Consider the following 72,089-nt stretch of genomic DNA (forward strand, 5'->3'; position numbering starts at 1 on the left):
TCTAGACTCGGATTTATTTATTTTTTATTTGAACATTTATTTTTTTCTTGAAGACTTTATTCGAACATTATTTTTTTGAATACTTCGCCCATGTGACATTCAAGATCGTTTAATTAGCATGTTCGATTTTGATGCCGAGCATTGTCGTCGCAGGAGGCCTAACAACGACACAAAGAGTTTTTTTTTTTTTTTATGAGTCGCTTTTGGAATCGAGTGCTTTTTCATACGCCCTCGTAGCAATTTTTTCACGAAAAGTTTTTTTTTACTGCTACGTATACTTCATGCGCGGGCACCGAGGCTGCTGTGCCTGACCAAAAGGCCAGGCAGCAACTTCAGCGCCCAGCATAGGGCGTGAGAAATAATGGCGCCCAGCCAGGGGCGTTGAAAATGCGCCCCTGGCTGGTTCTCGTTTTCTGTTTGCGTATACTTTTGTTTACGCGACTTTGATTTTGCGTGCTTGCCTAATAACGTCCTTTACGCGTTGTGCAGCGTTTGTGGGATTCGTTACAGGCAATCCCGAGCGTCGCTTATTTTTGTGGCGATCGTTCGGGTTTGCGGAACACGTGTTTCGGTATAACTCTTTGGCAAATTGGTTTATGAATGTTTGGGCAATCTTTAAGGTCGTTGGTTTTTCTAGGACAGTTTGTCACACACAATCATATATTTCGCTACACATAACTAACATTCCATCATGAGGCAATAATAATATGTCATGTAGTTTATGATAGGCTTCTATGGGTAGTTATTTGCGCCTGGCTTGGTACCGCTTCTATCGTAGATCCAACACATGCCCCGGTCGCGGTAGTGTCTTCAGCAGACGAATTTCGCTCAAGAGGCCAACCCGCAAGTGCAAGCCAAGGGGGCATGCAGGCGAGAGGGACCTAATGGGCGAGCGATTGGGTTTGGGACGGGTGTACTACTAGCGAAAGTGCCAAGTGGACAACATTCGAAGCGTATGCACCCCCCGTTGGCGATGGGTATCCTTAGTCCCAACTCCCAAGATGAAACACCAAGGGAGCCAAGATTCGTTATGCGGTTCTGTCCGTTCACATTAATATGCTGATTTTCAGGTCGTCCCAACTTGATTGGGAAATAAACGCGGGGTAGGATCGTTTCACCCTTCGACTATTTTGATTACCTACAAGCACGAGTATTTCCTTCACCATCCCCAGTGGAGTCGCCACTGTGAGGGGGTCGAAAAAGTACGAGGCTAATGTGTGACCTCGTCCCTCGTGGGTGTGACGCTTCTTTTTTGTCAGATCAAGTGTAATTGGATTTCCTATGAGTTTACACCCAATTGACTAGTAATATAGGAGTCGCCATTCAGTTTTTAACGACAATGAGAAAAACTGACAAAACCCGGTTATCGTGACATAAAGGGAGTGCAATTATGTTTGACCACGACGGCCGTAGGTTCCCTTGTGATCCCTGGTGGTGGGGATCGCTCAACGTACACCCGCAGGGTAGAGATTGAGGGTTCGGGGGACTGTAACTACCGAGAGGAGTACTCGCTCTTCGATAACTCCAGAGGCAGGATATCCTTACTAGCTCAGCATAAATAATTGAAGGGACATGCGTTAACTATTAAACTAATGTGAGTTGATTTTATCAATATGCAACATATAGCACTAGATCGAACGCGATTATGTGATTTAGATCGTTTTAAGGGACCTAGCATGATAATCCAATTTCCCAAAAATATCATATTTATTAAGCGTGATCGAACAATCAGATTTTAGTTAGTTTAATAGTTCATAAAAGGGCGAGGAAAGCAATTAAACCATGGAAAAGGGACACATTACGACGCACCCTTGAGAGGTGCGTCACGGTTCTCAGAAAACTAACCACTTTGACTTTGCTATTTCTCCTTTTATTTAACGAATCTCAAATTATGGGACAGATACGTTCTGTTCGATTTATGGATCGATTGCGACAGAACGCGTGATCAGTTTTGCAGCGTGAGGCTTAGGCTTAGGCTTAGGGGTTTAGAGTCAATACTCAGAATATAATTGTGTGTTGTTGTGTTCTTCACGTCAAACTTAAGGCCCTATTTATAGAAAAGAGTTCGTGGAAAGATAGAATTGTAGAACTCTAATCCACGAGGAATTAGGAAAAAACACGTACCAGGTATTTTCAGCGCCCATCTCTGGGCGTCAAAGATATCGGCGCCCAGGGCTGGGCGTTGAAAATAGAGATCCATGCAATTTCGACGCCCAGGGCTGGGCGTTAAAGATTTTGGCGCCCAGCTCTGGGCGTTGAAAGTGATGTCTCGGCCGAGTTCTTTGTCAGATTCGGATTCCTAGAATCCAGAGTGTTTGAGACTTAATCGAGTCTTCTAGTGCGTATCAACTTTATGACGGAATGCGTCTGGGCCCGTTACGAACTCTAGGCTCGTTAGGATTTTAATTAATACGTAACTCTTATTTGCGAATCATACTAGGAACAGGATTCTTATCGCAAAGTCTATCTCATTTAGGATTTATGTTGGAGTGCAACACCTAATTCTGACAGGTTTCTATCTTTTATGACTTGCCACTTTTAACAACTACCATTACGGAAGTTACTATTTTTAGCAGTTTTCCATAAATAGCAGGTTTCTATAAATAGCAGGTTTCGGGTGAAATGAAAAGGGGAATTGAGATTCTTTATTTTATAGGAGATGCGTTGTCAAGTGGAGATTTATGTTTTCATCATCGAACATTTCCCTTTCGGGAATGGGGACAAAAGTAGGTGTCTACAAATGCCTAGCCTTGTTAATTATGCAATCTAATTTGTAATTATGATTAATTTGTTGAAAATTGGAATAATTTAGAATTAATTTGATTTTCATAATTAATTAATAATTTAATTAGATACCTATGATTAAAAACCACCATAAAAATTGTAAATTTGTGTTAAATTTTAAATTTTTACGACCTAGACTTGAATCCATGTTAATCGGAAATCAATTAACTAATAAATTTTCGATTTTTCGCCTTAAAATTATGAAATTAATATGATTTATTAATTTGTCATTAATTTTGAAAATAAAATTTTAATTTTTTATGCGATTCGCTCATATAACTTGCACGCACAAAGCAATTGACGCTACGTGTTACCCTTAAGGGGTGTTGTATAGTGCGGGCATGCGACGACGAGCAAGGGAGCTCGTCGCCCATGCGGTACGAATGCAGCGAGCAAGGCTATGGTGCACGAGCATAAGGCAGCAGCCCTGCCTTGTGTCGTGTGCTATGTGCGATGGGCGAGTGGGCAAGGGCGAGAGCAAGGTAGCGACAGTCGCGTGTGGGCAGCAGGCGAGCTGCGCGAGGCAGTTACGTGCGAAGCCTCGCGCGCAGCGAGCGCAAGCTCGCGTGCGACGAGCGCTACGCCCAGCGACGAACGCTCGCGCGCAGCGAGCGCTTGCTCGCAAGCTACGAGCACTGCCTCGAGCAGCGAGCGCAAGCTCGCGCGTGTCGAGGGCAGGCGCGCGCAGCGAGCCAGAGGCCAAGCGTGCCTCGAGGCGCCTTGCGATGGTATGCAGCGATGGATGCGACGCAGCACATAGGCTGCGCGCACATGGCCAGCGATGGCTGCGTGCGTGTGGCCTATGGCTGTGCGTTGCGTGGTGATGTTGCGTACCTTGTGTTACGATTAGATCGTTTTAAAATTTTAATTTGAAATTTTCAGTTTATGTAATTTTAATTAATTTTAAAATTAATAATTTAAATTTTTTTTCTTGGATTGTAATTTTGAATATTATAATTATAATAAATTTCACTTATTCTAATTATTTTACTAAAATTAAAATCATGAATTAATTTAAATACGACTGAAAATAAATTAAATATGTGGATTCAATTAGAAATTTATATGAGCTTTAAATTTTAATTAAATTTGTATGTTTCCGGTTAGACTAGAAATACATTTTTATGTTTAAAATTAGTAAATCATATGAATTTATTGGTTTAAGTGGGAGCCCTTTTAGTCATAAACTCTTGATTAGGTCTACAAATCCTTAAGGTTAAAACAACTTGATTAGAATTAATAAGGACTGAATAATTTGTAGATTATTGGTGCCCTTGATTAATTGCTGCAAATGTTTATGTGATGCATACAATGTGTTTTAACTAACCAATTATGTGGGCCATTCATGATAATGAATGGGTGAATGGTATATATTGTATATGTACTATTTTGCAGGTTATGAAGTGACTAGTATGGCCCAAATAGGATAGAAAATATGGTCTGCGTACCATTAATTTGAATGTAATTGGTCTAAAGCACCAAATTTGTTTTTCAATTCAAATATGGTCTGCGTACCATCAAATAGTTGTAATTAGTTTTAATTATAGCTTATCCTATTTGAAGAAAATGGCGCCTCCCACGGTGAATTTCAAGACGAAGTTCCCATTTTCGAGACGGACTTTGAAGTTGAAGCTTCAAAATGAAGTCGGGCCATACTAGATCACATTTATCTTATGCATGCTTTAAGTTATTTATTGCTTTAAATATGTCTTAAATATGCATGAGATCAAAGCTTGATTATGTTGCATGATTAAGGATTTTAGTTCACTTAAAATCTAACCAACATAGTAAGAGCCTTAAGTTCCAAACGTAAAAATTGAGTTAACAGGTGCCATGCCAAAATAACACTTACTTGGATATCCTTTACATCGATCTTAGTAATAGTTTTCCGCCATAGCGAGGTGTTACTTGTCGATACTAAAGGGGTAAGGTACACAAATAATTGTGAGTACATGTTAGTTTTGGTAAAACTCAACGATATAAGTAAGGAGTCCTTTGATGTCGTGGCAAAATCGATAGGTTTACCTATTAAGTTCTTAGACGTACCTATCAACCAAGAGTAGTTTCTAGACTATTAGCAAAAGGCTTTTGCTTACCTAAAATGTTTTAGAATTGAGTCAAATACATAATGTGCTTAATTCTTCAATGGTTTTAGGGTCTTGGAATCATTTTATTCACACCTGCCGGAACAATAAATTCGAATAAAATGCTAATGACTTGTTTAAATTGCATGATTGCTTTAATTTTCAAGTTATTACTCATGATAAATGTTTAGACTTTGCATGCTTCAATGAATGTTTTAATTATTGTTTATAATTAAATATCTTGCACTACAATAAATCCTTTTAGAAAGGTAACAGTAAATTTCCTCGATTGGTAGTGAATCCAAGAACGATTCACGGAAATGAGAGAAAATGAGCAATTTAAAATGTACATTTCTTTTAGCGACTTTTATGGTTGTTTTCGAGTATCAAAGTCGAATGGAAAACCGATTGGTGCTTGTGAATTCAAAATACAATGTAGTTTTGAGATCATAAAGCATTGAGTTTAAACGCTCAGCCTTACCAATGGTTAACAACCTAATATCTTTGTCCATTTAATTCTCGAATGAGTCTAGTCCCTAGACATTCGAATAGATCGATGCTTAGAGAACTTTAGAAGCTTCTGGTAAGATCATCTAGTTGAAACAAAAATATTCAACATAAATGGTAAGAACTTTGTTGGAGTGACATTGGACATATCTAAACAAAGTATAAAAGTCAACACTAAAGAATTCAATTCTTAAGGCTATTAGAAAGGGTACGAGAAATAGGAAAACAAGGAACAAGTGAAAGGAATTTACAATTCCGTTTCTACCTAAAAGTTAATATTTAAAGAGAAGTGACCTAGCAATCAAACTTCCTTGGTATCATATACCGCTTGAGGTTCTTACTTCGGTAATAACTCAAACAATGGAAGCTAGGCTACACTAATGGCCTACAATTGGGAAATGAAGCATGGCAATGCTACATTAGTTGTAGGGTCATCTAGTTTGTTTTAAAGGCGGGAACTTAATGACTATTTTGTTCCACAATCAGCATACCTAAATTTCTGTTTTCAAACACAGAAAGACTCACATTCAGAAGAACAAAAACAATGTTTGTTTGTTTATTTGAATGAAATGGTCATTTACGGGATGAGTCAATATGCTTGATTAAAACAAACAACTCTTTAACAATAAAACTTTACTAGGTTCAAATCAAACCCTTGATTTGAGTTCCACTAATCTTTGGCATTGTTGCTTAGACCATATCAACAAGTTAACACTCATAAGCTCTATTTTAATGGACTTTTGAAAGGTGATTGATTTCTAGATCAATTCAAGACAAGCTAGTCTTACTTGTTGAAAGTAACAAAAGATATGAACTATTGTTAGAACGCCTAGACGATAGAGTTCAAAGCTAAAGAAAGGTTTTATGACTTTATTATTTCACACAGATTTGAGTGAATATAGGTTTATTTACTCAATGTGATATAAGTTTGAATCTATTTAGCTAGTTCAAAGATTCAGAAGTATAAATCACACTTGGCAAGAAATCATAAAGATCTACGTTAGATCATGTTGATGATTACTTAAGTCAAGAATGATCATCAATGATTGTGTGTTGTTGTGAGGGGGTCGAAAAAGCGCGAGGCTAATGCGTGACCTTGTCCCTCGTGGGTGTGACGATTCTTTTTATTCAATCAAGTGTAATTGGATTTCCTGTGAATATACACCCAATTGACTAGTAATATAGGAGTCGCCATTTAGTTTTTAACAACAATGAGAAAAACTGACAAAACCCGGTTATCGTGACATAAAGGGAGTGCAATTATGTTTGACCACGACGGCCGTAGGTTCCCTTGTGATCCCTGGTGTGGGGATCTCTCAATATACACCCGCAAGGTAGAGATTGAGGGTTCGGGGGACTGTAACTACCGAGAGGAGTAATTCGCTCGTCGATAACTCCAGAGGCAGAATATCCTTACTAGCTCAGCATAAATAATTGAAGGGACATGCATTAACTATTAAACTAATCTGAGTTGATTTTAGCAATATGCAACATATAATACTAATTCGATTGTGATTATCTGATTTAAATAACATTAAGGGACCTAGCATGATAATCCGATTTCCCAAAAATATTACATTTGTTAGGCATGATAGAACAATCAAATTAGGTTAGTTTAATAGTTCATAAAAAGGGCGAGGAAAGCAGTTAAATCATCGAAAAGGGACACGTTACGACGCACCCTTGAGAGGTGCGTCACGGTTCTCAGAAAACTAACCACTTTGACTTTGCTATTTCTCCTTTTTATTTAACGAATCTCAATTATGGGACAGGATACGTTCTGTTCGATTTATGGATCGGTTGCGACAGAACGCGTGAACAGTTTCGCAGCGAGAGGCTTAGGCTAAGGGGTTTAGAGTCAATACTCAGAATATATTATGTGTTGTTGTGTGTTCTTTCACGTCGAAACTAGGGGCCTATTTATAGGGAAGAGTTCGTGGAAAGATAGAATTGCAGAGTTCTAATCCGCAAAGAATTAGGAAAAGAGACGTACCCAGGTAATTTCAGCGCCCAGGCCTGGGCGCCGAAGATTTCGGCGCCCAGAGCCAGGCGTTGAAAATAGGGTCTGGGCAGTTTTGTTAGTCAGATTCGGATTCCTAAAATCCGTAGAGTTTGAGATTAATTCGAGTCTTTTAGCGCGTATCAATTTTGTGACGGAATGCGTCTGGGCCCGTTACGAACTCTAGGCTCGTTAGGATTTTAATTAATACGTAACTCTTATTTCCGAATCCTATTAGGAATAGGATTCTCGCAGTTTTCTATCTCATTTAGGATTTATATTGGAGTGCAACACCTAATTCTGACAGGTTTCTATCTTTTATGATTTGCCACTTTTGGAAGCTACCTTTTACGGCAATTACTATTTTTAGCAGGTTTCCATAAATAGCAGGTTTCGGGTGAAAGGAAATGGGGAATCGAGATTCGCTTATTTTATAGGAGATGCGTTGTCAAGTGGAGTTTTTATGCTTTCATCATCGAACCTTTCCCTTGCGGGAACGGGGACAAAAGTAGGTGTCTACAGTTAGCCCCCACTTTGACTGAGTCTTGGAGTAAGACGATGGTCAAAGTATTAGACGGAGTGCGTCACACAAGCCATGGTGTATGTGACTTGTTTTGCGAGGGTCTCACGAGCCCCCGAGTGATAACATTTGACTTAAGGGTCATCACTTGAAGTGTCGACATATCCCTCACGTGTCATGGGGATTTGTCAACTGATAGTATAGAAACTTCCTCACTTTGTCATTGGAAGGATCTAAAGATGCGTAGAAACTCCCTCACTTTGTCATTGGGAGTAGCTACAAATGTTTTCGAAATTAAAGCTGTAAAGTGTAATTGGGCCTGGCCAAGCCCAATCACGAGGTAAAACGTTTTTAAAGATTCTCATTTTCAGGGCTAGCTAAACGAGAAAACCCCCTTGTTTTTATAGGACGTAAAACGAAGGAAAATCCAACACATCGTTCTTTTTGGGAAAAACGAAAAACCAATCCTTTAATTTTTGGAAAAAGGGAAAACCAATCCTTTAATTTTTGGGAAAAGGGAAAACCAATCCTTTAATTCTCGGAAAAAGGGAAAACCGATCCTTTAATTTTCGGAAAAAGGGAAAACCGATCCTTTAATTTTCGGCAAAAGGGAAAACCGATAAAAGTTATCGCTGCAGCGACTAAGGACCTGCGCTGTTAGTGACGCAGACCCCGCCCGCTGAAGGTGGGCGAGCCTGTCCGCTGAGGGTGGACCCCCCGTCGGATAGAAGTGGACGAATCTGTTTTGATGTTTTTTTGAAAATAAGGACCTACGCGGTTTGTGACGTAGACCCCGCCGGCTGAAGATGGCGAACCTGTCCGCTGAGGGTGGACGCCCCGTCCGATAGAAGTGGACGAATCTGTTTTGAAATTTTATTTTGTTTTTATATATATATATATATATATATATATATATATATATATATATATATATATATTTTTATTTTTTGAAAATAAGGACCTACGTGGTTTGCGCCGTAGACCCCGCCGGCTGAAGATGGCGAGCCTATTTTAAATTTGAAGACTTTATTTTTGTCGAAAACTGAAGACCTGCGCGGCTAGTGACGCAGACCCTGCCCGCTGAGGGTGGGCGAGCCCATTTTGAATTTCTCATTTTGCCTATGTAGAAGGGCTTTTGTGATTACAACCTGTTGGTTGGTCGTAATATTTCCGAATTAGATGTGTCCTATAAGTGGGTCCACACTGTGTATATTTTTGTTTAACAATATTTTTTCAAAATACCGTTTTTTTTCTTTGGGACTATCCAAACACGGGACTTTGTACAGCGTAGTCTGGGAATATTTTTTTAACTTTGCATACCCCTTTTTTTGAGATATATTTTTTTCTTTCGAGCCACCAAGTACTCGTGCTTGGCGGTCAGTTCTTGTCGAAGAGGTTCTTTGGGGATACGCATTTTGTAATGTCCTTGACTGTGTTTGGGATCGTGCTCGTAAGTGCGAGCGATCTTCGTAGCGGTGTGCTACTCTTGACAAAGTCGTGAGGTGCAACTTTTAGTAAGGAAATTGGCAATTTTCGAGTCAAATGGATGCGGCAGGGCCCAATAGAAGTTAGGGCCCTTTTTGAGCCTGGGTTCATTTTCGGCGCCCGGGCCTGGGTGTTGAAAGAATTCACGCCCAGGTGGGGCGTTGAAAGTGTTGTTTGGGCTGGTCTTTTGATGACACAGTTGGCCTCTTGTTCATTCGTTTATTTCACTTGGAAGTTTTATGTAATCTCTTCTCTTTTGTTTTTTCTTTATTTTTAGAACGTGATGACTTTTTTGAGAAGCCGTAGCCGATTGGTGGACTATGGTGCTTGTCGCTTTGGGGCGATTATTTTAAGGAACCGTTGCTCTTTAAGGCGTACAGTTATTGCGACAGTTGGGCGAGTCTATATGGCCCGAGGAACATACCTTGAGGCGTAAGACTTTGACCGCTCTTGCTGTATATTTTTCCTTTTGAACGCGTTCGTGAATGTTCGATACTTAGACTGATGATATGTATGTGCGAACGAGCGTTCATAGAATGGCCGTTGTGTGCGGTCCATTAATCAGTTTGCTTGAATTGTTTCATTTTTTTTTTTTGAGCAATGGCTGATTTTGAATAGTTTGCTTAGAAGCTTGATAGGGTTCAGGCCCATTCATGAAGTGGGCTCAAACATCGTACCCTTTCGATTGTTCAAACATTTGTTTCGAGATTTTTTTTTTATTTATCTATGGTTGTTTCGTAGTTGGAGCCCCCAAGTATGTATGTTGTGTTAGGTTATGATTCATATGACAGTTCATAAATCATGCGGAAAAAACCATAAAGCCAGGAAACATATTATTTACACATAATCATTTAGCATAGTTTAGATGCATACTCTTTGTTGCGTGCCTTCCCTAGCTGCGCCCGAACCGAACAAGAACAAGTCTTTAGGACTCCAAGTGTCGTCCCTCCGTAGATAGTCCACAGCACGTCCGGATCCGCCTTAAGATTGACCAACTAGAATCGCCCTTAAGGTTCTAATATTTTCGGTTAGGTAGGCAAGAATATTGGCTGATTTTTCTGCTTAAAAATCTTAGTTTTGAATACTTAAAACTTGTGTATAAATAATGACCCCTAGGCCTTTATTTATAGAGTTATGGAAAAGGAATCGTAATCCTAGTAGGATACGAATTAATTGAAATTAGAATCCTACATGAATTCTATTTAATTAATTTATCCAATTAGGAATAGAAATTTAATCATACACTAACTCTTGTAGATTTAGGAATCACGCATGAGCACAAACTCACACACACACGGCAGCCACAAGGGCTGCCCATGCGCGTGCGAGCAGCAGCCCACGCAACGCGGCCCACGCATCCGTGGCCTTGGCGCGCGCTGGGCCTGCCTTGCGGTAGGCCTGGGCGCTGCCTTGGCTGGGCTTGTGGCGCGCGTGCTTGCTGGGCGATGGCCCGGCTTCGTGCTGGGCCTTCGTCCGGCAGGCCTCGTCCGATGCTAATTCGTACGATACGCTTCCGATTAAATTTCCAGTTCCGGAATTTATTTCCGATACGAACAATATTTAATATTTCCGATTCCGGAATTAATTTCCGTTTCGAACAAATATTTAATATTTCCGTTTCCGGAATTATTTTCCGATTCCGGTAATATTTCCAATTCTGACAATATTTCCGTTTCCGGCAATATTTCCGATTCTGGTAATATTTCCATTTCCAATAATATTTTCCGATACGTACCATGTTTCCGTTTCCGGCAACATCTACGACTTGGATAATATTCATATTTCCGATACGATCCATATTTCCGTTTCCGGCAATATCATCGTTTCCGGAGTATTCATTTCTTGCCTGTGACGATCTTAGCTCCCACTGAAACCAAGATCCGTCGGTTCCGAATATTCATAGATGGAGTATTTAATGCCATTAAATACTTGATCCGTTTACGTACTATTTGTGTGACCCTACGGGTTCAGTCAAGAGTAAGCTGTGGATTAATATCATTAATTCCACTTGAACTGAAGCGGCCTCTAGCTAGGCATTCAGCTCACTTGATCTCACTGAATTATTAACTTGTTAATTAATACTGAACCGCATTTATTAGACTTAACATAGAATGCATACTTGGACCAAGGGCATTATTTCCTTCAGTCTCCCACTTGTCCTTAGGGACAAGTGTGCATTTCCTAATTCCTTTGTCGCTCGATGCTTGCTCTTGAACATAAGGTAAGAGTTGTCATCCTTATTATGTCCAGAGGTGTTCCTCGGTTTCAGAGTTCAACTGATCAAATAAACAGATAATCATAGCCTATGATTCATCCGAGCACGGCCATGCATTTCACAGTTTCTAGCTCTCCGAGTGGCCTTGTACAACTTTTAAGCATCTCTTCCCGATTTATGGGAGGACAATCCCAATCTTGCGATCTTGAGATTAGACTTCGTTTGATAGGTGATTACCTGAGCGTTGCCTTTATAGCCTCCTTTTACGGTGCGACGGTTGGTCAACGTCAAAGCAACCAGTTCTCAAACAAGTAATCTCAAATCACTTAGGTATTGAGGATTTAGTGTCTAATAATTTAATGAAATTTACTTATGACAGACTTTCATCTCTTACAGTAAAGTTTCATAGGTCTTGTCCGATACTAGTCTTCCCAAAGTAAGTATCTATGCAAATGATTATGACATTGCCATGTCCACATAGTTCAAGAAACAGAACTACTAGTCATCTTGCATTCTAATCGTCTAACGTTTTCTATGCGTCCAATTTTATAGAAAACTCCGATTAGGGACCATTTTCAACTTTTGACATTCAAGTTCACTTGATAGACATTTCTTAGTCACAGGACTGGTCCTGACAGTCTATCTTGAATATATCGTCAAATTGAAGGGACTCATCATTTAATAAACCACAAATTAAATGGAAAAATGAATTCCTTTCATTTATTATGAATGATTAACCAATAATGTTTTACAAAGATTTAAACTCTAAAACTTTAAAACATTAAACAGAGACATCAAAGCCATTCTCCAATATGCTTGATTCCCATAGCTGCAGTGTGCGAGTTGTGCTTCGCTTGCGGCAGAGGTTTAGTTAATGGATCTGATATGTTGTCATCAGTTCCAATTTTGCTTATCTCGACTTCTTTTCTTTCAACGAACTCTCGTAGAAGGTGAAATCTACGAAGTACATGCTTGACTCTCTGGTGGTGTCTAGGCTCTTTTGCCTGTGCAATAGCTCCGTTATTATCACAATACAGGGCTATTGGTCCTTTAATGGAGGGGACTACACCAAGTTCTCCTATGAACTTCCTTAGCCATATAGCTTCCTTTGCTGCTTCATGTGCAGCAATGTACTCCGCTTCAGTTGTAGAATCCGCAATGGTGCTTTGCTTAGCACTTTTCCAGCTTACTGCTCCTCCGTTGAGGCAGAAGACAAACCCAGACTGTGATCTGAAATCATCTTTGTCGGTTTGGAAACTTGCGTCCGTATAGCCTTTAACAATTAATTCATCATCTCCACCATAGACCAGGAAGTCATCTTTGTGCCTTTTCAGGTACTTCAGAATATTCTTGGCAGCAGTCCAATGCGCCTCTCCTGGGTCTGACTGGTATCTGCTCGTAGCACTGAGTGCGTACGCAACATCCGGGCGTGTACATATCATAGCATACATTATTGAACCAATCAATGATGCATATGGAATCCCATTCATTCGTCTACGCTCATCAAGTGTTTTTGGGCACTGAGTCTTGCTTAGAGTCATTCCATGAGACATGGGTAGGTAGCCTCGCTTGGAGTCCGCCATCTTGAACCTATCAAGCACCTTATTGATATAAGTGCTTTGACTAAGTCCAATCATCTTTTTAGATCTATCTCTGTAAATCTTGATGCCCAATATGTACTGTGCTTCTCCTAGATCCTTCATCGAAAAACATTTCCCAAGCCAAATCTTGACAGAGTTCAACATAGGAATGTCATTTCCGATAAGCAATATGTCGTCGACATATAATACTAGGAAAGCAATTTTGCTCCCACTGACCTTCTTGTATACACAAGATTCGTCCGCGTTCTTGATGAAACCAAAGTCACTGACTGCTTCATCAAAACGTATATTCCAGCTCCTGGATGCCTGCTTCAATCCGTAGATTGACTTCTTTAGCTTGCATACCTTTTTAGCATTCTTTGGATCCTCAAAACCTTCAGGCTGTGTCATAAACACAGTTTCTGTTAAAACGCCGTTTAAGAAAGCAGTTTTGACATCCATCTGCCATATTTCGTAATCGTAATATGCAGCGATTGCTAACATTATTCGAATAGACTTTAGCATTGCAACTGGTGAAAAGGTTTCATCGTAATCCACACCGTGGACTTGCCTGTAACCTTTTGCAACCAATCTAGCTTTGAAAACTTCAAGTTTCCCATCCTTGTCCTTTTTAGGTTTGAAAACCCATTTGCTTCCAATGGCTTGGTAGCCATCTGGCAAATCGACCAAATCCCATACTTGGTTTTCAGACATGGAGTCTAATTCAGATTGCATGGCTTCTTGCCATTGCTTGGAGCTAGGGCTCGTCATAGCTTGCTTGTAAGTCGCAGGTTCATCACTTTCAAGTAATAGAACGTCATAGCTCTCGTTCGTCAAAATACCCAAGTACCTTTCCGGTTGAGATCTATATCTTTGCGATCTACGCGGGGTAACATTTCTAGATTGACCATGATTCTCACCAGATTCTTCTAAAGATCTCTGAGTTTCATCCTGAATGTCATCTTGAGCATTCTCTAGAGTTTGTTGTTCGACTCGAATTTCTTCGAGGTCTACTTTTCTCCCACTTGTCATTTTGGAAATGTGATCCTTCTCCAAAAAGACACCATCTCGAGCAACAAACACTTTGTTCTCAGATGTATTGTAGAAGTAATACCCCTTTGTTTCCTTTGGATAGCCCACAAGGATACATTTGTCAGATTTTGGATGAAGTTTGTCTGAAATTAATCGTTTGACGTATACTTCACATCCCCAAATCTTAAGAAAAGACACATTTGGAGGCTTTCCAAACCATAATTCGTATGGAGTCTTTTCGACAGCTTTAGACGGAGCTCTATTTATAGTGAGTGCAGCTGTATTTAGTGCATGTCCCCAAAATTCTAATGGAAGTTCGGCCTGACCCATCATTGACCTGACCATGTCTAGCAAGGTTCTGCTCCTCCGTTCTGACACACCGTTCCATTGTGGTGTTCCAGGAGGAGTCAATTCTGATAGAATTCCACATTCTTTCAGATGGTCATCAAATTCATAGCTCAGATATTCACCGCCTCTATCAGACCGCAGTGCCTTGATCTTCTTGCCTAATTGATTCTCTACTTCACTCTGAAATTCCTTGAATTTGTCAAAGGATTCAGACTTATGCTTCATTAGGTAGACATAACCATACCTACTGAAGTCATCAGTGAAAGTGATAAAGTAGCTGAAACCACCTCTAGCATTTGTACTCATTGGTCCACATACATCTGTATGGATTAAACCCAATAGTTCATTTGCTCTTTCTCCAACTTTAGAGAAAGGTTGCTTTGTCATTTTGCCAAGTAAACATGATTCGCATTTACCATAATCCTCTAAGTCAAATGGTTCTAGAATTCCTTCCCTTTGAAGTCTTTCTAAGCGTTTCAAGTTTATATGGCCTAATCGACAATGCCACAGATAGGTGAGATCTGAATCATCCTTTTTGGCCTTTTTGGTATTTATGTTATATACTTGTTTGTCGTGATCTAATAAATAAAGTCCATTGACTAATCTAGCAGATCCATAAAACATCTCTTTAAAATAAAACGAACAACTATTGTCTTTTATTATAAAGGAAAATCCCTTAGCATCTAAGCAAGAAACTGAAATGATGTTTTTAGTAAGACTTGGAACATGGAAACATTCTTCCAGTTCCAAAACTAGCCCGGAGGGCAACGACAAATAGTAAGTTCCTACAGCTAATGCAGCAATCCGTGCTCCATTTCCCACTCGTAGGTCGACTTCACCCTTGCTTAACTTTCTACTTCTTCTTAGTCCCTGTGGATTGGAACATAAGTGTGAGCCACAACCTGTATCTAATACCCAAGAAGTTGAATTAGCAAGTATACAGTCTATAACGAAAATACCTGAAGATGGAACGACTGTTCCGTTCTTCTGATCTTCCTTTAGCTTCAAGCAATCTCTCTTCCAATGCCCCTTCTTCTTGCAGTAGAAGCATTCGGATTCAGAAGTGGGTTGACTGACCTTTCTCTTTGCAGATTTGGCGCCAGTTTGCTTAGTTGGGCTGGCCTTGTTGCCACCTTTCTTAGCATTCCTCTTCTTTCCAGATTTCTTGAACTTGCCCCCACGCACCATAAGCACATCCTGCTTATCACTTTTGAGCGTCTTTTCAGCGGTCTTCAGCATACCGTGAAGCTCAGTGAGCGTTTTGTCCAGACTATTCATACTGTAGTTCAGTTTGAACTGATCATACCCGCTATGAAGAGAATGGAGGATGGTGTCTATAGCCATTTCCTGAGAAAATTGCTGATCCAGCCGACTCATATTCTCAATGAGTCCAATCATTTTGAGAACATGTGGACTTACGGGCTCGCCTTTCTTAAGCTTGGTCTCAAGAATTTGCCTATGAGTCTCGAATCTTTCGACTCGAGCCAGATCTTGGAACATGTTCTTCAACTCACTGATGATTGTGAAAGCATCTGAGTTGATGAACGTTTTCTGCAGATCCGCACTCATGGTGGCGAGCATTAGACATTTCACATCCTTGTTGGCATCAATCCAATGATTGAGGGCTGCCTGAGTGACCCCGTCGCCTGGAGCTTCGGGCATCGCCTCATCTAGGACATACTCCTTTTCTTCTTGCATAAGAACTATTTGCAAGTTCCTTTGCCAGTCAAGGAAGTTTTTCCCGTTCAACTACTCCTTTTCGAGAATTGATCGAATGTTGAATGAATTGTTGTTTGCCATATTAAAAACTACAATTGAAAAGAATAAACAAATAAATAACCATTCACAGTTTCTCTTAATAAACTTAAATTCTAGCATACATGCATAATTCAATGTTTATTAAGCATTTTATTCAAATTATGTGTTCCGGCAGGTGTGAATAAAATGATTCCAAGATCCTAAAATCATTGAAGAACTAAGCACAGTTTGTCGACTTAATCCTAGAACATCTTAGGTAAGCAAAAGCCTTTTGCTAATAGTCTAGAAACTATTCTTGGTTGATAGGTACGTCTAAGAACTTATTAGGTAAACCTATCGAATTTGCCACGACATAAAAGGACTCCTTACTTATATCGTTGAGTTTCACCAAAACTAACATGTACTCACAATTATTTGTGTACCTTGCCCCTTTAGGACCAATAAGTAACACCTCGCTGAGCGAAAACTATTACTAGATTGATGTAAAGGATATCCAAGCAAGTGTATATTTTGGCATGGCACCTTTTAACTCAATTTTTAAGTTTGGAACTTAAGGCTCTTACTATGTTGGTTAGATTTTAAGTGAACTAAAATCCTTAATCATGCAACATAATCAAGCTTTTGATCTCATGCATTTTAAGACATATTTAAAACAATAAATAACTTAAAACATGCATAAGATATTTGTGATCTAGTATGGCCCGACTTCATCTTGAAGCTTTGACTTCAAAGTCCGTCTTGAAAATCTCCGTGGGAGGCACCATTTTCTTCAAATAGGATAAGCTATAACTAATTACAACTATTTGATGGTTCGCAGACCATATTTGAATTGAAAAATAAGTTTGGTACTTTAGACCAATTACATTCAAATTAATGGTACGCAGACCATATTTTCTATCCTATTTGGGCCATACTAGTCACTTCATAACCTGCAAAACAGTACATATACAATATATACCATTCACCCATTCATTATCATGAATGGCCCACATAGCTGGTTAGTAAAACACATTATGCATCACGTAAACATTTGCAGCAATTAATCAAGGGCACCAATAATCTACCAATTATTCAGTCCTTATTAATTCTAATCAAGTTGTTTTAACCTTAAGGATTTGTAGACCTAATCAAGAGTTTATGACTAAAAAGCGCTCCCACTTAAACCAATAAATTCATATGCTTTACCAATTTTAAACATAAAAATGTATTTCTAGTCTAACCGGAAACATACAAATTTAATTAAAATTTAAAGCTCATATCAATTTATAATTGAATCCAAAAATTTAATTTAATTTCAGTCGTATTTAAATTAATTCATGATTTTAATTTTAGTAAAATAATTAGAATAAATAACATTTATTATAATTATAATATTCAAAATTAAAATCCAAGAAAATAATTCAAATTATTAATTTTAAAATTAATTAAAATTACGTGAACTGAAATTTTCAAATTAAACATTCAAAACGATCTAATCGTAACGCAAACACCCTACGCGTTGCACGCCCATGGACCGTACGCACACAGCCATTGCTGGCCATGTGCGCGCAGCCCATGCGCTCGTCGCATAGCTGCTGCTTCCCTATCGCAAGCCTCCGCACGCACTGATGCTCGCTGCGCGCGCCAGCGCTCATCGCACGCGAGCTATCGCTCGCAGTGCGCGCGCGCGACATCGCTCGCTGGGCGCGCGACATCGCTCGCTGGGCGCGCGAGCCATCGCTCGCTGGGCGCGCGACATCGCTCGCTGGGCGCGCGACATCGCTCGCTGTGCGCGCGAGCCATCGCTCGCTGGGGCGCGACATCGCTCGCTGGGCGGGCGACATCGCGCGCTGTGCGCGCGAGTAATGCTGGGCGCAGCGCTCGTGGCACGCGAGCTTGCGCTCGCTGCGCGCGAGGCTGCGCGCTCTTGTGCGAGGCAGCGCGCGTTGTGGCGCAGCTCGCTTGCTGCCCACACGCCACTGCCTTGGCTCGCCCTTCGCCCATGCCCATTCGTTCATTGCTCGTGGCACACGACACAAGGCAGGGCTGCTGCCTTGTGCTCGTGCACTACGCCCTTGCTCATTGCATTCGTGCCGCACGGGCGACGAGCTCCCTTGCTCGTCGTCGCATGCCCGCATTATACAACACCCCTTAAGGGTAACACGAAGCGTCCATTGCTTCGTGCGTGCAAGTTTTATGAACGAATCGCATAAAAATTTAAAATTTATATTTAAAATTAATGACAAATTAATAAATAATATTAATTTCATAATTTTAGGGCGAAAAAATCGAAAATTTATTATCCAATTGATTTCCGATTGTTATGGACTCAAGTCTAGGTCATAAAAATTTAAAATTTATCGTAAATTTACAATTTTTATGGTGGTTTTTAATCATAGGTTTCTAATTAAATTACAATTAATTATGAAAATCAAATTAATTCTAAATTATTCTAATTTTCAACAAATTAATCATAATTACAAATTAGATTGCATAATTAACAAGACTAGGCATTCAAACTTGTTAAACATATGCAATAGGTCAATCAAAAATTCAAGATTTATCAACAAGAATCGCAAATATTTAATTTAACATCTTAAATTTACGAAATTTTGCATTCGAAAAACTAAAACCTTCGAAAAGTCATAGTTAGGCTTCGAATTTGAGAATTCTGGGTTCGGCAGAAAAATACTGTTTTTGTCAAAATTTTAGAATGCCTTTTACATGCGGAATTGACACAAAAATCACTCGATTTGGATGAGTAACGTAGAAACTGCCGAAAAACTGCGTACGTATAATTAAATAAACGCAATTTGCAATTAATTAACAATTACGAAAATTAATCACCCCTTTTAATTCTTGCAAATTTGTAATATTTAACCATGTTCATGCAATTTAGATTATGAAAATAATAAGGGGCTCGTGATACCACTGTTAGGTTATGATTCATATGACAGTTCATAAATCATGCGGAAAAAACCATAAAGCCAGGAAACATATTATTTACACATAATCATTTAGCATAGTTTAGATGCATACTCTTTGTTGCGTGCCTTCCCTAGCTGCGCCCGAACCGAACAAGAACAAGTCTTTAGGACTCCAAGTGTCGTCCCTCCGTAGATAGTCCACAGCACGTCCGGATCCGCCTTAAGATTGACCAACTAGAATCGCCCTTAAGGTTCTAATATTTTCGGTTAGGTAGGCAAAAATATTGGCTGATTTTTCTGCTTAAAAATCTTAGTTTTGAATACTTAAAACTTGTGTATAAATAATGACCCCTAGGCCTTTATTTATAGAGTTATGGAAAAGGAATCGTAATCCTAGTAGGATACGAATTAATTGAAATTAGAATCCTACATGAATTCTATTTAATTAATTTATCCAATTAGGAATAGAAATTTAATCATACACTAACTCTTGTAGATTTAGGAATCACGCATGAGCACAAACTCACACACACACGGCAGCCACAAGGGCTGCCCATGCGCGTGCGAGCAGCAGCCCACGCAGCGCGGCCCACGCATCCGTGGCCTTGGCGCGCGCTGGGCCTGCCTTGCGGTAGGCCTGGGCGCTGCCTTGGCTGGGCTTGTGGCGCGCGTGCTTGCTGGGCGATGGCCCGGCTTCGTGCTGGGCCTTCGTCCGGCAGGCCTCGTCCGATGCTAATTCGTACGATACGCTTCCGATTAAATTTCCAGTTCCGGAATTTATTTCCGATACGAACAATATTTAATATTTCCGATTCCGGAATTAATTTCCGTTTCGAACAAATATTTAATATTTCCGTTTCCGGAATTATTTTCCGATTCCGGTAATATTTCCAATTCTGACAATATTTCCGTTTCCGGCAATATTTCCGATTCTGGTAATATTTCCATTTCCAATAATATTTTCCGATACGTACCATGTTTCCGTTTCCGGCAACATCTACGACTTGGATAATATTCATATTTCCGATACGATCCATATTTCCGTTTCCGGCAATATCATCGTTTCCGGAGTATTCATTTCTTGCCTGTGACGATCTTAGCTCCCACTGAAACCAAGATCCGTCGGTTCCGAATATTCATAGATGGAGTATTTAATGCCATTAAATACTTGATCCGTTTACGTACTATTTGTGTGACCCTACGGGTTCAGTCAAGAGTAAGCTGTGGATTAATATCATTAATTCCACTTGAACTGAAGCGGCCTCTAGCTAGGCATTCAGCTCACTTGATCTCACTGAATTATTAACTTGTTAATTAATACTGAACCGCATTTATTAGACTTAACATAGAATGCATACTTGGACCAAGGGCATTATTTCCTTCATGTTGGGATGCTTCCTTTTCGCGTACGATTTTTGTAGGTTCTTTCGAGAAAGATGCCTTGGGGTTCCGCTCGTGTAGGTGCGAGCTATCCCTTCCGTGGTAGGTAATATTTTGCTACCTTTAATCCTTAATGTAGAAGTCGTATGGCTTGCATTTTGAATTTGGGCGATAAGTAGTCTTTGCCTCTTTTACACGTGCTCTTGGTCGTGCCTACATTAGTGCAATATGCCTTACTCTTCTTTTAGACTTGTACCGTGGGACGGTTGAACTTACGGTGCGACGTAGGCTTGTCTGGCCTAACGGCGTGTCTTAGAACATTTTTCCAGGTGTTGGGATATTATTGGAGTATTTCATCATGCCTCGTTCAGGTGTCCGAACAAGTGTGGCATTTTCTGCATGGGTTTGCACGGCTTATTACTTCGTTCGATGCGAGGATTCATAGGTGTTTCTTTCTTATTCTTATATCTGGGCAAAACTTGGCTAGCAGAAAGATTCAGCGCCCAGGCTGGGGCGTTAAAGATATCGGCGCCCAGCTCTGGGCGTTGAAAATGATTTCTGGGCAGAACTTTGACAGTATTTTTTTCTTTTGCTTTTGCTTTGGAACGGTGTAGACTGTGTAACGGGCGCTTTATAGGGCGAGCGTTATGTGCAGTGGTTTGATCGGAGTTTTGGTGACTCGCGATTTTAAGTTACCCTTGTTAGTGGGGTGACTTTATATATTCTAAGTAGTGCTTAGAATTTGGGAGGGGTTGTAGCCATTCTAAGGTTCGTTTTGCACGATTAAAGCTTAGGATTGAGCCCCTATGACATATGTATAGCATTAGCGTCGAGAATTTGCGATAAAATCGTCATTTCGAGCATTTTTAGAGTGTTTTTCTCAAGCCCCCAATGGTAGCTACGGGATTGGCTTGGTGCTATAATGCCTTGCATACGTCTTTATGCATTCATGGTGACAGGGATCATGAATAGTTTGAACCAGACTCGTTTAGTGCGAGGTACGTTCGAGTAGTGACCTGCTACTTCTCTTGTAAATGTCGTATTATGCGACATCGCCATGGTCAAGGTAGTAACATGTGGAAGTGTGCCTTGACCAAAAGTTAGGTGCGTTTCTTTACCCATAATCATATTTAGAAATCTTTTTGACTCACTTTGTAACATCGAGATAAACACATACTTAGCTTAAACCAACGACACTTTATTATGTTCGAAGAAGTCTTTAAAAATCATTTGAAAATTATTTAAAATCCGAGTCCTACTGTGTACAACCCGAGGTGTCCTAAGTAGGTTGACTTATAGAAGGGTTCGTACAGGATTACATGAGTGAATCAAAATACTGTTACGATTTTTGGAATGCTGTCTAAGGATTTGCTGGAAGCCAGGGTGCAGGCGTCAAGATATACTTGTGCCCGTTTGGCATGTGCTTTAGGCTTTTAGGGCCATCTTTTTCCAGAATTGCGAGAATATAAACCATTTTCAAATTGACTTAGATTTACTTGGTGTATGTCTGCACAAAAGGTCAAGGTATACTTAGTTCTTTCCCTAGCTCTTTCATTTCTCTTTTTAGCCCCCAGTTGTTGTTATGTCTTCCCATTAATGATGCTTTCAGATTTCGATTTTTAGACGCCCATGTCATATGTCTGAGTAGGGTGAGCCTTGGTTAAGTGCCAAGTCCTATTGATAATGTACCATTTTTTTATTTTATTTTTTCAAAGGGGATTAGCAAGCATTTGTATTACCATGAACGGGCGCCCTGAGTTCGAAGGAACGATGGGGCGATGCCGTAGAACAATCCTCTTTATTGCAAGCTTACTGCCCTTACTACTTGTTGGCGATCATGACTGTGTCTAGTGGTGAAAGAAGGTCTTTAAGCGAACGACTATGTCTAGTGGTGAAAGAAAGTCTTTAAGTGAGTTAGTTCTCTTTAGGGAGGGTCAAGTCGAGTACTTTAGAGGTCATGGACGCTTGCGCTAGCCCCCATTCAATTGAGGCAGAGAGATCTTTTGAGTCTTGGCTAAGTGCCTGTGAGTGCTCCTTCTGGCAAGGGTACGTGCCTTTATTATTTTTCGATGTGTGCTCATTAATTTTGGCATTTTGATGACTTGGATTCTTGCTTTGACTTAAATTTTTCTTTCGACTTGGATTGCAAGTAATTAAATTTCAATAAGGGACTTCTATTCTTTATTCTTGTTATTCTATAGGCTTTTAATATTTTTGCAAATTGGTTGGACCGAATCATGGATTGCCTACGTATCCGCCTTAAATAGATTTAATTTGGAATCAGGTCTCGCGTAGTTCTTAGCCTAGAAAATGGTTTCTTAGAATGCCGAATTTGATAAGTATGTTCTGAGGTGGAAACATATTATTTGAAACGGTAGAATAAGTGAAGTTTATTATTATTTAAATCTGCTGCCTTGCCGTAAGCCAAAAAATTTGTTTTATATTTTTGAGTACATGTATTTTCTTTTCATGTGTTTTTTTTTTTTTTGGTACGTATACCTGAATACGTGTTGTACCCCTCCAAGTGTTCGTTATTTTTCCGTGCATGTGCGAATAAAATGACGAGCACTTCTGGACAAATTTTTCAGCAAGCAGAGAGATTCTTTGCCCAGGCTTGGGCGCTAAAGATTTCGGCGCCCAGCTCTGGGCGCTGAAAATGGTTTCTGGGCGGATGTTTTTTGGTGCGCTAAATGCTTCTTTATTTTTCTTTTTAGACTAACTTTAGAGGCGCTTTTGCAAAGTTTCTTTTTTATTATTCACATTTTATTATTTTATTTTTTTTGCACTTTTCATTTGTTTCCTTTTTTTTTGTTTGTGACTCAAGACGGCTTGAAAGATGGGTTGAATGAGATAGAATAATTTGTATAGGTGTTGGTCAAGCATGAGGATTATATCTGCTAGGGCTCACAATTTGCAGCTTCGTGCTAGTGTCACGAGTTTACATCAACCAAGGCCAATGAGCAGCATGGGGACAGCTCAAGGGTATATCAACAGGATGTATCCACACAAGTTATATGGTCATTATGCTAATGGTGGTATAAGAGCAGGTTTTGGAAATAAGGGGTATGACGCACGTGTCAATGGCCGTGCGTGGTTTGCGGTTGACAACGAGTTCAAGAACAAGAGTCGAGGTAATGGTTTCTTGGGTTATGGCAATGAGAACATGGATGGGTTAAATGAGCTGAACAGGGACCCCAGAGTGAAGGCGTCTAAGAGAATAAGGATTGGAAAAGGTAGACATCGTAGAATTTTATGGTTTGGATTGGTTAACTCAATTCTTTTCCTTCGTTTACTTGGGTGGATTTCGCACTTTGGGAGGTACGGGCTAAGTATTTCATGGCTCTTTTCGCTCTCCCTTTTCTCTTTCTCTTTTTTCTTTTTTCTTGGGATTTCTCCCCAACATAAATCCTTCAATCAATTTTTTGTTTGGGCTAAAAGGTAGATGGTTGTGGTCTTTGAGTCACGAGGCGAGACTGAGTGAGCCTCGTTTGGTAGGCCTATAGTGGACTTTTAACTTTAGTAGGTCTAGGGTGGACCTTTAGATTTAGTGGGCCTAGGGTGGACCTTTTAAATTGTCTTACTTTGCAAGCGTATTTAGTCGTTTCTTAAAAGGTGCAAATAGCGTAGATTTAAAATGTTGTTTTTACCTTATTGAACTTTAACGAAAGAATTACATCGAAAATAATTTTTTTTGTTTCTTTTCAGATTCCAGTCACTGGGATTTAATTGGAAGTTGTGATTTAGACTCAAACTTTCATTAATCTTTCTGATTATAACCCGTGTATGAATACAAGGAGGTGGCCTAGACTCAAAATAATGACGTGGCGTAATCCTATAATACTTGACCAAGCGACTCTCAGACTTAGGCTAATTGGACCATAACTTTCGTTGGTTGACACTTTAGATTTTAACCCTTGGGTGTTCATTCGTCATGCGCCATTTTGCTTAATGTTGGCAAGGTGGTTAATTGGGGAGATCGAATTTTTATTTTTGCAAGACTAGAATCATTAGTGCGGCTTCTCTCTTAGTGTGTATTGCTTTACCCCAATGGTAGCCCTATTGGTATGCCGATTTGGGTATTTTCATGGTTGGTCATGTTGCATTCATGGAAAATCTTTTAGTCCGTACTTAATAGTATTTCAAGGAGTGAGTGACTCGAGAGGACTATGATAGTCGTGACCCAATGTGATTATAAGCCTTGAGGCCATTAATTTTTTCTTTGCTAATGGTGTTGACACCTTAGGTTCACTTTGGGGGTTGTGCGACTATGGGGGAATGATTTTCAGAATGTGACCATTTCCATTTTGCAAATACTATAATATATTCTTTTTATTGGTGAGAGAGTATTGAGGCCGTAGACTCTTAGCAAGGGATGACAATTACATAGGGGTGCTTGTTGATTTAAATGTTAGGAAGGGAGACTCAATATGGTTTAACATTTTAACTCGCAGAACGACACCAAGTATTAGGACCGATTCTATGGATAAGACAACTAAGACTTAGGATTTAGACTGTACTTTGGCATAGCCTAGTCTGGACTCGGATTTATTCATTTTCTATTTGAACATTCATTTTTTCTTGAAGACTTTATTCGAACATTATTTTTTGAATACTTCGCCCATGTGACATTCATAATTATTAGCATGTTTGGTTTTGATGCCGAGCATTGTCGTCGTAGGAGGCCTAACAACGACGCAAAGAGTTATTAATTTTTTACGAGTCGCTTTTGAAATCGAGTGCTTTTCTTACGCCCTCGTAGCAATTTTTTCGAAAAGTCTTTTTTTTTGCTACGTACATACTTTTTTATGTGCGGGCACCGAGGCTGCTGTGCCTGACCAAAAGGCCAGGCAGCAACTTCGGCGCCCAGAAGTGGGCGTGAGAAATTTTGGCGCCCAGCCAGGGGCGCTGAAAATGGGTCCCTGACTGGTACTCGTTTTCAGTTTTCGTCTACTTTCGTTTTTGCGACATTGATTTGCGTGCTTGCCTAATAACGTCCTTTACGCGTAACAGCGTTTGTGGGATTCGTTACAGGCCATCCCGAGCGTCGCTTATGTTGTGGCGATCATTCGGGTTCGCGGAACACGTGTTTCGGTATAACTCTTTGGCAAATTAGTCTATGAATGTTAGGGCAATTTTTAAGGTCGTTGGTTTTCTAGGATAGTTTGTCACACACAATCACATATTTCGCTACACATAACTACATTACAAACATGGATTTGAAAATTAAATATGCCACGTAGTTTATGATAGGCTTCTATGGGTAGTTTATTTGCGCCTGGCTTGGTACCGCTTCTATCGTAGATCCAACACATGCCCCGGTCGAGGTAGTGTCTTCAACAGACGAATTTCGCTCAAGAGGCCAACTCGCAAGTGCAGGCCAAGGGGGCATGCAGGCGAGAGGGACCTAATGGGCGAGCGATTGGGTTCGGGATAGGTGTACTACCTGCACAAGTACCAAGTGGGAAACATGCGCGGCGTAAGCACCCCCCTATTGGCGAAAAAAGGTATCCTTAGTCCCAACTCCCGAGGGAGCCGAGATTCGTTATGATGTTTTTCCCCTTCACATTAATATGCTGATTTTCAGGTCGTCCCAACTTGATGGGGAAATAAACGCGGGGTAGGATCGTTTCACCCTTCGGCTATTTTGATTACCTACAAGCACGAGTATTTCCTTCACTATCCCCAGTGGAGTCGCCACTGTGAGGGGGTCGAAAAAGCGCGAGGCTAATGCGTGACCTTGTCCCTCGTGGGTGTGACGATTCTTTTTATTCAATCAAGTGTAATTGGATTTCCTGTGAGTATACACCCAATTGACTAGTAATATAGGAGTCGCCATTCAGCTTTTAACAACAATGAGAAAAACTGACAAAACCCGGTTATCGTGACATAAAGGGAGTGCAATTATGTTTGACCACGACGGCCGTAGGTTCCCTTGTGATCCCTGGTGTGGGGATCTCTCAATATACACCCGCAAGGTAGAGATTGAGGGTTCGGGGGACTGTAACTACCGAGAGGAGTAATTCGCTCGTCGATAACTCCAGAGGCAGGATATCCTTACTAGCTCAGCATAAATAATTGAAGGGACATGCATTAACTATTAAACTAATCTGAGTTGATTTTAGCAATATGCAACATATAATACTAATTCGATCGTGATTATCTGATTTAAATAACATTAAGGGACCTAGCATGATAATCCGATTTCCCAAAAATATTACATTTGTTAGGCGTGATAGAACAATCATATTAGGTTAGTTTAACAGTTCATAAAAAGGGCGAGTAAAGCAGTTAAATCATCGAAAAGGGACACGTTACGACGCACCCTTGAGAGGTGCGTCACGGTTCTCAGAAAACTAACCACTTTGACCTTGCTATTTCTCCTTTTTATTTAACGAATCTCAATTATGGGACAGGATACGTTCTGTTCGATTTATGGATCGATTGCGACAGAACGCGTGAACAGTTTCGCAGCGAGAGGCTTAGGCTAAGGGGTTTAGAGTCAATACTCAGAATATATTATGTGTTGTTGTGTGTTCTTTCACGTCGAAACTAGGGGCCTATTTATAGGGAAGAGTTCGTGGAAAGATGGAATTGCAGAGTTCTAAGCCGCAAAGAATTAGGAAAAGAGACGTACCCAGGTAATTTCAGCGCCCAGGCCTGGGCGCCGAAGATTTCGGCGCCCAGAGCCAGGCGTTGAAAATAGGGTCTGGGCAGTTTTGTTTAGTCAGATTCGGATTCCTAAAGTCCGTAGAGTTTGAGATTAATTCGAGTCTTTTAGCGCGTATCAATTTTGTGACGGAATGCGTCTAGGCCCGTTACGAACTCTAGGCTCGTTAGGATTTTAATTAATACGTAACTCTTATTTCCGAATCCTATTAGGAATAGGATTCTCGCAGTTTTCTATCTCATTTAGGATTTATGTTGGAGTGCAACACCTAATTCTGACAGGTTTCTATCTTTTATGATTTGCCACTTTTAGAAGCTACCTTTTACGGCAATTACTATTTTTAGCAGGTTTCCATAAATAGCAGGTTTCGGGTGAAATGAAATGGGGAATCGAGATTCGCTTATTTTATAGGAGATGCGTTGTCAAGTGGAGTTTTTATGCTTTCATCATCGAACCTTTCCCTTGCGGGAACGGGGACAAAAGTAGGTGTCTACAGTTGTAATTTCACGATCTAGCTCCATGAGATATAGCATATCTAAGTGGAATGATCGAAGTCAATTAGTACTTGATTCGATCAATGATGAATCATAAAGACTTTTCCTATAATTTCTAAAACAAAATGCTCAACTACCACCAAACTAAACCAAATTCGTCAAAGCTATTGAAAAGTAATTTTTTTTTCAATTATATATATCTAAAGAGTTGCTAAACTCAGTGGGAGCTTAGTGTTTGTTATTCAACAAACTAAGGCCCAAGTCTAGATATATGTTTCATTGTGATTTATTCAAATGAGACACAAGGGTATTGTTTCTACCACGAATTTTTTGAGAACATAATGTTTGTTTGCTCGAAATAATGTCCTTTTGGAGATTCGTTTACAAAATGACAAGTGGGAGAAAATAGACCTCGAAAGTCTTCGAGGCGAACAACAAACATAAACGGACATTCTGGAGGCTTTTCGAAGTGCTTCAGAAAATCCGAACTTATTCTTTAAGGACTTTAGAAGTGGTTTTAAAGAATAGACATCTCTTAGAAGACTTCACAAGTGCTTCAAGGAGAAACAGGATATTCAAAGGACTTTCAAGTGGCTATTGATATTCTATTGTTTGATGTTCTATACCCAAGTAGGCATAGAGTTCAAGTCACTGAAACTATGAGATTCTTCTATTAGATGGTGAAGAATCATGGAGTTCAGGTCACTGAAGCTATGCGATTCTTCTATTAGATAATGAAGAAACCTACAACTTACAGTCAAACTATTATCATGTAGATTAATGAGTTTGTGACCTGTAAGAAAGCTATGACGAAACCCAGATTCCCTAAAATGGTTAGAGGCCATATATAGACTCAAATGTTTTAAATGGTTAGAGGCCATAAAACATAACCAATGTTTTGATGACAAAATTGAAATTTTGTTGATTTGCAAGAATGGGTTAACACCTATTGGTTGCAAATTGGTTTTAAGGATAAAAACAATCAAACAAGAAATTGTGTTCACACACAAAGCTAGATTAGTTGCTAAAGGTTACAAGCAAATTCACGGTGTGGATTATGTTGAAACCTCATGCAAAATCGTAATGCTTAAGTCTATAATTCAAGCAATAATTGCATATTGGTACATATGGCAATTGAATGACAAAACGTATTCCTCAGTCAAATGTTGGAAGAAACTATGTACATGGTATGTCATAGGATTTGTGGATCCAAATAAATACTTGAAAAGGAAAGCTATCTTATGAAATCTAAGTACAGATTTAAGCAAGCAATTGGGAATTGGAATTGTATTTTAGTGAAGCTAATAAGTATTTTAGTTTCATAAAATGTACATAATTCTTATAGATATATAAGAAGTTTAGTGGGAGTACGTAAAACTTAATTGGTCCTATGTGTATCACACACATATCTCTCTATTGTGAAATAACATTCAAATGCTAATGACTTAGATTTGAAATTATTCATCAATGATGGACCATGGCGAAACTTAGTACATACTGGGTATTAAGATCTATTTACAAAGATCTTATGATATTGTTTTAGATTAAGTAATGGCATTTACTAAATCAGACACGAAAGACTCCATTGGAGATATTCGACCCATATGAATAAATCTAAGTAAGGAATGTTTGAACTATGTATAAGCATTTACTAAGTTAAACATCAAAGAGTCTAAATGAGATTCTTAACCTATATTATATTCCAAAGAATTTAGCTGGAATTAGTATCTAATGAAACTAGATGAGCTAAAATTACATGAATAGAATTCAATTGGGAATTATTCTGCAAAAGAATTTATCATGTATGATATAATATGAGGATCGCCAAAAATGTATCGTATGGCTTTAGGCATGACGAACATATACCAGTCTCTATTAATCTAAGTGAAGATCAACTAAATTGAGATCAAGAAAAACTTATGGTACTTGAAAAGGTACATAGGAATAGTTCTTGATTCAAGGAAATAAAGATATGCTAAATATTGATGCTACACGCATAAACACTGGCAAAGGATCAAGAAAGATCCCTTTGAAGTTAACCATTGACAAGGACGAGCTATAGAGCATTGTGTTTTGAAATGGCAACATGGATTGGAGACCATGAGTTGTTGCGTGGGAAATTAAATTTTAATTTCTATGTTCTAAGATACAGCTGGAAAGTCTTCCACATATATGTGAACTGCTTGGATAAGCAAATCCAAACAAAGCATCACTAGCAACCTATACAGTTGAAGTAAAAGTAATTATTGCCTAAGAAGCAATGAAACAGGGTTGTTTAAGTTAAAGAGTTCTTCACTGAACTTGGGTAGATCACATGTCTGCTGACTTGATGGTTCTTCATTGCAAAATGCGTAGAACCACCCTTGTAGCTAGAAAGAATAGATCAAAAACTAAACAAACTCAAAAGATCTTATCATCCTATCTCGAAAAGACATTCGATGAAAAGGGTATTAAGATTGGCAAAGCATGATAACTAAACCTATGCAACAAGTGAGAAGCAACACTCACATTGTAGCACTGGAAATCAAGCATAGCTTTGAATTCCATGAACTGTTTTAAAGATGGGTTTGAGGCCCATGGTTGTAAAACATTGGGGTTGAACATTTATCATATATGAAATGCATTTTCATATTCCATTTAATCTTGGTTTAGTATTAAATGATGAGTCCCTTTAATTTGACGATATATTCAAGATAGACTGTCAGGACCAGTCCTGTGACTAAGAAATGTCTATCAAGTGAACTTGAATGTCAAAAGTAGAAAATGGTCCCTGGTCGGAGTTTTCTATAAAGATGGACGCATAGAAAACGTTAGACGACTAGAATGCAAGATGACTAGTAGTTCTGTTTCTTGAACTATGTGGACATGGCAATGTCGTAATCATTTTCATAGATACTTACTTTGGGAAGACTAGTATCGGACAGACCTATGAAACTTTGCTGTAAGAGATGAAAATCTGTCATAAGTAAATTTCATTAAAATTATTAGACACTAAATCCTTAACACCTGAGTGATTTGAGATTACTTGTTTGAGAACTGGTTACTTTGACGTTGACCAACCGTCGCACCGTAAAAGGAGGCTATAAAGGCAACGCTCAGGTAATCACCTATCAAACGAAGTCTAATCTCAAGATCGCAAGATTGGGATTGTCCTCCCATAAATCGGGATGAGATGCTTAAAAGTTGTACAAGGCCACTCGGAGAGCTAGAAACTGTGAAATGCATGGCCGTGCTCGGATGAATCATAGGCTATGCTTATCTGTTTATTTGATCAGTTGAACTCTGAAACCGAGAAACACCTCTGGACATAATAAGCATGACAACTCTTACCTTATGTTCAAGAGCAAGCATCGAGCGACAAAGGAATTAGGAAATGCACACTTGTCCCTAAGGACAAGTGGGAGACTGAAGGAAATAATGCCCTTGGTCCATGTATGCATATAATATTAAGTCTAATAAATGCGGTTCATTATTAATTAACAAGTTAATAATTCAGTGAGATCAAGTGAGATGAATGCCTAGCTAGAGGCCGCTTCAGTTAAAGTGAAATTAATGATATTAATCCACAGCTTACTCTTGACTGAACCCGTAGGGTCACACAAATAGTACGTAAACGGATCAAGTATTTAATGGCATTAAATACTCTATCTATGGATATTCGGAATCGACGGATCTTGGTTTCAGTGGGAGCTGAGATCGTCACAAGCAAGTGAATACTCCGGAAACGATGATAATGCCGGAAACGGAAATATGGATCGTATCGGAAATATAAATATTATCCAAGTCGTAGATGTTGCCGGAAACGGAAACATGGTACGTATCGGAAAATATTATCGGAAATGGAAATATTGCCGGAATCGGAAATATTGCCGGAAACGGAAATATTGTCAGAATCGGAAATATTATCGGAATCGGAAAATAATTCCGGAAACGGAAATATTAAATATTTGTTCGAAACGGAAATTAATTCCGCAATCGGAAATATTAAATATTGTTCGTATCGGAAATGAATTCCGGAACCGGGAATTTAATCGGAAGCGTATCGTACGAATTAGCATCGGACGAGGCCTGCCGGACGAAGGCCCAGCACGAAGCCGGGCCATCGCCCAGCAAGCAAGACGCACGCCAACACGCACAGCCCATGGCAGCGCCAGGCCAACCGCAAGGCAGGCTGAGCGCGCCAAGGCATGGCTGCGTAGCGTGGGCTGCGTAGCGTGGGCCAAGCGCACGCGCATGGGCGGCCCTCGTGGCTGCCGTGCATGTGTGTGTTTGTGTCCATGCACAATTCCTAAATCTATTAGGATTTGGTGTATGATTAAATTCCTATTCCTAAAAGGATTATTTAATTAATTAGAGTCCTTGTAGGATTCTAAGTTTAATTAAATCGTATCCTACTAGGATTCCAATTCCCTTTCCAAACCTCTATAAATAAAGGCCTAGGGTCATAATTTATGCACATGGGATTGAAGTATTCAAAGGGTAAGTTTTGAAAGAAAAATAAGCCAAACACTTGCAAACACTTAACCGAATTTCCTAGTAACCTTAAGGGCGATTCTAGTTGGTCTAACTTGAGGCGGATCCGGACGTACTGTGGACTATCTACGGAGGGACGACATTTGGAGTCCTAAAGGCTTGTTCTTGTTCGGTTCGGGCGCAGCTAGGGAGGGCACGCTACAAAGTGTATGCTCCTAAATTATGCTAAATGATTATGTGTAAATAATATGTTTCCTGGCATTAAGGTTTTTCCGCATGATTTATGTTTTGTCATATGTATCATAACCTATCACACCGCAAGGCAGGCCCAGCGCGCGCCTAGGCTGTAGCGCGCTCGCGTGGGCTTCGTGGCTACGTGGGCTTTGCGCGGGCATGGCCTGCGCGCATGCGGGTCATGCTCGTGTGAGTGTTTGTGCTTTCGTACGAAACCTAAATTCGTTTAATAATTAAATTCCTATTCCTAATGGATAAATTAATTAATAGAGTTTTAATTAGATTCTAGTTAATTAATTCGTTTCCTATTAGGATACCAATACCTTTTCCATACCCTATAAATAGGTGATTAATTCTCACAATTTATAACGAGTTTTAAGTATTCAAAAAGGAGAGAATTTTAAGCAAAAAAATTCAGTCACTTATTTGCCCTCAAATCAGCCGAAAACAATAGTACCTTAAGGGCGATTCTAGTTAGTCAAACTTAAGGCAGATCCGGACGTGCTGTGGACTTTCTACGGAGGGACGACACTTCGAGTCCTAAAGACTTGTTCTTGTTCGGTTCGGGCGCAGCAAGGGAGGGCACGCTACAAAGAGTATGCATCCTAATTATGCTAATTGTTATGTGGCAATTAATTTGTATTCCTGGCTTTAATGGTTTTTCTGCATGATTTATATTCAGTTATATGTATCATAACCTAACAAACAAAACATATGGCTGAGTAACACGTGGACGATAAAGAAGCCGTAATTAAAATTTCAAAAAGTAATCAGGGTATAATTAAGTAATAAATTAGAAGGAAGAGGTACTCCCTGAGAAAGAGGATGAAATTTATCACCGGAGGTAGCGAGGTCCATCAAAACGCAACTCTTGTCTATGGAGTTCGAATAGCCACCCCTTTGAATGACCTTAGCACATCTGACCTCCGAAATACCAACCCAAGATCCAAGAGGAATTTGTGAAGCAGAGGAGTATTTCGAGATCCCACTAAGATCTTGTGTCCATGCCGGATTTACACCGATTGTTACTGGCTTCCGGCGATTCGGCCGCCGATTTGACATAGTCGCAGAACTTAGCCCCAAAATAATACCTAAATATATAAACAATTTGAGGCAATTACATCTCGCTGGAAGCTTTATACTAAAATTACAGGTGGGAAATTTGTCTTTTATGAGGAAAAAGAAAGGAAGACTTGGAATTTGCTTGGAATAAGACGAAAGAGTAGATCTTGAGGAGGAGGAAGCTAGCTATGGGGTCTGGAGGTTTCTTAGGGGTTTTCTTTTTCTTCATTTTCTCTCACTAGAGATGGGCCACTCGTCAACCTCTGTTTTTTTATGTTAATGATATTCCACATGTTTTTTATTTATTCAAATGTGGAAAAGAGATTCCTGGTGTATTTTCATTCTGATAGTAAAGGTCACGTTTGTGATTGATGACATGGAGCCACTTTAATACTCCATCCGTTTTTTAATATTCACAACACTTATAATATGAATGTTTATGGGTAGTATATGAAAATAAATACATTAATATGCAAGTGAGGTAAATTGTGATATTCTAATTGATTATGTACGAGAAAAATAATAAAGAATTTGTTTTTTCTTGAAATACCCCTAGGTTTATTGTTTGATTGTCACATGAGTAGTACCTAACATCAATTCCTTTTCTATTGAATAAGATATTAGAATGTGTAATTTTCGGTGAATTTTAATTGAAGGAATTTGAAGGAACATTCAAGTATGAAACCCCTCAAAGATTACTCCTTTTTGTATATTTCCTAGTTTATGTGAGTATGAACTCACATAAACATCATGGGATTATTGAAAAACTTGAAGATTAGAAGCATAAAAAGTAGAAAATATAGAGATTAGGGCCTCAAAATTACCTAGATTTTCTAGGTTGGTTTTTTCTTGAAATATCCCTTAGGTTTAACGAAACGCACGACATACCCTCAACTTTTCATAATGCGCCAAATACCCTCGAGTTCTAGCTTTGAAAAACCATTAGCCTCCAACTAGGAAACCTAATCTCTAGGAGCATCATTCAAACTTCATGCATCTAAAATCGCCGATTTAGGGTCTTTTAGGAGTGCCACTCCATTTGATTCAAAGCCCTTAAACACGCCTCACGCACAAATGCCAAATTCAAAAGTCCAACAACGTCATAATGCCGGATTTTCTAGTCCAAATTTCAAGTTTCCAAATTCAAAATTCAAAATTCAAAACTCAATCCAACGACAGCATAATGCCTGATTTTCTAGTCCAAATTTCAAAATTCAAATACCAAATTCAATCCAATGGCGTCATAATGCCGGATTTCCAACTCAAGCATTCAAACCTCCAATCACATGTTCGAAACCTCCAACTCAAGCATTCAACTCAAGAATGATGAAATCGACGTAGTGCACTACGAATGCGCCTGCAACATTTGGAATGAATGCATAGCCAAGAAAATCATCCCTTGGAGCATCATAGACGATGAAGAAGAAGAAGAGATAGACCAGTTTGGTCCTCAGATAAACAACAAAACAACCAAAACTGCAAGAGTCAGATATTATGTGAAATTGTGGAGAAAAATCCCCACTCCTCATGAAACCAATCACACTACTCCCCACAGGAGATGAAATCAAGAGAGCCAGTGAAGAAATAGCCAAAGAGCCACAATCAATTGGTCTGTCTATGGTATAAAGTCAACCACACTAACACAGGGAATCCAAAAGCTATCATTTTCAAAACTCATATATGGGAGTCATCCAACCCATATTAGACGAATGATAATCTTGACAATGTTTTCTTTTCATCCAGGTAATTTAAGATAAATACACGTGGTTCTTTATCAAATTATAGAGTTTTTTGTTATACACGTTTTAAAATTTGTCCTTAGAAAGGGTATGTGGCTAGTTAAATGGACCCAAAAACCACATTTGGAGTCCAACTATATGGTTAGACCCAACAAATGAAGGCCCATAAAGAAGAGAAAAGTCAGCCCAAGATGAGCGTAGCCCGAAAGGGGTAAAATCCCATGAGCAAAGACTCTACGCTATCCTCACTACTGGATTGAACATGCGGGTTAAGTCAAGGACAAAGAAAGCTGACGTGACCACAAATTGCCAAATGGCCGGTTTTTCCTCCACATTATGGCAGTTAAAGGAAGTAACTCTCACTTTCCATTAACCACACTTCAACCGCAACAAGGAAGGAGTATAAATAGGGATTAAACGGTAGAAGAAGGATATCATCAACCATCAACAACACAAAAACATTTCTAAATTTCTTAGCTTTTCTTAGCTTTTATCCTTAGCAGTAGTTAGCTCTAGGCTTATTAGTCTAGCAATAGCATAGCGTACTTCATAGCGTTCTCTTTGTATTGAAGAACTCAAGGTTTGTCAGCTCCAGTGTACCCTTCTAAACATTCAACCATGGAGGTATCAATCTTCGTGATTTAAAGGTCGTCTGTTTTTCATTACATATCAAACAATGATATTTATTATCTTTGTTTGTTGCTAATCTCATACTTTTCATTCCGCATTATTACTCACTAATTGGGTTCAAATTGGTGGTTTCTTACGAAATTACTCGTTCACGAGTGAGGCTTCCACGTAAAGAGGTCAACCGTCCCTATGGGAAGTACCTTTTGGGACCTTGATCAACCTACAAGATAAGGTGCTATTGCTTGTTCTTTTATAGTGGGAACATGATCATTATGCTTTATGGTCTATTTGTAACAGAACTAAGCTTTTTTTTAAATAGCTTTGATGAATTTTTTGCTCGAGTGCTAAGTTTGTTTTATTCTAGTGTAGTAGAAAATCATTTCATCTCATTTCTCTAATTTTTATTTTGTTTGTTAGTGTTGCTTGGGGAAGTTTGATTTATAACCTTCCTCAATTCTTTCTTTCTTACTTACGGAGTAAAAGTTGAAGTTGGAAATTATACTTGTACAAGGCAATGCATGTTTCAACTAGAAAAGTAAGAAGGTCAAAATAAGGAAAGAAAACTGAAGTTTCCAACACCATTCATAATATTAAGGGTCAAAACAACTTTCCTTTTTTCCACAGAGCAAATCACAACAACAACCAAATCATAACATCACAGTGTATACAACACCATAAATGGACTCGAAAACCACATTTGGAGTCCAATTATACGGTTAGACCCAACAAATGAAGGCCCATAAAGAAGAGAAAAGTCAGCCCAAGAGCCAAGACTCTACGCCATCCTCACTACTAGATTGAACACGCGGATTAAGTCAAAGAAAGCTGACGTGACCACGAATTGCCAAATGGCCGATTTTTCCTCCACATATTATGGCAGTTAAAGGAAGTAACTCTCACTTTCCGTTAACCACAGTTCAACTGCAACAAGGAAGGAGTATAAATAGGGATTAAATGATAGAAGAAGGATATCATCAACTATCAATAACACAAAAACATTTCTAAATTTCTTAGTTTTTCTTAGGTTTTAGCCTTATCGGGCGAGGCTTATTAGTCTAGCAATAGCATATCGTTCTTCATAGCGTTCTCTATGTATTGAAGAACTCAAGGTTTGTCAGTTCCAGTGTACCCTTCTAATCATTCAACCATGGAGGTATCAATCCTCGTGATTTAATGGTTGTCCAGTTTTCATTACATATCAACCAATGATATTTATTGTCTTTGTTTGTTGCGAATCTCAAAATTTTCATTTTGCATTTCACTAATTGAGTTCAAATTGGTGGTTTCTTACGAAATTATTCGTTTACGAGTGAGGCCTCCGCGTAAAGAGGTCAACCGTCCCTAAGGGAAGTACCTCTTGGGACCTTGATCAACCTACAAGATAAGGTGCTATTGCTTGTTCTTTTATAGCGTGAACATGATCATTATGCTTTGTGGTCTATTTGTAACGGAGCTAAGCTTTTTTTTAATAGCTTTGTAGAATTGTTTGCTTGAGGGCTAAGTTAGTTTTATTCTAGTTTAGTAGAAAGTCATTTTCATCTCATTTCTCTATTTTTATTTTTTTTGTTAGTGTTGCTTGGGGAAGTTTGATTTATAACTTTCCTCAATTCTTTCTTTCTTACTTAAAAGTTAGAAGTTGGAAATTATACTTGTACAAGACAATGCATGTTTCAACTTTCAACTAGAAAAAGTAAAAAGGTCAAAATGAGGCAGCAAAACTGAAGTTTCCAACACCATTCATAATAATTAAGGGTCAAAACAACTTTCCTTTTTTCCACAGAGCAAATCACAACAACAACAAAATCATAACATCAGAGTGTATACAACGCCATAAAAGTGTGCACCCACTTCCTTCCTCCATCCTTTCTCCTCTGTTTTTCTCTCTCATACTGTCCTACAATACCAAAAATGGGGAACCTCTGTACATGCCTATCCTACCAAGATATACCTAACAAAAGGCAAAACCCAAAAGGGCTATACAATCGATCAAGCTCAGCCCCCGCCACCGGAAGCAACCGGTGGTCGAGGATGAAGTCGTCGTCTAAGAAAGAGACTTTCAAATTTGATGACCCTGTTTTACATCAACAAGCACTAGCAGCGGCGGCAATTATTCTTCAACAGCAGCGGAATGGGGGTTCGTCTTTGCCTTTTGATCGATCAACTTCGCTTCGATACCCACTTTCTAATGGGACTTCTAAGAATAGTGGTAATAAAAATGGTGCTGTTACTTTGCCTCGAAGTTCTAGTACTCGTGCTCGTTCTCTTACTGATCCTCTTCTTCAACCTCATCAGCTTCTTAATCAGGTTCCTTTTCCTCTAATTTTGTATTATTTTTTTAAATTTAATTGTGGGATTTTATTGTTTGATTGTCACATGAGTAGTACCTAACATCAATTCCTTTTCTATTGAACAAGATATTAGAATGTGTTATTTTCGCTGAATTTTAATTGAAATGAAAAGGTCATTTTTGGTTTGTTGTTTATTAAATTAGTTGCCTTAAAAAACCGTATTCAATTAGCCTTTGGTCAATTGTCATTTTTGTATTACAATGTGATTAATTCGTGAATGTCAGATAGCATAGTTTATAATTAAAATCTTGAGAACCTAATATCGAATCATGTTAATAATATAATAGGATTTCTTCAAATTTTAGTTGTTAATAAATTGTTACCAGAATTAAACAGTGTTAGTTTACTTAATCACTCCTGTTAATAAAGAGTAGTTTGGGTTGGGGAAGCAAAAAAGAGAATGATAATCAATGTTTGTTAAATGGCGGATCAAGTTTGTTATGTCTGAACCAAGTTTATCAAATTCAGCTGCCACCCTTTCTTCGAAATTGCCTACCCTTTAATTTTCAACAACAAGAAAAAGAGTTATTTTTATAAAAAAAAAAAAATAAAAAAAAATTGGAAGAAATAATTTTTTGGGACCCTTGTATATGTTTTATGTGTTGTTTATAAGTTCTACTTTTTGTCCGAGAATAATATGATGATGATTTTTATTTTTAGTTTTTTTGATAATGATGTTGATGGAAATATAAAGCTTTGTAATGATATAACTTTATCAATAAATTATAATTGAATAAAATTAAAAACTGTTGAAAATCTGGAAAGCGCCTACATTAAGTGCAAAAGAGTGTACCTTGTTGAATGGTCCCAACTTCTAACTGTTACCCTTCTTCCAGGTGCTTGGTTAATGGTTAGGTACAATAAGTTGTACACATCCTATATATTTATTTGCCTGATCTAGGTTCAAGGGTTGCATGTGGGATGGGTAGTTTATTTATGTGATCAGTTGTGGGATGTTTCATAATTCTTTTCTATTTGTTTTTCTGATGGTGGGGTGACGCCGGGCCGGGCCACGGACAGTGAAGAGGGGGACCAATTAAGAGCTAATTATTTCCCTCTTGTGCTGTTTTTGTGTAATTATTGATCTAGATCAGACTGGAAGTAGAAGTGTTTTGGGAAAGTTGTTTGTAGAATGATATAACATACAACTACACAACAATGAAGAATGTTTCATCATTAACATAATTTCCGTTTTTGTTTGTTTGCCAATCTAAGAACTGAACTAGGCTCTTAAAGGAAAATGTTGCCTTGCTTGTTACATATTATTTACACCAAGGCTCTCAATGTCAAACGATTACCATGCATGAATGGGTAAAGTACTCGAGGTTTGGATTAGAAATAAGTAAAAGGATAAATAAGTACAATGATAAATAAGTTCTGATAAAAGCCAATGAATTTTGGTAAGGGATAATAAGTTGAGATAATAGTTATTCAAAACAAAACCTTATGTTGGTTTACTAATTTTTTATGGCAGGATGGAGAACTTGATGGCGTAGAAAGTAATTATTTTGTGCTTGTCCATGGAGGTGGGTTTGGTGCATGGTGTTGGTACAAGACAATTGCACTGCTAGAAGAAAGTGGATATAAGGTTACAGCCATAGACTTAACTGGTTCTGGAATTCATTCATCTGATACGAACGGAATTACAAGTCTCTCACAATACGTAAAGCCACTTACTGACTTTCTCGAGAAACTTGCTGATGCAGAAAAGGTTAGGTTATTTCTTTATGTTAAGTATGTTGGAGTTTATATCTCAGTATCTAATTTCAGTCTAGATTCCAATGCAATTCCTGTTTAGACATCATTTCTGTTGTTCCAAAATATACACTCTGCACTAAAAATCAGCAGGAAATCAAATTAGGTTAGAAAACAGGCAGGGTAGATTCATATGGAAAAGACCCTTAATTTCTGTTGAATATTTTGATTAGCCATACCAAGTTGTTCAAATCTTTTCTATTCTTCTCCCCTTGTTCCGTAATGCAGGTGATTTTGGTTGGACATGATTTTGGTGGTGCGTGCATATCATATGCCATGGAATTATTCCCGTCTAAAGTGTCAAAAGCTGTTTTCATTGCTGCAACAATGTTGACTAATGGACAAAGTGCTCTTGATATCTTCTCACACCAGGTTTGCTCCTGATTTCTTTGTATGGACAAAGTAAATGTTTGCTAATTAGTTGAGCCATAAAAAGGAAACGAATGACACTTCCCAGCTTAACCCATTTTAATTTATTTTCCAGTAGTAGTGGCATTCCTTACGATTTTCATTTTGTGTCTCAAGAGGCTACTACCTGCTGTTGTTTAGGGGGTTCAGTTTAAAATATATGCTTCAGGGCTGTAACATAAAAATAATAAAAAATAAAGAAAAAGTGATGAACAAAAATTGGTCTACTGCACTGTATACCTTATTTCTGATTTGAGCAAATTTGCGGTAGTACATTCTATCACTCTGATGGTTTTTCAAGACTTCAACCACACCCAAGCTTAGCGCACAAGGGCTGTGCAGCTGCTCGGAACAAAATTTATCTCTTTACCCATTCTAGATATAGCAAGTTTGAGTTAGATTGTAAACTAGTACTTTGCCCATAAGGCTGGACTGACTGGGAATAGAAACCCGTTTGATGTTTTTATACTTCAGCATTGCATGTTTTTCCCCATTGGCTTAATGTGTAGAATTACATCAAAGACTTTTAAAGCAACCTAAGAAGGAAAGGGGATAGAACTCAAAAGTTCCTGCAAACCACCTAGGAGAGTGTTTTTTTCTTACAACATTATTCGTGTTTGTATCAGGAAGAGGACAAGGACCTAATGAAGCAGGCTCAAGTTTTCGTTTATGCAAATGGAAACAATAATCCTCCAACTGCTATTGATCTTGATAAGTCAATGCTGAAGGAGTTGTTATTTAATCAAAGCCCTACTAAGGTAAATTATATATCCCACTCCTGGTTTTAAAATTTTCTTGATTGATCATAAACCTCAACCACATTTGTCTGGACTCTGGAGGCTATTCTTACTACCAAATCAACAGACAAACTACTTTTGTTTTTTCTTTAGACGACGACACATTCAAAGGGTCAGTCACATTTTTCCTTTTCTTGGTGATCATGGTTATTCCTGAGAGCTTAAGAAGGATGAATTGTTGACACTATGTGACAAGTTTAGTTGCTGACTTGCAAAAACTATTAGCACTGGAACTGAAATGAACAAAAAATAACACGACAAAGGGAAATTTATCTTGAATTGTTCAGTTTATATCTTCAAAGTATACCTGTGTCACTGAACCGGTTGTCTTCTTTGTGTAGGACGTTGCACTGGCATCTGTGTCAATGAGGCCAATACCATTTGCACCTGTTTTGGAGAAGCTGTGTCTGTTAGATAAGAACTATGGTTCTGTACGGCGGTTTTACATAGAAACTACAGAAGATAATGCGATACCAATCGCTTCACAAGAACAAATGACGAAAGCGGCCCCTCCTGAACAGGTCTTCCGACTCAAAGGAGCAGACCATTCACCATTCTTTTCAAAGCCACAAGCTTTACACAGACTCTTTGTTGAGATTTCAAAAGTTCCTCAAGTTTGTGAATCCTTTCTTGGTAATGCTAATTTGAAGTGACATTTCTCTAATGACATTGCCTCATTTGCACATTAAATAATGAATAGTTGTGGTGTTCAGAATGTATAGATGGCTATTCAGGGAGCTTTTATGTAGCTCTACCTTTAAATTTTGCTGAAACAGTCCTCTGACAATATCGAGTGTTTTGGTTTAAGTGATGGTCACCAATGTAGTAGTAGGCCCAATGCTTAAATGAGTGAGAGATGAAAGGTTAATTCTAAAAGATTTGTTAATAATGCTAATATAGCTCCGTGTGATTTCCCTAACATGAGAACTATTATTTTCAAGGGATGTGAATGTGACGGGGGGTCTTTTACCTACCCGCAAACCAAATCGATTAACTACGACCTCCTTTGTACTTCAAGTCGATTGTTGTCGTCCTCTCAATTTATAACGTTTACTAAAGTAATAGTCGCTGAGATCATTACTGTCCACATGACAGCCTCGCAAGAAAGATTTCCCGCCAAAATCTAAAGCTAATGTCATTAATCTATATTTGGATTAAATCTATACTAATCTATTAAAAGGCGTTTATAAAAGCCTAATAAGCATCATGGTATCGACAACCGAAAAAGCATGTAGAGCATGGATTGAATACCAAACCTCATGGATTTAAAGTTTACTTCCTACCATCTTAGCTAGCTACACAATGTATTTCATCACAGCAAAGAAAATATCTCAGGACAGAAAGGGATGCATCTACTGCAATTCAAATATAGAAAGAGAAAAAAGAAAGGTGAGCTGTATTGAAGAATTGGTGTCTAATTCGAAAAATATATATTCAAGTATAGAGGGTTACAAAATCATTGTTAACAGATGGCATGCTTTAGACTTCAATGTGTGATATTTCATCACTAATGGAGCACAATTCAATTCAATTCTATGCAATCAAATCAATTTATCGTGTGTACAGAGAAAATAATTGCATACAATTTGCAAAATTGGTACATAATTAAAGATTACAACGAGATTCACACCTCTGTAAACACAATATTCTTTTATTTTAATCTTAGATCAGTTAAAACCTTATTACATTTTAGATGAGTATCAGAACATGAAGTTGTAAGACCAATTGCGAGATTTAATTTTAAATGTAACTACACTACTTAGTTTGAAAAATATCCTTCAGGGGATGACTATTAAAAACTTAACCGGAAGAAATTACTCTACAACTAACATATTGTTTTGGTTTAACCCTTCGCCAATAGTTGGTAACTCTGGTGATAATTTCCACGCCCCATCAACTAAGAACTTAACCTCATACCTATTCAGCACAAAACAGAATTAGCATCATCAGGAATTTATATTTTGTTTACTTGCTAGACAATAATTTGGAATAAAGGAATTTCATAGTCATGGAACAAAGGTGGTAAAAAACAATCATACCGTCCAGGTCGGAGCAATAGAGTCGTGGAAAACATTGTATATGAGCCTGTGTACTCTGGGGATAGGTTCTTTCCTTGACTCCATCCATCAAAACTACCCATGATTAGCACACTCTGAAATCATATTATAGTTGTTAACGCCGTAGCATTCCAGATTATTGGCAAGCTGAATTTTAAAAGATGCGGAGTAACTAAAAGCAGTAACTCTCACCAATCCAATAAACAATCTTAAATATCAAGAGCTTCAACCATAACCAGTAAAGGGGAAGACAGTGAAACACCTTCTGCACTTCGTGTTGTGCCCAAAATAATAGGAGATAACAATTAAATATAAAAGTAAAAGTTATTATGGTTGGACGCGTGTACAAAGGTGATGGCCCAACAAGAGAAGGTGTTGTTGTGGGATGATACATTTTAGTATTTTACTAATTTTGTCTTTGCCAATTTTACAAAAATATACTTTCACATGAAATTTAGTTCTTTATGCTGGTCATTACTTGAAGCAATCATTTTACATTGAAAGATTAGTTGATATCAAGCTTTAAATTTTCCAGTCCAAGTATCTTAATATCAGCAGTATAACCTCCTACTTTGGTGGGGAATCTAACATGAGAATATAATGGCGTTTCATGCATTAATTCCCCCTAATGATTAACCTGCACAAATCCCACTGCCTGTGCCGCAGGCAATGCCACTCTGCCTCTTGGTTTCCTCTCTCTTCAAACCCCTGATTTCCCCAAGTGCTTCACCAAACAATGTCAATTCCTAAATATTTCTCTCCTAATTGGTACTGGTTTGCTGTAATTGATAGCTGTCAATAATGCCTGGAACTTGTTTCTCAAATATGCCCAGTCTTTAGTCAAAACTGAAATCTGTAGCCTTAATATGTTGTGATCATGCTCAATGCTTCATCCTGCACTTGTGCCATTTTCGTCCATCTTTAATTTTTTTTAACCATACATATGAATTTTGACTAATGCTATGCATCAACTATATTCAATAAATTCAGAAATGTTAAATTTTATTTCGGACTTTTTGTGCCAATTTATGATATAATCTTCAAATTGATGTATCTTGGTTTTGAGCTTTAAGTATCTTACACACGATTTTCAAAAATGTCTTTAGTTGTGGTCCCAGAAATGCTTCAATAGTCTTGATCTAGCTCAATGTCATTGTATTTATCAAACCTTATGTAGTTTTGTCTTTCTTTGAAGATTACATGCCGTCTTTAATAATATGAAAGACACAAATTTCACCTTTTCTGAATAATATGTTTCTCCGTCTATTATAATTTAGCGTTATGTATTTTCCGTATCCATGCTACTGTCTATGATTATTCTCATGCAACCATTTGAGTGGAAAAAAACATTTTAAAAAATCCGGGTATTTTCTCAAGGGATTTAACACCCTAAACCCTGTTCTATCAACATTCCTACATAGGTGTAAAAGTGTAATTTCTAAAATCTCTCTATACAATTGAAATAAATACCTCGCAAGATCAGTCTTTCTCAAGCAGCAAGTGTTCGTAAAAGGACTTCATTTGAAAGATCAGTTTTGTAAATTATAAAATTCCTGTCTAAAGACATTATTAAGAAGCATCCATAACATAGACCGGTGGTCCCTGAGTTATTCTAATGCTTATTTGTTAGACAAGCATATATAAAATTATACTCTTTTTAATTAGAGCTGATTTTAGAGCTCTCCACATCAATTCTGAGGGGAGAAATGAAGCTAGTAGCACATTGTAAGCAACAAGGTCAATGAGGCTAGTAACATATTGTAAGCAACAGGGTTCATATTGGATACGGTTGCATACACTACTTTGGAGTTGTGCTAAAACTCTAAAAGTCAAATCAAAAGCTAATAACCACATATGAAAACAAGAATGTCATATTTTGGATGCATATTCGATCTCAAAACCTTTTAACGTAGAAAAAGTATAGTCACGTGTTAAGTAGAGACTAGATTAGCAGAACAAACTAGTGCAAGTAACTTTTCATTCTTACCTCAGCCATACCAATCCAAAATACTGGCACCTCCTTGGACTGTGCAGCAGCCACATCCTTTATCTGGTCCTGTAACTTTTTCTGCACAGCTGGAAAGAGAAACAATCTAATAATAAATTTCTGATTCTGTTATCCTCACTTCTGGAAATGAGGTCAGGAAAAAGAAGTTAGAAGTGATGAATTATTTGAAGTTGATATGAGTTGAGACATTGGTACTTTGTAAGAACCATAATACAAACCACATCTCCTCAACCCCCCTTCCCAGCCCCCAGGTTATCGACAGATGCAGTCTAGCAGCTTGTTTGGTACACGGGTAGGGAGAGTATTAACCAAAGACTTCCCCAAATATCTCTCGTGCAATTATGAGCGCTCCATTTACTATATCCTATTTTAGGATAACTTATGAAATGAAAAGGGAAAAAAACACGTCTCTGTACTGGCAGTGACATCTCACCTTCTCACCCCACTATAGGTAGGGAGATAATAGACACTGGATCGGTAGTATGATATGGCATGGTTTGCTACCATGAAAAGAATGGAAAATTTGCAACCAGTACGAGAGAGAAAACATCTTTGCTATTCCAACATCCAAAAGAAACCCTAAAAGGAATAAAAGGCAAGTGTACCTTCTAACCGGGAAGCTAGATGAGAGTGGACGTATTTTCCATTGATCTTCCTTGAACCTTCTGGAATACCAGCTTTTGCTATTTCATCTGCCAGTGCAACAAGTGCCTGTATACAAGAGCTAGTTCATAAAATATTAAGTTCACAAAACCAACTACTTCAAACCATATTGTAGAGTCAGAAAAAATTAAATCAAAATCAGGACCAAAAATAAATAAAAAGGAACTTTTTTGTTTTGCCAATGATTAACGAATATTCAGACAGGATATTACTGGAACTAACCTTGAAGAAAACTATTAACTCCATCCGTTAAATCAGAATAGATCATTCAATAAAGACAAAAAAGCATCTGCATAACCCATGCCCCACTAGCAAGCATTTTAAAATTGATACCTGAATTTCTTGTTCCAGAACAGCAAGTTCACTCTTGAAATTAACCAAAGCATCTTCTCTTCCTTGCAGCTGTAAAAAAAAATTATCAACAAGAGCCCTAACGGCCTGTTTAGTAGCCGGTAATAAATGGTGGGAATGGGAATAAATCTAAGTGTTATTCGGCAAGAGAAATAACATCATAATGTCCATGGTAATGAAACTTTATCTCAAACTTAGGGGGTGTTTGGTTAGGTGAGGTTTGAGGGAAAAAGAGCTTTTTGGGGTGAATTAGAGGTTTGACTTTTAGAAAAAGCTAATTGGGAGTGTTTGGTTAGGAGAGGATTGGGAGAGAGTTTTGGGGTGAAAAAGCTAATTTTGAAAAAGCTCAATATAGGAGCTTTTTGCAATTAGAGGTTTGAAAAAGTGTATGAAAATGACTATTTTGTCCTACTATTGCCTATTATTACAACCACTATCAACCTTGGTACCCTACATATTTTCTCCTAAATACATTACTCACACTTTCTTTTTCATTTCATCATATTTACTAGATTCGTTTTTTGTTGTAATAAATTTTATATTAGTACTTTGAAGCAATTGAAGTATATTGCAATCATACTTAAAATTTCATTAGTAATATTTATCTATTTGAAAAATATATATTAAAAAAATTCAATAAAGAATTATTTAAAAAATATATATATTATTTAGTCAATGTTTATTAGAAAAATATAGAGAGAAAAAATTAACACAATAAAATATATGTCTAATATTAATAAGAAACAAAGTATGTCAATGTCCTTAATGGTCATTTTACATATTAAACAGCTAACAGCTATCAGCTAATTTACCAAATACTTTTACACAAACAGCTAATGCAACCAGCTAGTCAAATCAGCTAATGCAAACAGCTAACAGCTAGTCAAACCAGCTATCAGCTAACAGCTCCTAACCAAACAGGACCTTAGTGTTTTTATTCATAAGCTTGCACTCCCACCTAATACCACTCCCCAAATGGTAATGGATGGTAATGGAAGTTTAATAAGAAAAATAGACAATTTTGAGTGAACTAGCATTACCATGGGAATGGATATTGATTTTCTTACAAATTTACATACAAATTATGACCGGCTACCAAATGGGCCGTAAGAGTATTTCAACAAAGAAAAGGCGCCATGTTCTGAAAGAAAGACATCCACAGATTAAATTGCCTAACTAGTGTAGTCCTATAACTAAAACTAATGGGAAAATCCATGACAAATCATATCATGTTCACAAAGAATTTACATTGTGATTTTACAAGGAAAAACATAGACTTCGGAAATCACACAACACATTGCTCTCAAAGACTAGACAAAAATTCACCACCAATATTCAAGAAAAAGTCTCACATTTGGAATAATGGTATCCTTTATAGAGGATTTCAAAAAAGACTCCCAACATATTCAATGCAAGCGACTTATGGTTTATGTGATACAACAAATTAATCATAATATTCAAAAAAATTGGAAGACCTTTTTCTTATATAGGAGGTTGTGAAAGGGTGAACCAATTGGAAGAAAATTCAGAAAAAAGGAGACAATATAGTTAACACATAATCTCATAAACACTGGCTTTTGTTCACACCATCTCAGTCACCAGAGAATCAGTTCGCAATTAATCAAATGCTCATAATGTATTACATAGTGAGTTGTTAACAAAAGAACACATGTTCTTACAATACAAGCTTTCGCATCATTTCCTTCCATCCCTTCTTCCTTTTGTTTTCAAGTAAGTAGATTCACAATATGCTATGTTTCAACATCAATCTCAAATATGCAACTGAATTTCATTGTTAATAGATATTACGTATTGCGGTACTTCAACGTCAATCAGTTATTGAATTTTTTGTTTGGTACTTTGGTTAGTTGCCACAAGAATAAGAAGGGAAGAGGGGGAGATGAAGTGGAGGCAATGAAGGGGGGTGAAGGAGAATGTTAATTGTAAAGCAATGAGATGGAATTACGGAAACATGCCATCCCTTCACCAAATGAAGAAAATCTTTTCCACTCTTCGTAAACTTAATTCCAATCTAGAAACATCACTCTCTCCTTTACAATCCAACAAAGGAAAATGAGAATACTACTCCCTCCTTCTCGTTTTACTTTCCCCATTTGACCATTTTTTGTGAGGAATTTTTGGGTAAAATGAGTAAAATGAGACTCAGGGAGTAATATGTTTGGAAAGAGGAATCTTCTCCTAAATAAACACATCTATACTATACAATGAAAAGCATTCCTAAAGATCTCCTCATTCAATGAGGCTTTCATTTCATATACTTCCTCCCGTTCTCTTTCGTTGCAATGTAATGGTGCGTCAGGATTTGTGAAACAACATGGAAGAAAGAAGGCCGCTGCTAGTTGATGATAAAATTGGATCTCAAAGAGGCATATGACACAATGGACTGGGAGTCTCTTGAAGAAATGATGTGTCCTCTCCTATGTTCTCTATTGTGATCAATGGGTCTTTACATGTGTTTCTCAAGGAAAGGTTTGAGGTAAGGAGATCCCCTTTACCCTTTTCTGGGGCAAATATAAAGATCTTATTACTTACCAAGTAAAGGAGTACAACACAAAACTACGAAACACCTAGGATTTAAAGTAGTAGTAACTTCCCCCACCTTATATGAAAGGTTGGAGAAGCCCCACAAGCTACAACTTAACGAATAAAGTCTCACCTCCCCTTAGCATCGGATTGCTACATTAGAACATTAATAACACCAGTAGAAAAAAAGTAGAAGTTTCCTTTTGCGTTTTTCTGTAGATACAAGTTGAAAATTGCTAGGATGCTCGGACTCGGGTACGGGTGTCGGACCCGGGTAAGGGATCCGAGTGTCCGACACGAGGAACTCAAAAATCAAGGACTCGGGGACACGTTTTGAAAGGGTTCAAAACTTGTATTTGGACTCGGGGACACGGCAATGCAAAAACAAAATAAAGATTTTTTAACTTTTATTTGTGGATTTTTTTAAAAAAAAGTATTGGTTATTAGTTTTTTTAAATATACATAATTTAAGTATTAGGTAAGAAAAGTCAAACTTTTTAAATAAAGATGCCATATTTATTGCTCATATTTTAAATGAAGTAAAAAAACAGAAAAAGAGGTAAAAGGACTCAAGAGTCTAGACTACCTAGAGTACCTACCCCACCAATTAAGTAAAAAAAACAGAAAAAGAGGTAGAATAAATGAATCACTGACTTTTCTTCCACCTACCCAACCCCACATAAAAAAAATATAAAAAAAGAAAAGAAAATGAGAACCAGCACTCAGCAGTCGACGGTTAGAAAGAAAAAAAATCGACGATAAGAAGAAAACCGACAACTTCGTGGTTCCGATCTATTCATCTTTTCCGGCCAGATAAAAGCCCTAAGGTTTCAGCTCATGATTTTCTGGATTTGAGATTCAATTGTAGATCTAGGGTTAGTGAGTGCCGAGTCCACTTTCTCTCCGGCGGGTCCGATCCGGATTCCGTGTCCGCACCCGGGTCGCGTCGTGTCGACACCGGTATGGAGGGGTGGTGAGCCGAGTCCGAGCATCATAGGAAAATTGTTTCAACAAAGGCTTCTCTTCATTTTACCAACTTTTTCCCCTCTATTATTTACCTATGTGTTGAATATTTGTCTAGCTCTAGAATTCTAAGAATTCAGTGTAGCTCGCAACGAAATCATTTATCAGAGGAAATTCAAAGAAATTTTCCCGGTGGACCGGCGTCGCCAGCAACTACTCAATCAAGAGCTCAATAACTTGTTTCAAGAGCACACCGAGATATTTGCAACAACAAATACTAGAATGGGCAACGAGTTTCACGATAAGAAACAAGTTGGCCCGCATGCTCTCATGGGAACCGATATCGATTAGCATGAACAATGTAAACAGGACTGCCACTTAACCGTAACTAATCCTATTGGTCATACACAATAGTATGATTGAATCTCTACGTATGTTGAGCTCTACTATAGCTCCAGAGCTCATACCCAACAAATATGTGCTCTAAAAGAAGAATAAAATGGGTCAAGCAACAAGCACTTACTAGCCCCATAAGGGAAGCTAGCCGTGGGTTGTGTAAGTGGAAGCCATACATGGAGTGGGAAAGTAAAGAATAAGTCAACGTAACTTATACGATATTGTCTTGGTTACATACATATTTGATTAAGTTATACTTCATCCGTTTTTTTTTACTTGCAACATTTCCTATTTTACGCTATTCATGCACTATCTTTTATCAATTTTTTTGTGATTTATACATAATGAATTATTTAGTCATTTGGGATCTTGTTAGATTCTGTCAAATATATATTTTCAAAATATCAACTTTTTATAATTTTAACTATTGTGTAATTAGAGATATTACCAGCTAAAGATTTGCATTGGCTAGAGTGAAATATCAAATGGTGCAAGTAAAGAAAAAACTAAACGAAGGAGGTATTACCTAGTTGCTATCTATAAGGCATGATATATCACATTAAACTTAGCTGAAGACATTGAAACTACCATTCTTCCGAGAGAACACAAAGCAACGACAGAGAGAAAAAACATTCTATTAGAGCAATTGATCATTATTGGAGTAAGTAGGCAAGAACAAATTGGAACAATTAAGAAAATTGAAAGCAAGATAACACAAATTCGGAAGGTGGGAAAAACCTTCAAGCAATGTGCTTGAAGACTAATAAAGTATAAAACTCACCCTTAACTTGGAGACTATGTTGTATTGATTTAAAATTAGAATTTACAATAGTATTGAGCGAATTCTCTCCCTAATTCTCACTCACGAGCACAAGCGTGAACACAATGAAGAATTTCTTCATAAACCCTAGCTTTCTCTCTCTAACTTGTGGAACCCACATGACTTTGCTTTTTGACAATACCATTTATTTATTTATTATTTATATGTATTTACCTTTTTATCCTCTTCTTCTTTTAACTTTTAACTTTAAAAATCAGATTGATTTACTACTAATATTTTTTAAAAGACTAACTTCCCGTACCAAGTCCCGCTCAAACCATATTCCATGTAACATCGCTCGGGAGGGCAGCATTGCCAGTGTCGCAGACGGTGAAATTTTTTCAATATTTTCTTAGTGGACACATCTAAAGTTATACTCATTAGGTTCTCTCTAAACATGTGCTTTTACTTTTAAAAATAAAATATTGAAAAAAAATCTTTGTATTAATGACCTTGATTCATTTACTACCTAACATTGATTGATCACTTGGAAAATTTAGAAATTGTATCACCATAAAAATTCAAGGATAATATACACATCTTTGAGATAATGACTCATTTTGTACAAGTTTTACTTCATTGAAGAGTATTCAAATTTCTAATCATCGGATAATTTTGTCCCGAGCACTCCATATTTAAATATAGTCAAATCATTATTTGATCTCCATAGCCAATAAACAACTACAACAAAATCTGGCCAGAGGTTACATCCAATATTTTTTCGTCTTCCAATGCTATAGATCACACGCGAGTGTAAATGTTTACAAATGAAGTGATATAAAACTGAATGCAGAAATTTCTTGGTTAGTATTTACGAACCATTTTCATTTTGGGTAGGGAATTATCAATATGACAAACAAACGATAACAATATAGCTGCAATAATAGATTTCGAATAGTAACTAAAGGAGCGAATAAATTAAAGTTGAAATAAAAACCTGCCGTATCAGAAAGCGGTTGTGTTGATTGGCTTCACTCAACTTTTTCACCAGTTTTGATCTCTCGGAATCTGCAAGCAACGACTTCAACTGCACATATACACATAACACATTGTTACAAATGTTATTTCACCAATTTGCACTCCTTTTGGCCGTTTGACACTTTGACCACATAAAAAATAAAAGCCAAAAGCCACACAAAAATCTAGCTAAAATCAATTACCAAATAAGAATAGCAGGGTAAAACCTAGAAACATCAATGCTGTTACTAAGTTTCCCTTAGGTTCCTAAAACCCATTCTAGATGGTCAGTATAAAGTTAAACTATTATAACTTTTTAGAAAGCTACAAATATTCCTTTAGAAATACCAGAAGCAACACATTTGATTGAACACACTGAATCTACTTTGAGAAAAGCACCCAAAGCTAAAGATAATCAATAAAAGTTTTGTCACCAAACAAATCACTTTCTGACTTTCTATGACGCAAACCTATCCACCGTACATTTTTTGACCACTTTGCAATGGCCTGATTTTGTTGTCATAAAAAAAACTATGTCATATAAATGTAATTATGCCGACAATTCCTAATACTAATCAACTTCACACACCGGATCACACTATTAAACTTTCTTGTCATGGTGACACTTACTTTTGTGCTTTTCCTATGCACACTGACAGTATTCAAGCTTACCTCATTACTACTAGGTGGCTTAGCAAGTCTCTCTTCTGCAGGATCTGCAGAAACAGTTTCATCGTCCTGGATCTCTGAAGACCCTGATGAGGACTGCTCTTCCAGGCCAACTGGTGTAGCATAAGCTCGCCACAAGCTGTGTAAGGGAGAATATTTCCCACTCGTAATTTGATGAACATGAGTTAAATTGTGAAAACGAGTTCCTGCAGTTTTTGATGCTACATTACAGCGAACACGGCGAGCGTTGTTCAAATTTGATTTAACTTTACTCCGGGAAAGATACAGCAGTGGCTCATCTGGGCAATACCTAGTTTGCATTTGTGAGTAACACATACAAACATTTAGATTGCAATTTGCAAAGAGAAACAGGCTTGAAGACTACAGCATCACCAATCGTCAACATTTCAAAAATAACAAGTCTTCCCTTTTCCTCTCCCTTGCAAAGCTAAGAAATTGAATTCTGTATTGCAAACATGAAATTAAAACAAACAAAGGATGCACTTTGGCAATAAGATGAGAAAATGTTTGAATATCCCAGAATATCTTCTTTGTTTAATGTGAAATTGCAGGATTATCAAAAAGCTGACCCACAACCAAGTAATGACCTCCTTTCAATAACATATTCAGAAATGTAAATGGAAGAATATTTTGTTACTCCCCCTCTGCCCTTAGTTTCTACAAATAAGGTTAGCAGCTGTTACTAGGTAGTAAAATGTAATGGTTGATTGAATAACTAAACTTGTAAATCACATACACTAGAGGAGTAGAGGGACAAGTTTTTCTCCATTTCATATTGCGTCCTGTTTAATTTAGTTTCAATCATAAAATAATTTTGATTTAAGAATTGCAGGATAGACGATACAGTATCACATTTCAGGACTTTTGCGATTCTCTCAAGAGCTATGAAGTTTGAAGTATATTTTCCAGTTGAGTCGACCATAACACCTAGGTATCAAGAGTCAGATCAAATGTTTCTTTATCCCATGTCCATCATCAGTAGGAAGTACATTGACAACACATAGATGAAAGGGGACTCCCACAAATCCAAGCTAAAGAAGATGGTGCTACATAAGCCAAAAATGAACAAAGAGTCAAATATATCTGAAAGCTGTCCCAAACATGTTTTTGACATTTGTTTTAACTTAATATGATAGTTATTCAACCATGGTTAATATTAATTCCAATATATATAGTCACACAAGCCTGATACTGACAAGGCTGCAAAAAGCTAGAATATCCCAATACAACAGCAGAATTCCCACTGTCATTTTGTTTAGATTATTGTTTTCTTTTGTAAATCAGAAATCTGGAGATTACTGTCAGAGTTTTAAGCAACTCTTGTCATCATCACCTTTAATTTTTATTTAATTACTTTTTGGCAAAACATCGGACTGATATCTCAGAGCATCTTAGTGTGACCCTATTACCCCCAACATCAAAACCAGATGAAGCCAAAAGTTGTAACCCCTCACTGAGGCTTAGGGGCATTCCGAGTTAGGCCCGAGCTCAATTCTTTGCGTTATCCTTTCAAAGGTTGCTTAATATAAGCAAGGCAACGCCTGCTGGTTAACAACTTAACATCGCCATCACCACTAATAACATATCGTACACTAAACACCAACAAAAGAACTTTCAGAAATAATCCTTTCAAGAATGAACACACCCCAAATTTCTTTGAATGAGTATCATGCACCATGCTAAAAGTGAAAGCGAAAAGCCAAAAGGGCAAAAGTTTGTATTTATTACCATGGTGGGAAGCCAGGTCGATGATTTAGTAATTAAAAAGCAAAGTGCATAGCTCATATACCATATTCGACCAATATACCGACATCCACTCTCTTACCATCCTTCCTAGGCTCCTAGCAATACATATTAGCTGAAATTATGGGCACTTAAATTCACAATGCATTTCACAGCCTAACAAACTTTCTTATCCCTATAAAGATTAAACTAGACAATTAAATCCTTCCAACTATGACCGAAAGGGAAAAACATGTATGCACGTGCTCGCCCAAACACACACACATGACCGGACTGTCTGGACTGTCCGGACACCCAACATGAGTTATCTTAACCCCAACACGAGCCAGTTCAGTTGCTTAGATAGCAGCAACTTATAAAGGTGATTTCAAATCAATAACTGTTATTGATAAATAATACAAATCACATCATAATCGTAAAAATACTTTCAAGATATACATTCAAGCTCAAATTTTATTCATTTTATTCAATTTTTTTGTTTCATTTCTAATTTCCATCTTTTTTTTTTTTTTTACGGATTTCATTACGAAAATGGCAATGTTATTTTTACTATTCATAAATCAGTATTGATACATACATTTCCATTTAAAAATAATCATCCGGCATAAAAAATCAAAAATTATTACTTTTGAAATGTATGGCAGTCAATAACAAAATTTGATCAACAGTATCAAGCATAGACCAAATTAATTACAACTAAACTTGAAATTTTTCTTTTTCCATTTATAGATATTAATAAAAGATTTATAGTAATCAGTTTAGTTAAATTAATTAAAATTATTCCGTACTTTACACTAATATTAAAATAAATTATTCCGAAAAAGAATACGTATGTTATGTTTACCACACAGTTCCAATGGCGTGGCACCCCATCAATTCCTAAAAAAACAGTTGAAATCAAATTAAAGAGGAAAACAATTTAATCAATTGCTTATTTAAATTTTGCAATGCAATTAGAAATGGAAATTGTACCTGAAAATTACAGAGCGAAAATGGAGGAGAGAGAAAATGGTGACAGGAAGATTGAATGTGTTTGGAAATGTTGGGAGAATTGCATCAGAATTTAGAAAGCAGGAAGAGTACGAGTGAGAGATGACGAAGCAAGAGCCGTGAAAGGTGAAACAGCTTCTTGCGTTTGCCCCCTACTGGGATTTGACGGTGTTTAGGGATTCTGTTTTACCGTTTAGGGAATACAAAATCTACCTTAGTGACAACTATTATTTGGGCTCGGACGATACCCGGATTATTATGTGAATAATAATTACTAGTAATTATTATAGGCTTAATAACATTATGTTTTAATACTTTCACAATATAATTTTTCTGTATTATGGAGTATATCAATATTAATTTTGCAAAGATAACACATAAGATCATAGCTCAATTGAATAACACTCTAGTGGTGAAACAAGAGGCCACATGTTCAAATCTTATGCAAACAATATTTCTCACTTTTTAAATGAAATCTATTATACTATTTAATAGCAGGGAAATTTAAAAGACATTTAGAGCGCCACGTGTCCCTTTATTTTAAAATGGTTATTTTTTTAGAAATTTATTTATCACTCACGCCGTTTCAAATATTCACTTTCACCTTTCATTAAAAAAAAAAAAAACAACTCAATCAACACATCTCTAACCTTCGTTTCTCTCATGCTCCTCCTCCTTCCAAATCCTGTATGAGCGTTTGGAAACAAAATTCTCTTCCAAATAGGCAATATACTGGCATTAATAAATCATACAATTTACATCAACTTTCTTCCCTCGATCATTAATGTAAGTATGTGATGTTATTGTTTGCCGTAACCGACAATAGAAACCTACTATTATACCTCTTAATATCGATTAGATATATTATTGTTGTTTTCCCTTTTAGGTTTAAATTTTCAAAAAATTTCCCGTAGATTTTCAATTTCGAGTCGTTTTGTGTAGGTATTGATTGTTTATTGTTCTGTTGTACCAGTTGAACTATACAACATCACTATGTTAATGACGCAAGGGAATTGAGTTTGATTTTAAATTACCAAATTTATTGTCTAAATATTTGTGTGTTGCCAAATGCTTCTCCTGGGACTTTTTACTTTCTAATTTGTGGGTTTAACTACTGCTTTTTTTGTTTTCATTCTTATGCTTTAATTGGTATTTTAATTAATTTTTTTATGAGAAATTCGGATCAACCACCCATTAATTTATAAACATTGACAATTAGTGCCATTACCTTATTTGAATAAGCATTTTGTTTTTTGCCATTGACTCTAATTAATCATTAATTGTATTAGTAGTAGTTGTTTTATCTGAGATTGATAGTGCAATAATCTGGTAAGTATTGCTAATCCTTAACTGTTTGTTTTTGTTTTATTTATTTTTCTGTTGAGATTCGTTTTAATTGTAATTTGTTTGATGGGATTGCGAATTATTGTTTGATAAATCCATGTTTGATTTAGGAAAGTTTTGTAAATGTTGCTGATATTGTCGTAAACCATTTTTTTTCTTCCACTGCCATATAACAGGTGTAAAAAAGGACATATCGTTGAGAAAAAATATTATTAGCACCAATAATAGGTTGTTGCGAAATATAATATGAAAAATGGTGATGAACCAAAGACATTCATGTATCATTTTAACTATTTGTACAAAGGATCAATTGAAATTATGCCAAGAGTGATTGTTGAAACTAAGGGAGATGATATGAAAGAAATTTCAATGTAAATGCTATGCTTGGTTGTCACATTCGATAAGGTTAATGCATTGTAGGTCAAAATGTATTGATATTGGGAAGTTTAACTCTTAAGATGGGTGAAAATATATTGATATTAGCGATGCATATGAACTATATACGAAGTATATCTTTCAGTGGAAGAATTTAAGAATTATAATGGGATATTGATTATTGTAATGTGGTGTTTGACTTAAATATGAATTGTGTTTTTCTAAATTCAAATCTTTTGCATTATGAATCTACTACTCTGTACTTATTACTGTCCATGTTTGTCACGACAAATCTAGAGAAAATATTTTCAAGCAAATAAATAGCCGTGCATCGCACGCGCTAAAAACTAGTTGGATTGGTAGCATGGATTTATGGATTTATGGATTGAGGGAGAACGCCACATGGCATTTAGATGTTCGATGAAATGTCTTTTAATGTATAGTATTAGATTTTAGCCATTGCGATGCACGGATTCTATTAAATTGTTAAGTTAAAATAAAACTCCTATATATATACTAACTTCTATATTTTATATTACATTATATTAGTTTTTGATTTTGGATTAAGTTTGATTTTAGATTTATTTTTTAATTATTAGAGTGTTTGACTTCGGATGAAGTTGTATATGCGTAATATTAGTAATTAATTTATGAAAATATATATGTGACACATAATTATTTATCTATGTGGCACTCGATTTTTTTTATTCAAAAATAAATTTGAAATCTTATTTTTCGTTGGTCGAAACTCATTAGATTTTCTACGTGGTGCTCTAATATTGTAATTTTGGACGAATTTTATTCTTTAGATCAGTGTTTTATTTTGTATTCATTTTATTTTAGATTTATTTTTTAATTATTAGAGTGTTTGATTTTGTATGGAGTTGTATATATTAATAATTAATTAATTAAAATACCCTAATTAATTATCTACATACCACTCGATTTTTTTAATTCAAAAATAAATTAGAAATCTTATTTTTCATTGGCCGAAACCAATAATAATCTTAGGTGGCGCTCTAATATTTCAGCAAATATGTCTCCTTTATATATATATATATATATATATATATATATATATATATATATATATATATATATATATATATATATATATATATATATATGGGTCCGGACTACGCCCCAGATTATTACATATATTATGATTTATTGTTATGACTTTATATAAAATTTATGATTGATTAGTTCTTTGATTTTAAATTTTCTTATGTATATATTCTCTTTTGAAAAGATCACATGTAATCAATCAATACCTAGTATTTAAAAAAGAAAAACCAACTTCCTTTTTACGACACGTAAGCAACACCGTTTTGAAGACACGTGGCGGACACATAATCATGCCCACTTAGAAGACATGTGGCCAATAATACATAATCAATTCTTCATCTAAAACATAATAAGTCACCTCAACATTTCATCGTTCCCTTTCCAAATTTAATTAGTTTAAAACCGTTTAGACCAATTTAATTAGAGACATTGATTAATACATTGGCGGTTATGGTGAATCAAGAATGAGAAACGTTTCAAATCGTTATAATTTTCTGGTTAATGAATTTGAGTATTTATTAAACCTATATGTTTACGATTTTTTATAGAACGATAATCCTCCCTGACTTATTTTGCTAAATTTCTTCATTTTGAAGAATTTTATTATTTTTCTATAGGTGGGTGGAAGTTAAAATTATGTTATAGAACTTCTAATTCATGTCCACCCCATTGTTTTTTGGAAAAATATTTCTTCTAGTGAGGTTGGTATTAGTTAAAGATATCATTATATCCATTTTTTTAGCCCATTTAAATCAACGGTGCATCTTCTTTGCATCCCGTTGTCTGACTTGGCTCAAGCGTCATCATATTTCAAGTTCTTATACAAACGACTTAAAAACCGACAAACATGGATGCATTTTTGTTTTTAAATCTGCATGACATCTACTACTACCACACCCCCAACTCTATAAGTATAATTTTGAGTTTTAAAAAAATGGTTTAGTTTTTGATATTTTCCAGAATTTTGACATATTACGTGTCGTTCTTGATCACAACTCTTAATTCTTAGGTCATTTTCCCTTTGGATATTTTTCTTGATTGTGATGCAAAGGATAGGGTGCAAAACTTCATGTATACTTGGCAACTGAAACATAGTTTTTAATCCAATAAAAAAACAATGGTGAATTTCTTAGCATATTGAAGATTTGTTGATTCCTTTGGTTTAATTCAAAGAATACATATGCTTAACTTAGTTACTTCGTACTAGCATATTTCTCTTATTCTCATTTTTTTTAAAACCCCTTGGATAAAAAGATATTTCGTGTACTCCTAAACTATGAATGTATTTGTGGTCTTGGAGAGCTCATAATGTATTTCATAAAAGTAATGCTTCCACTCAATATATCTTGGGAATTTTAGTATGTCTACGTACTATCAAAATTATTAGTGAAAGTTTTTAGTGAAGTATTATACATTTATACCTTTATCATTTTGGTATGTCAATTTATCATTTTTTTGAATTTTGATTTTCCTAAAATATAGCCCGTGCGTAAAACGGGCCAAAAGCTAGTTAGTATAGATAGAGGTGTCAGAAGTTGACCCAACCCGAAAAAACCACATATTTCGAACTCTAACCGAACTGGTTTGGCCCGAAAAATCAAGGACTCAAACTCAATCTGTAACCGACTTGACTCTACCCGACACCCATTTCACCCGATCTAAACTCCATCCTTAAACAGTTTGATCCAACCCGAACTCCATCTGTCACCGATACACCCGAAACGAAATACATAAAGAATAAAAAGGGACGGAAACAATATTATGTACTTTGAATTTACGATTAATTTGTAGACATTATATGATTGAGAAATAAAATAAAGCTCCTGTGAGGGGGTCGAAAAAAAGTACTGGCGCACGTTTCCGAAGAAAGCGGCCCGAACGACTTTCCCTCGGGATGTGAAAAGTAATATTAAGTAAAACAGGGATTAACTGTGGGCCTTAACCTCTTTTTACTAGTATGTAGGAGTCACCTTTCAGTTTTCAACGACATTGAGGAAAACTGACAAACCCCGGTTGTCGTGATATGCATGGAGTGCAAACATATTTGACTCACAACGGCCATAGGTTCCCTTGTGATCCCTATTATGGAGATCGCTCAACGTACATCTAGCGGAGTAGAGATTAAGAGTTCGGGGAACGTTTACTAATACGAGGAGTGCCTAGCATTAGCCCACGTGGCGGTACTTACTAGTTCAACATGACGATGAAAGGGACATGCGTTATGCTGCATTACTAATCTGAGTTGATTTTAATGCACATATAATTAACTAAACGACGTCAAAAGAATGATTTAGGTTTATTTAAGGAGCCTTAACAATACCAGATTTGTCCAGAGATTATCTTATTAGGCGTGATTAATAAAACATATTATGTGAACATATTTATATGGTTGTAAATGCAATAAAAAGTAGATTTCAGATTACAGTATAGCGTAGGCTATACTGCGATGCTCATGAACAATAACCACTTGACTTTGCTAGCTTTCCTTTTAGTTTTCGAACATCCTGGTAACTGATTGACTGTGAACATGATTCTTCCAGAGTTTTGAGTGTTTAGGCTAGGTATTGGGACAGAGCTTCGTCAGCACTTGGACTTAACTGGGCAATCGTACGGGCAGAGTCTGCTTAACGGTGTGTTAATACAGTAGACTGTCGAGAATACGGGACAAAGAGAGAATGGCTAAGCTTCGGTCAATCACTACTACAAAAAAGGCCTAAGGAACTACTCATGCGGCACCATAGAAATCACTGATCTGGTTTCTTAGATAAAGAAGCCTCATATGAGAAATATACGGTTTCTTATGAGAAAATAAGAAACTATTCACCATTATAATCCGGTTTCTTAGATAAAAAAAAACCTTGTATGAAAGATATCCGGTTTCTTATGAAAAAAATAAGAAATCTTTCATCACTATAATCCGTTTCTTAGATTTCGTTGAATAATAAGAATAACTCAAATAAGTTAATATCAAAAAAAAAAAAAAAAATTCAAATAACCGTTTGCTAAATCAATGTTATCTTTTTCTTGGAAATTAAAGAATTACATATGATATTTTTTATAACAAATACTCCGTAAAAAAAGAGATAATATGATTAGTTGTCATTAATATAATATTTATGGTTAGTAAGTTTTACTTTCGCTCTTTCATAAATGAAACATTTCATATGTTTCAGATATTCGGTTCACCTTCTTCTTTCGCCCATCTTCTTCACTTGCTTCATCTTCTCGAATTTCTGCTCCCAATCAATATCTTTCTTTGATCTAGAATAATGAGTTCGCTTACGAAAACGTGATTGGGTGAAGCGTCGTTCATTAACCATCGCTCACCAAGCCAATAGTATCACAGGTGAGACCCAATCACCAACCTATCTGAGTCGAGTCCAAGGTCGGCGAAATTGATCCTTCAGTAGACCCGTCCAAGTCTGAGTCGAGTCCAAGGTCGGCAACCGAGTAGAACCCCAGTCGAGTCGTCGATGGTGCGGTTGGATATGCAATGTACTCGGCCAACAGATTACAAGCTCAGGTGTATCTCATATGCAGATCTACTACTCAAAACCCCTTATTTACCACATGGAGTTCTAATGTTTATGTTTGGTGTTAATTCATTAATTTCTTACGATATGGGGTTGTAATTGCAGATTTTGTTGTTATTAATTTCAGCTGGTTGTTGTTTGAATCTATACATTTTTTTCGATTTGTTTACTATGAGATATTTTGTTAAAGAACATTTTGGCGTTGATTTAATAGCCTTATTTGTGATAATTGATGAATCAGTATAGATGGCTTACCTATCCATCATATTTTGTAATTTGTTGGTTTGAACAAGTACTAGTCATAATAATTTACTGGTACCATTTTTGTTGATATATTTTGATTTATTTTTTTATAACTGCTACTGAATTCTATATACTTGCGCATAGCAACCATTCTTTTTGTCGCGGTGCTATGTTTTTAAAAAATAAATTATAAAGGCAGAGAGACCGATTATCTTGCAAATTCGATTTCATATATATACTAAAAGAAACTGAATTTCCAACAAACCCGGTTTCTTATCAACCGCTTAAAACAGATTATCAACTTATCAAAGACACCAGACGTTTGAAATAACCGGTATCTTTTCTTAAATTAAGAGACCGTATCAAAAATCCGGTTTCTTATGGAAAGAGACCTACTATCTAGGCACCGTGTTATCTCTGGTCTCTTTGGCATATTTTGTTCGGTTTCTTAGGCCATTTTTGTAGTAGTGAATACTCAAGCTTGGGGTTTTTTGAGGGGATTGTGTGTGTTTTTCGGGGTTTCAGAGGCCTCTATTTATAGTGCAACGGGCAGAAATAAGATAAGATCGAAGAAATGAGAATTTTCTAAAAAGCACATTGCAACGCTGGAAATTTCTAACGCTTTGATCAGGAGCGCTGGAAATTTTCAGCGCTTAGCAACGCGGCGTCAGAACTGTATTTTTACAACTGAATTAAAATTTTATTTTTGCGTGAATAGGTGAGAACCAAATTGCAGCGCTAGAAAATTATGGCGCTTGTGTTGGTGCGCTAGAATATTTATGGAACGTACCTACCAAGCGCTAGAATTTTCCAGCGCTGGTGTTTTACTTCCACTTTTCCAGTTTTATTCGATTTTATCCGAATCTCACTCACGATTTAATCCTCTAAGAATATAAGTTGGTGTGCAACTCTTTATTCTTTATCCAATGATTAATTGTAGAGCAACATAATCACTTGAATATTTATCTTATACGGTTACTATTATAGGCAGCAGCTAAGCATAGAAATTACTATAAATAGCAGTTCCTAAAAATGGAAATATGGTTTTCAGGACTGTCAGTCAGTCACAGGCTGTTCGACGCATTCTTAGGAAAGCTTAGTCAAGCAATGTTTGGTTTCATCATCGAACACACCGCTTCGGGCCTAGGGACAAATGTAGGCGTCTACAGTTAGCCCCCACTTTGATTGAGTAGGCAAGATGATAATCAAAGTATTGGTAGATGGAGTGCGTCTGGAATTTTAGTCTGGTTAGGACCAAATTTACGCGAGGGTCTCACGAGTCCCCGAGTGATAACATTTGACTGAAGGGTCATCACTAGAAATGGCAATAGTTCCCTCACGAGCCATCGGGAATCCATTGGCTTGAATCGACTTCTCACATAGTCATTGAAGACGTTCAGATGGTGAAATAGAGTTTTACGAAAAACATATATTTAACTTGATTTCCTTTTGAGGACAAAACACATGTACAAAATGATAACAGAATACGGAATACGGGATGACAACAAAATACAGAATATGGAATGACAACAGAATATGGAATACGGGATACATAACGTGGAATACGGAATACAAAATGAAGAATACGGGATACGGAATGCGGGATGCAGAATACTAGCATTATTAACGAGGAATGGACAAACCTCGAAACGGAACACATAATGCGGAATGCAGGATACTGGCATTTTTATTGACGAGGAATGGACAAACCTCGAAACAGAATACAGAATGCATGATACTGGCATTTTTATTAACGAGGAATGGACAAACCTCGAAACAGAATACTAAATGAGGAATGCAGGATACTGGCATTTTTATTAATGAGGAATGGACAAATCTTGAAACATAATACGGGATGCAGAATGCAGGATAATGACATTTTTATTAATGAAGAATGGACAAACCTCGAAACGGGATACGGAATGCGGAAAGCAAGACACTAGCATTTTTATTAACGAGGAATGGACAAACCTCGAAACAGAATACGGAATGCGGAATAATGAAAACCGCAAAACCGGGTTTTTAGGATTTTTGTTTTTGGAAAATTCAATAAACATAAGAAATGAATTTTTAGAGAACCATTTACCTTAATGGGCCACAGTTATTTCCCGGAGCGTCGGTGCCTGTCAGTGGGCTAACGAAATAATTTATTACTTTTTGAAATAATAACATATAATTCCTCCGAATTTTATTACTCTCTACGTTTGTGTATTTTATACTATTCATATATTCTATTTTGACTATTGTTGGTGGTTTATACGTAAGATAAATCATAATCATGTAGGATCTTGTTAGATTCGTCTCAAATAGTATTTTCAAAATATTAAATTTTTATAATTTTTGCTTAAGAGAATTAGAGATATTAATGATCAAAGTTTTGCATAGGCATGCGTGAAAGTCACCAACGTTGCAAATATTAAAAATCGGATGAAGTATATTTTTTTTGAAATACCGTTATTTTTTCCGCGGGAAGGAAAATAAAACAGCTGGACGGTTATTTGGCGTGAAATGGGCGGAGTTGCCCAATATTTTGTCTCAATGAGAACAAATGTGCGCTGAAAATTTCTAGCGCGTGCTTTGCGCGCTAGATATTTTCCGGCGCGTGCATCTGGGCGCTGAAAATTTTCAGCGCACATTCTCTTTAAATGCGAACAGCACAGCGGCAGTTCGCCATTTCTGTCGCTGATGTTCTTCATTTTTTCGAGTTTTCTCTCAAGGTTCTTGGTCGATCCTTACTCAAATTGGTTGCTTGCTTCACCAAAATCATTCCCTAGTCATCCTAGATCACGTATATGTAAGTAATTTCGGATTTAACTCGAGTTTTGGCTTAATTTCGACTAGAAATTCATGTGAAATTTCATGCTCAAATTGAATCGGGGATTTTTTTTATTTTGCCTCAATTTCTTGCAATTGTTTGCTTGTATGTGATGTTTATAACATGTATAAGTGTCTAGGCATGTTAATTTTGGCAAGTATGTTGATGCGGGATAATTTTGAACTTGTTCAAAATTATCCCCCGTGTGCCTACGGATTGGTATTAGGGCACAATGTAGGTATTCTTGGTTCATTGCTTGCGGTCCACAAAGTCTATGGATGATAGAAAATGCATGAATTTGATGTTCGGAATGTTTCGTGGTCAATTTTGCATGTATGAATTTTATTACTAGTTTTGAACTTAGTAACATGTCCACACTAGGGAACAAAATTGTTTGATGCCACTGGCTTTGTTACGCTCAGAATTTTGGGAATGTAATTGCACTGTTGGGATTAAGGTATGAATAATATTAATCCACAACTTACTCTTGACTGAACCAGTAGGGTCACACAAATAGTACGTGAACGGATCAAGTATTTAAGTGAATTAAATACTCTAATTATGAATATTCGGAATCGACGGATCTCGGTTCCAGTGGGAGCTGAAATCGTCAAAAGGCAAAATATGAATACTCCGAAAATTATGATGTTGTCGGAAACGAAAATATGGATCATAACGGAATTATAAATATTATCCAAGTCGTAGATGTTGCCGGAAATGGAAACATGGTACGTATGGGAAAATATTATCGGAAATAGAAATATTGCCGGAATCGGAAATATTGCCGGAAACGGAAATATTACCGGATTCGAAAATATTGTCAGAATCGGAAATAAATTCCGGAATCGGACATATTAAATATTTGTTCGAAACGGAAATAAATTCCGAAATTGAAAATATTAAATATTGTTTGTTGAGTGACATTTATGTCGCTCATAGGGTAGTAATTTAGGCAAGTATTCGAGTCGTTTTAGTTTATTTTTAGTGTTTCTAGTCTCTATTTTCCTTAATTTCTCGTTTTAATTATTTATAGCTTATTTTAGTGCAATTAATGTTTTTATTCGTTTTTTAGGCCTTGTTTTCTTAATTTATTTATTCTCTATTGTTTTTAATAATTTTACATTTTATTTAGTTCAATTTATCGTTTTTATTTGCTATTTTAATTTCTTTTTAGTCACAACCCTAGTCTTTATTATTTTATTTTCATTTATTCGTCGTGTTTATTTTTATTTTTGTAGGTGGGTGCATCTAAGTTGTTTTGGAGTACAAGGAGTTTCAAGGCCGAGCACATTGTCATATATGGTCAAGAGAAGTCAACTCCGGTTTAAAGAGCAAAAACGAAGAAGGGGATGCTGATGTTCTTTTTTATCTTTTGAACTTTGTTTTCTTTTCCTTTTTGAGGGGGTCGTGGGTTTTAATCCTTTGTCATTCTTTTACTTCCTTTTTTTATTATTTCTTTTTTTCTCTCTTTTTCTCTCTTTTTCTTTTCCTCCTTTTTAATTTTTTTTTCTTTTCTCTTACTCTATTTTTTCATTTTTCACTTTATTTTATTTTTCTAAATTATCTTACTATAAATACCTTATATTGAGATTTTAGAAGGGGACTCAAAAACATAGAATGTAAATAATTAGTCTTAGCTCTCTCTTTTCTTAGGGTTTAGGATTTTAGTTTAGTTTAGCTTTTTGAGAGAGAAAGTGAGAAATCAAAGAGGGGTTTTGGGAATTTAATGTTCAAGGTGACAAATTGGCTTGTGGATTTCCATCATCAATCAATGAGAAATTTCTTACTCTCTCCTCATTTATTTCTTCATTTATTGTTTTATTTATTTATCGTTTTAATTAGTTTAATTATTTTTGTTTACTTTAATGATTCATGTTTAGATTAGTTATTTTTATTGTTTAGAATCATGTTTTTAGTTGTTAATTTCCATAAATTTTGTGTTTTTATGATTATGGAGTAGTTTATTGATTAGGGTTTGGTGAAAACTCAACATTGATTGGTTTGGGTGTTTGTGATTAGAAATTAGGGATTTTCATGATTAAATTATTACATGTTTAAGCATTTCCGATACATGTTGCATTTAACTTGATCAATTAAGTGTTTCATGATTGCTTGGAGTAGTTTAGTTGGGTTGGAAAGGGATTAAAGACCTAAACTTGACTATTTGGTTGAATTGGGACTTTGATTTACCCCGGGTATGATAGGGTAGAACGAGAGTTCATCCTTGATGCTTAGGGAAATTGCTCGCAAGTCGGGAGATAGTTGGAACTATTTGTGAATTCAACGCTTATCATGTAGTGCTTGTGAATCTTCCCCGTTTTCAATTCTTTTATGTTTATTCCATGATTTGTTGTTGTTTGACCCATTCCCTAATCTCGTTTACTTTTGATTTCTTAGTTTAGTTTTATTAGTTCTATTCCATTAGTGAAATTCCAAAACCCCGTTCCGACCTAGCTTATCGTTTGATTAGCATAGATTAGCGCACCTTAGTCCTTGTGGATTCCGACCCTTGCTTACCGCTTTACTTGTGTTTAGTGGTTAGTTTAGGTAATTTGTTTGATTAGGAGAGACGTACTAGTAACGACCTAGTTTTCCCCTCGATCATTGTTCGAATCGGAAATGAATTCCGGAATCGGAAAACGAATCGGAAGCGCGACGTACGAAACGATCGTCCGACGAGCTTGCTAGACGCAAGGCCCACCACGAAGCTAGGCCTGCTAGGTTATGATACATATGACAATTCATAAATCATGCGGAAAAACCATTTAGCCAGGAATACATATTATTTACACATAATCATATAGCATAATTTAGATGCATACTCTTTGTTGCGTGCCTTCCCTAGCTGCGCCCGAACCGAACAAGAACAAGTCTTTAGGACTCCAAGTGTCGTCCCTCCGTAGATAGTCCACAGCACGTCCGGATCCACCTTAAGATTAACCAACTAGAATCGCCCTTAAGGTACTAGAATTTTCGGCACTCTTAGGTAAGAAATATGGCTGAATTTTTCTCTCAAAACTCACTTTGAATACTTGAATTAATCTCTGAAAATATGTGACCCTAGGCACGTATTTATAGAGTTATGGAAAGGGAATTGGAATCCTAGTAGGATACGAATTAATTAAACTTAGAATCCTATAAGAACTCTAATTAATTAATTTATCCTTTTAGGAATAGGAATTTAATCACATACTAATTCTAATAGTTTTAGGAATCGTGCATGAACACAAACTCACACACACACGGCAGCCACGATGGGCCGCCCATGCGTGTGCGTGCGAGCAGCAGCCCACGCAGCGAGGTCATGGCCTTGGCGCGCGCTGGGCCTGCCTTGCGGTGGGCCTGGGCGCTGCCTTGGCTGGGCGCGCGTTTGGCTTGCTGGGCGATGGCCCGACTTCGTGCTGGGCCTTCGTCCGGCAGGCCTCGTCCGATGCTAATTCGTACGATACGCTTCCGATTAAATTCCCGGTTCCGGAATTCATTTCCGATACGAACAATATTTAATATTTCCGATTCCGGAATCAATTTCCGTTTCGAACAAATATTTAATATTTCCGTTTCCGGAATTATTTTCCGATTCCGATAATATTTCCGATTCTGACAATATTTCCGTTTCCGGCAATATTTCCGATTCTGGTAATATTTCCATTTCCGATAATATTTTCCGATACGTACCATGTTTCCGTTTCCGGCAACATCTACGACTTGGATAATATTTATATTTCCGATACGATCCATATTTCCGTTTCCGGCAATATCATCGTTTCCGGAGTATTCATTTCTTGCCTGTGACGATCTCAGCTCCCACTGAAACCAAGATCCGTCGATTCCGAATATCCATAGATGGAGTATCTAATGCCATTAAATACTTGATCCGTTTACGTACTATTTGAAGGAAATAATGCCCTTGGTCCAAGTATGCATTCTATGTTAAGTTTAATAAATGCGGTTCAGTATTAATTAACAAGTTAATAATTCAGTGAGATCAAGTGAGCTGAATGCCTAGCTAGAGGCCGCTTCAGTTCAAGTGGAATTAATGATATTAATCCACAACTTACTCTTGACTGAACCCGTAGGGTCACACAAATAGTACGTAAACGGATCAAGTATTTAATGACATTAAATACTCCATCTATGGATATTCGGAATCGACGGATCTTGGTTTCAGTGGGAGCTGAGATCGTCACAGGCAAGAAATGAATACTCCGGAAACGATGATATTGCCGGAAACGGAAATATGGATCGTATCGGAAATATAAATATTATCCAAGTCGTAGATGTTGCCGGAAACGGAAACATGGTACGTATCGGAAAATATTATCGGAAATGGAAATATTGCCGGAATCGGAAATATTGCCGGAAACGGAAATATTGTCAGAAACGGAAATATTATCGGAATCGGAAAATAATTCCGGAAACGGAAATATTAAATATTTGTTCGAAACGGAAATTAATTCCGGAATCGGAAATATTAAATGTTGTTCGTATCGGAAATGAATTCCGGAATCGGGAATTTAATCGGAAGCGTATCGTACGAATTAGCATCGGACGAGGCCCGCTAGACGAAGGCCCAGCACGAAGCCAGGCCATCGCCCAGCGAGCCGCACGCAACGCACGCCTCGACCAGGCCCAGCGCAAGGCCAGGCCCAGCCAAGGGCGCGCGCGCGCACGCAGCACCGCACATGGGCTGTGCGCTTGTCGTGGGCAGCAAGGCCTGCGCGGGTGCACGGCTTGTGCGATGCGTATGCCGGAAATCCTAATTCTATTGGGATTCGTGCGAAGATTAAAATCCTAATCTTATTAGAATTGCTTTGTTATTTAGAGTCCTAATAAAGTTCTAATTAACAAATCCACATCCTAGTAGGATTACAATTCCTTTTCCATACCTCTATAAATAAGGGCCTAGGGGTCATTATTTATACATAAGTTTTCAAGTATTCAAAACTAGGATTTTTAAGCAGAAAAATCAGCCATAACTCTTGCCCATTTAGCCGAAAATAATAGTACCTTAAGGGCGATTCTAGCTGGTCAATCTTAAGGCGGATCCGGACGTGCTGTGGACTATCTACGGAGGGACGACACTTGGAGTCCTAAAGACTTGTTCTTGTTCGGTTCGGGCGCAGCTAGGGAAGGCACGCAACAAAGAGTATGCATCTAAATTATGCTATATGATTATGTGTAAATAATATGTATTCCTGGCTTAATGGTTTTTTCCGCATGATTTATGAATTGTCATATGTATCATAACCTAACAGTGGTATCACGAGCCTCTTATTATTTTCATAATCTAAATTGCATGAACATGGTTAAATATTACAAATTTGCAAGAATTAAAAGGGGTGATTAATTTTCGTAATTGTTAATTAATTGCAAATTGCGTTTATTTAATTATACGTACGCAGTTTTTCGGCAGTTTCTTCGTTACTCATCCAAATCGAGTGATTTTTGTGTCAATTCCGCATGTAAAAGGCATTCTAAAATTTTGACAAAAAAAGTTTTTTTCTGCCGAACCCAGAATTCTCAAATTCGAAGCCTAACTATGACTTTTCGAAGGTTTTAGTTTTTCGAATGCAAAATTTCGTAAATTTAAGATGTTAAATAATCTTGAATTTTTGATTGACCTACTGTATATGTTTAACAAGTTTGAATGCCTAGCCTTGTTAATTATGCAATCTAATTTGTAATTATGATTAATTTGTTGAAAATTAGAATAATTTAGAATTAATTTGATTTTCATAATTAATTATAATTTAATTAGAAACCTATGATTAAAAACCACCATAAAAATTGTAAATTTATGATAAATTTTAAATTTTATGACCTAGGCTTGAATCCATGATAATCGGAAATCAATTGAATAATAAATTTTCGATTTTTCGCCCTAAAATTGTGAAATTAATATTAGTTTATTAATTTGTCATTAATTTTAAATATAAATTTTAAATTTTTTATGCGATTCGTTCATATAACTTGCACGCACAAAGCAATGGACGCTTCGTGTTACCCTTAAGGGGTGTTGTATAGTGCGGGCATGCGACGACGAGCAAGGGAGCTCGTCGCCCGTGCGGCACGAATTTAATGAGCAGGGGCATGGTGCACGAGCACAAGGCAGCAGCCCTGCCTTGTGTCGTGGGCCACGAGCTATGGATGAATGGGCATGGGCGAAGGCAAGGCATGGCAGTCGCGTGTGGGCAGCAAGCGAGCTGCGCCACAACGCGCACTGCCTCGCGCAAGCGCGCGCAGCCTCCCGCGCAGCGAGCGCAAGCTCGCGTGCCACGAGCGCTGCGCCCAGCGCTGATCGCGCGCAGCGCGCACTTGCTCACGCACAGCAAGCGATGGCTCGCGTGCATCAAGCGCTGGAGCGCGCGCAGCAAGCGCTGGCGAGCGCGCACAGCGAGCGATGGCTCGCGTGCGTCGAGCGCTGGCGCGCGCGCACCGAGCACCACTTGTGCGATGGCTTGCGATGGGAAGATGCAGCAGCTATGCGACGAGCGCATGGGCTGCGCGCACATGGCCAGCGATGGCTGTGTGCGTGTGGCCCATGGGCGTGCGATGCGTAGGGTGTTTGCGTTGCGATTAGATCGTTTTGAATGTTTAATTTGAAATTTTCAGTTTACGTAATTTTAATTAATTTTAAAATTAATAATTTAAATTATTTTCTTGGATTTTAATTTTGAATATTGTAATTATAATAAATTTTATTTATTCTAATTATTTTACTAAAATTAAAATCATGAATTAATTTAAATACGACTGAAATTAAATTAAACTTTTTGGATTCAATTATAAATTTATATGAGCTTTAAATTTTAATTAAATTTGTATGTTTCCGGTTAGACTAGAAATACATTTTTATGTTTAAAATTAGTAAAGCATATGAATTTATTGGTTTAAGTGGGAGCCCTTTTAGTCATAAACTCTTGATTAGGTCTACAAATCCTTAAGGTTAAAACAACTTGATTAGAATTAATAAGGACTGAATAATTGGTAGATTATTGGTGCCCTTGATTAATCGCTGCAAATGTTTACGTGATGCATAATGTGTTTTACTAACCAGCTATGTGGGCCATTCATGATAATGAATGGGTGAATGGTATATATTGTATATGTACTGTTTTGCAGGTTATGAAGTGACTAGTATGGCCCAAATAGGATAGCAAATATGGTCTGCGCACCATTAATTTGAATGTAATTGGTCTAAAGTACCAAAGTTGTTTTTCAATTCAAATATGGTCTGCGTACCATCAAATAGTTGTAATTAGTTTTAATTATAGCTTATCCTATTTGAAGAAAATGGTGCCTCCCACGGAGATTTTCAAGACGG

At 37.2% G+C, this 72,089-nt stretch overlaps 2 protein-coding genes across 2 annotated transcripts; one reads left to right on the forward strand and one right to left on the reverse strand.

Annotated features, from left to right (window-relative positions):
- Positions 1-37,620: 37,620 nt before the first annotated feature.
- LOC110777260 (putative methylesterase 11, chloroplastic) lies at positions 37,621-42,016 on the forward strand. Its single transcript, XM_021981864.2, has 5 exons — positions 37,621-38,201; positions 39,720-39,956; positions 40,229-40,372; positions 41,035-41,166; positions 41,547-42,016. Exons 1-5 carry the CDS (start codon positions 37,806-37,808, stop codon positions 41,856-41,858), a joined length of 1,221 nt encoding a protein of 406 aa, XP_021837556.1. The 5' UTR covers positions 37,621-37,805; the 3' UTR covers positions 41,859-42,016.
- Positions 42,017-42,828: 812 nt separating this feature from the next.
- LOC110777259 (protein PTST, chloroplastic) lies at positions 42,829-55,581 on the reverse strand. The gene is made up of 9 exons (XM_021981863.2): positions 55,370-55,581; positions 55,242-55,276; positions 52,637-52,943; positions 51,945-52,034; positions 46,267-46,335; positions 45,876-45,981; positions 45,250-45,338; positions 43,245-43,357; positions 42,829-43,122 (listed from the first exon to the last, which is right to left on the reverse strand). The coding sequence occupies exons 2-9, from the start codon at positions 55,268-55,270 to the stop codon at positions 43,020-43,022; spliced, it is 906 nt and encodes a 301-aa protein (XP_021837555.1). The 5' UTR covers positions 55,271-55,276; positions 55,370-55,581; the 3' UTR covers positions 42,829-43,019.
- Between the last annotated feature and the right edge of the window lie 16,508 nt (positions 55,582-72,089).

The sequence above is a fragment of the Spinacia oleracea genome, chromosome 1 (assembly GCF_020520425.1).
Source record: "Spinacia oleracea cultivar Varoflay chromosome 1, BTI_SOV_V1, whole genome shotgun sequence".
Taxonomy (NCBI): Eukaryota; Viridiplantae; Streptophyta; class Magnoliopsida; order Caryophyllales; family Amaranthaceae; genus Spinacia; species Spinacia oleracea.

Bases quoted from the DNA above. Each gene is read 5' to 3' on its own strand.
- LOC110777259 (XM_021981863.2), bottom strand. From the start codon at position 55,270: ATGGGGTGCCACGCCATTGGAACTGTGTG. The intron at 46,336-51,944 runs GTTTTTATTTCA...TTTTTTTTACAG, and splicing joins ACCGCTTTCTGATACGGCAG to CTGCAAGGAAGAGAAGATGC. The intron at 45,982-46,266 runs GTATCAATTTTA...TCTTGTATACAG, and splicing joins TTCTGGAACAAGAAATTCAG to GCACTTGTTGCACTGGCAGA.
- LOC110777260 (XM_021981864.2), top strand. From the start codon at position 37,806: ATGGGGAACCTCTGTACATGCCTATCCTACCAAGATATACCTAACAAA. The intron at 40,373-41,034 runs GTTTGCTCCTGA...TGTTTGTATCAG, and splicing joins TTGATATCTTCTCACACCAG to GAAGAGGACAAGGACCTAAT. The intron at 41,167-41,546 runs GTAAATTATATA...TTCTTTGTGTAG, and splicing joins TTAATCAAAGCCCTACTAAG to GACGTTGCACTGGCATCTGT.